Source organism: Sorex fumeus, unplaced genomic scaffold (genome assembly GCF_029834395.1).
Source record: "Sorex fumeus unplaced genomic scaffold, SorFum_2.1 ptg000054l, whole genome shotgun sequence".
Lineage (NCBI taxonomy): Eukaryota > Metazoa > Chordata > Mammalia > Eulipotyphla > Soricidae > Sorex > Sorex fumeus.
The window spans coordinates 49,636,328-49,708,416 of record NW_026606111.1 but is presented as its reverse complement, the minus strand read 5'-3'; the positions used below and the strand labels follow the sequence as shown (position 1 = coordinate 49,708,416).

The 72,089-nt window shown below is 38.6% G+C and overlaps 1 pseudogene; it reads left to right on the top strand.

Moving 5' to 3' along the window:
* The first annotated feature begins 51,184 nt into the window (after positions 1-51,184).
* Positions 51,185-51,278, top strand: LOC130033832 (uncharacterized; annotated as a pseudogene).
* Positions 51,279-72,089: the final 20,811 nt, after the last annotated feature.

The window sequence follows — 72,089 nt, the reverse complement described above, 5'->3', positions numbered from 1 at the left end:
CAGGGAAAGCATATTCTATTAAAGACAAAAAAATAACCTTAAGAAAGGACAACAGCTACGTGTTCTTGCTCCTCAAAAATCCAAGTGTTTCTTGATATATTGTCAATATCTTTCTATAGCCTTAAAATTCTTCAACTTCATTTCTAAACACTATTTACAGTTATATTAATTTAATAGGTGTAATCAGATTTATAGAATATTTATTTGATTCTTTCAAATTTTGCATAAACAACGTTTGAATTAACCATAGCACCGTAGCACTGTCCTCCCATTGTTCACTGATTTGCTCGAGTGGGCACCAGAAACGTCCCTATGGTGAGACTTGTTGTTACTGTTCATGGCATGTTGAATAGATCACAGGTAGCCTGCCAGGCTTTGCCATGAGGGAGGGTTACTCTCAGTAGCATGCCGGGCTCTCTGAGAGGAGCAGAGCAATCAAACCCAGGTTGGCCGCATGCAAGGCAAATGTCTTACCCACTGTGCTATGGCTCCAGCCCATATATATATTTATACATATATATGTGTATTTACACACACATATATATCTATATATTCCTCTTACACGGCTCTTAAGCTCCAACTCATATTTCTTCCTCCTCCAATTCTTTACTAACTCTCTCCCCATACTTTGGGCTCAACTAATTTCCGAGTGCCCTCAGATACATTTCTGAGGCCATGATAAAGGAATGCATAACATATACATGCAAGGAAGGCACAAAGCATATGTAGGTAAATTTCATATGGACATATAATTGTGATGACTAGTTTACAAACTGTATTCGCTTCAAGTACAGAGTTCCTCATCTCAGCAACTCTGTATTCATACTCCATGCACTGTCAAATATCCAGCTACTGTCCACAACCAACTAACAGCATTCCCCTACCCATTTCAGTCATTTAATTCCCCTCCTATAAGGACTATTTTGATGTCAGAGTGTAAAGGTTTGATTTTGCTTTTGTTTTATTCATCCATTTAATTTTTTTCTTTATGTTCCAGAAACAAATCAAATATTTAAAAAAAAAATAAAGGACAGGAGGTGATATCAGGCAACAAATTAAATAGTTGATGTGGCTGAGAATCAACAAGAATCTTGCTGGTCAGTGTGAGGAAAGGAACATCCAGTTGTCCTTCCCAGCATATTTCCAAAGGGCTGGCTTGGAGTAGGGTACATGCTGGGAAGAACCGCAGGACATTAGTAGTGTCTTGAACATATAGGGGCCTATGTTCTTCTTTGAAAATGTAATAGTATTGACCTCCATTGCAAACCACAACACTGTAAAACAACGAAAAAGCAAAAGGGAATGCCCTGAGGTGGGGCGAGTGGGGGGTGGGAGGATCACTGGGTTCCTTGGTGGTGGAGAATGGGCACTGGTGGAGATATGGGTACTTGATTCTTGTATAAATGAAACCCAGGCACAAAGGTATGTAAGTCTACAACTGCACCTCATGGTGTTTCACTAATAAAAATTAATAAATAAAAATTAAAAAATTAAAAGTACTATCAGCTGGTATAAGAAAAAATGTAATGGTGTTGACTAGATTACATCAAGATTATTTTTTCTATAGAATGCTATGATTCATCTTTGATTCACTGATTGATACTTTGAAATTTCCCAGTTCATTCTCATTCAGAGAAGTCATTTATTTCTTCGAGTACTGATTTGTATAGGGAATTCCTCACAAAATACTTTATATAATGTATATTCAGGGACTCAATGATAATGTACTTCTTACCATTTTCAAAGAATACCAAAATACACTTTTAATAAGTTTTTCTTGGTTCTCTATCTAAAAGCTAAATGACAACAATTAGGTTTAACTCAATATTTTCTAAAGCGAATCACATTAGTACTTGAAAAGAAATTTTAATAGACTCTGAGAGAGGGGAGGAGGAAAAGTAATGGATCTATAAGGATTAGTACAAGTCTTTGGGTGTGTGGGGCATGGGAGTGTGTAGAAAAGTTGAGATCACACTCAGCTATGTGATCTAATCTCTATATATCTATTCTCTAAATTAGATACCAGCGATATAGCCACACAGGTCTATTCATATGACTATCATGTACACTTGTGAGATCCAGGGAAATAATTCTTAGCACTGACATTCTTGTAAATTTAAGTAGTAATCAGGTTTTTATGATTAAGTTGTTATGGTTTCATAGGCAGTGTTTGTTTCCTTAACCAACCTGGAATGTCTTTAAAAGACCAAATATAGGAACATTCTTTCATTTTTAATTTAATATAGAAAATGCTGAATTTACATGTTAAATAGAGATGAATATCTTTTTCAACAATCTATTTGGGACACTGTCCTTTACTTGTTTTATTAGGAACTGAATGTGGTACCCTATAATCTCTAATTCCATCCCTAGTCCTCCATTCTCTACTTGTACCAATCAGGACAAACTTCACTTTAGGCCCAGTTTTCAGTAATCTCAACTAAACATTAAAGTAAAAAATAAGTCTCATCAAATTATTCTGTTATCAAGCAGTTGTTTAAGATGCTTACACAAATGAACAGAATATTGAGAAAGAAAAATTCTGCTTGAAGAAGGCACAGAATTCATTTTCTAATTGACCATTTAAAAGAAAGAAAATTAAAGTAAATTTCTTGTAATTTCTTGTAGTCTTGGAACCATGTTGACCATGGAGTAGTCAGCTAGCTAAGTCTTCCTAAACTTGGATTTCCCTTGTTCACATCCCTGATATCACTCTTTTCCTGCTCAGATCCCATTCCCAGTATATCATGTTACACCCAGATCTTGTTGTTTCAAGCTTTGTTTTCAGAGGAACCCAAATTTCAAGCCCTCCTTTCACACTTATTGTCTCTTTTCCCATCAGTTCAGACTTTTCTCCCAACATTTTTTCCTTAGTGAATACAACATTCCTTCAAGAGAGTTGAAGCTTGTTAGTTTTAAGAGATTACTGGGATCAATTCCCTCCAGCCATACATTAAAGGTAGCAAAACACTTTTCACGTTTTTCTGTTCCCAGCCAGTCAACTACCCTTTCCTGGGAAAATCTATTAACTGGTTAGTCTCAGGTCAATCAGAAACTGCGTTCATTTCCCCCCATTTTCAAAAAAGTAGTTACTGGTACCAAGCAGAGTTAGTTAAATATTTGATCCTGTTGACATATATTTGCACTTGGGATCCATGTGAACACCTTCCACCTGGCTTTTATTGAAGGTGGTCTCCCAGTTTGCTTTTCCGGTGGCATTCTTTTTCTCACTATTCCTCTCCACAGCTAAGTGATGTGAGAATACCATCTTTAGTAAATGGTATGATTGAAAGCTCCAGAAGGAATGCCAGACCTTTTTAGCTCTCTCGGTCTTATATGTAACCTGTTCTTTGGAACCTATCTTATTTTTGTATTTTTGTCTTGAATCTCCTTTACAAAAAATATTTTAACTTATTTAAAAACATCCACAAACTATCCCATGATGATCAGCAATTTTCCACTTGCCTACCATTCCCGGTTTCCTTTCCATCCATCCATCACCCCATTAACTCTCCTAGGGCCATCTCTTTCCACCACAACCTTCCAGGCTCAAGGTCAACCGGTACCAACTGCTTTGGGAGTGGTCACCTAGGATGCATGTCTTAGTATGGTACCTACCGCAATGCAGCCACAACGCCATTTATAAAGTTGATTCTTGTGTGAGCTGCAGTTAAAAGCGATGTTTAGAGAAAGCTACAGGCACCAGGAACCATGGAAGACCAAAGACCAGCCCCTCAAGCTAATATAATTTGAGCTCCCCCCACCAGAAATTTCCTGAAAGCTGGCTTGGCTAAATTGGGGAGTTTACAAATCCAAAGAGTTACAAAGGCAGTGGACTGCATTGTTGAAACTCACTAGTAAAGTGTCACCATGATAGCAACTCTGAATATTGTTGGGAATAAGTGAAATGGTGCAGCTACAGATGCTGAACAGAGGGCCTGAGGACATATGACTTATCTTTGCATTTCCCAGGAGCTGATATTCAGGCTTAAAGCTGCAACTGTTCTCTTGGCTTTGTCCCTGTTAAGAGTCATACTTAAATGAATCTGAGGGCGTTGATCACTCATCTGGTAGGTTTATTCCCCAGTGTTTGTGTTCGCATCCCCCAGCCATCATTTATTGATAGACCACCCAAACCTTTTAGTGATGTGTCTCAAATTTGGTTATTTTCCAAAGGTGGCCATGAGACGTAAATAGAGCATCCATTGAAGAATTTTTACTTTTCTTCTGGTCGTCTTAGACTCATCTGACTTTCTCAGCCTATTCCAAATTTATTCTATTAACCAAAAACCGCAGACTCTGCCATTTGTCCCATTTTTTTTCGAGGACACCAGGGATAGGCATACTTGACTGTACTCTGGTTTTACTCCCTGCTCTGTGCTCAAGTTCCACATCTGGTGGGTCTCTGGGGACCATCAAAGTCTGCAAGAAATGAACTGAGTCCTTCTTGGTTGCAGAGCAAATGCCCTGTCAGCTATACTCTTCCTCTGACCCTACCCCACTCTTCATCAGTCCCATGAAATTTCTCCTATGATGGGCTTTATAACCCTGGACTAAGTTTGTATTTCGTAGAGTCTTGTCTATTCATCCTTTTTCCTGTCTCTAACTTCCCATTCTTTCCCATCCCATCCTTCGACCCCCAGCCACTCCCAAAAACAACCACAATAGGCAGGATCTCAAAATTCAGAATTTTTATTAACAAACAATTAACTATGATGCATCTCTTTAATTTGAAAAAATATATTAGAATAAATAAATGGTGTATGGCATGTCAGTGTTTGCCTAGGAAAACCATCTGGTACCTCAAATGGAATCTACCATTCCAGCTACTCCCATTACGTAGCCATAGTAGAGAGAGATGTCCATCTCTTTTCCCTCTCAATAAAGTACTACACTTTCCCCCAAAGAGGTGAGTTTGGCAGCGTTCTCACGCTCCTGCTGAGCCTTCCTTTTCATAGCCTCACGCTCTGGTCTATGCTCTTTGGTGATGGGCTTTGACATGTCTAGCTCGGGAACATTGGGCTTTCTCCATGGAATCGGTTGGAAACGGAAGTCTTGGAGGAGAAACTGACTGACGTTTGGGTGGCGACTGCCGCTGGTTCACAGAGACTGGAGGAGGTTCACGCTGGAGAGAAGTGCCAGGTGCTGTTGTAGGGAGCAGGTCTAGAAGTTGTGGGGAGACGAATAGGTCGGCTACTAGGGTTCTGCAAACAGGGGTCGAGATGGGTTGGTTGAAATGGACTTAGCAGGTTTAGCAGAACCCGACAAAAATGCAGTGGTTGACCGGGAAGAATTGGCAGCGGTTGGCTGAGCTGCATTGGTAGAGCCAGGCTTGGCATGGTAAGCTGCAGCAGGACCATGTGAGGACAAAGATTGTCGTCTCCGAGGAACAGGTCGAGCTTGTGGATTCTCCATGGTAAGAAAAGGCAAAGGAACCAATTTGACCTTCCCAGGATGTGGCAGCTCAGACTTTGCTGGCGATGAGCGTTTTTCAGCACTGCTACTTGGTTTGTGTGCTTTGACCTGAGATTTCTCAAGGACTTTCCGATCCTGTGTAGCACCTAGACATAGCTTGACAGCTGAGGATGGCTTGACATCTTTAGGCTTCTTTGAGTACTCAGGACCTGGGAGGAATAGATTCCAAGTTTTGGATCACTTTCCTTCCCCAAAGCATGAAACACTTGGACAGAATCCAGCATGTGTATGCCTAGGTAGCAGCAGGGCTTTTTAACTGCCTCTTGGCAAAGCTCAGATTGAGTTTCCTTGCATTTCCTCTTGCCAAGGGTGGGCTTTTCTTCTTCCTTGACCTTGTTCCCTGGCTGCTTACACTCGTGAGCTTTCTTAGAGTTTTCTCTGGTGTTTTTTATCTTCTCCTGCCCATGGCTCTTAGTCTTGCTGATACTGCTGGAGGCAGCTTTGTGAGATTTGCTGTTAGTTTTGGCTTTGGTCTTAGGACACCTATCACTGACTGCAGCATTACAAAAAATCCCCGCTCCGCTTTAGCATGCATTCTCGGACGTTTGGCTGGATTTTGGCCTTGGGTTCTCCCTCAAGAGTTTCAGAAGCCTCCTTTTTGTTGTTCTGTTTTGCATGGGAGGTCCCCTTAGTTCCACTTGAGTTTTCTTGCACCTGCTTCAGAGTGATTGTGTCAGTGGTGTTCATTACCTGCAGATCTTTGCATTGATCTAAGTCTACTGGGATCTGGTAGGTCTCCAGAGGTTTTGAAAGCCCAGTTTTCATCTGATCAAAATTCTTAACTTTTTGTTCCTGAGTTGGAGTTGGTGTCAGCGCCAGGTTACTTTGGCTGGAGATATTATGGGAACTTCCCGAAGCTCAGGTGCTGGATTACACTCAGGTCTTTGAATCCTGCTACTGCAACGTGGGGGCAATTCGGAAATTTGTTGCAGACCAAATGTCTTCCCTGAAGGTTGCGATGCCTGGGAAGTCTTCCTCCCCAGGAAATTCAATACTTAAAAGAACCATGAAAGAAATTAGTGCCTGCAAAATGAGATATTCACTCCACAAAACTTGTGGTGCAACAACAGTGCACCTACCAGCAATAGGCAAGGCATTGTTACTGGCTATTCTAAGGAAAATGGACAAGTCCCTGTGCTTGAAGATTGGAGGTAAATATTGTATTTCATACTGTTTGTCATGTGGTGCTCTTGTTTTTTGGTTTTCTTTGTTTTTGAAAGAGTTTCTGTGTAAACTAACTTGAAAAATAAGAGACTTGGGACAGAGGGATAGTACAGTTAGTAAGGCAATGGCCCTGCGCACAGCTGACCTCAGTTTGATCTTTCGTATCACGTATGATCTCCTAAGCATCTTCAGCAGTGATCCCTAGCACAGATCCAGGAGTAATCCCTGAGCCCTTCGGTCTCTGACACAACTTCAACGTCCTCCAAACAAAAGGTTTTTTAAAAAAATATATAGATTTTCAAACTAATAAATGCATACAGAGCTTAGCATTGTAATGTATTGTACTCTCAATTTATTCACTTTCATGGAAAAATAAGAGGACGTTAATATCATAGAATAAGAGTATGAATGAAGCACTACTTCAGCATGATATTTGTGCTGGAGTACAGATTCTAGGTTTCATGATTTGAGTCAGAATCTCTGAACCACAAGTGTATTCAGAACCTTGCTGGTCATTAATGGAAGGGAAAGTTAAAGTGTACCATTACAATAAGAGTTCTGAAACTTCTTAAGAAAATAACAAAATACTAGTTTAAGACATGTATTTTACATTTAGTGTGGTAATTCTTGAGGACTGCTGACATAGAATGTGAAAAATGTGGCATTCCCTGCCACAGAGGTTGAGTGGGATGGGGGTTATGGTGGTGGGAGGAATACTGGGAACCGTGGTGCTGGAGAATGGGCACTGGTGGAGGGATAGGTACTCCATCATTGTATAAATGAAACCAAGCACAATAATTTTAAGTCTACATCTGTCCCTCCTTATGTTTAACTAATAAAAATTAAAAGTAAATGAAATAACTAGGGAAAAATGTCGCATTCTTTTGTGTGCTCCTGAAGTTTCATTATATGAAACCTAGATGTCTAGTTAACATCATACCTTCCAATTTCCATTAGGAGCTCTTATGTTGAGAGTGAAAATAACATGCTGTAAAAGGAGTTACGGAAGTAAGCATGAACTGAGTTTAGTTAAGTTCTTTTCATAAACTTAAAAATCTCAGTGTATATGAATACCACCTGTCTACGGACAGTTTTCCTATTTTTTGATCCCAATTTTTGAATTTTCCTTCCCTTCTCTCCGTTTTACTCACCTTGATAACTCGATTCTGTGATGGGTTGAGCAGACAGAGAGAAGTCGATTCCAGAGGAGGAGGCTGGTATTTGGTTATTTGGCGGCTGGACCTCCTTCAGAGCCATAAATATTTCTCTAGATGAGTTGCTGTAAGCTTGGGGGGCAGAGCCATTTTGACCTATGTATGACATGGAGTCATAGGACTGCAGGCCAGAAAGGAGAGTTACCAGAGTGTCTTGATGATTGTAATACACCTGACTTCGTTCCTGGTAGGGAAGTGACAGGCTTTGACTCTGATGTGGAACCAGAGATGGTGTTCTCTCAACAAGACTGGCAGAAAGTGATGGGTACACAGACACCGTGTTGTTGGTATCTAGGATTTTCTCATAGCGAGCTGCCATAGACATGGAAGAGACAGCGGTGTCTTGGGCAAGGACCGTCACAGAAAAGTCTCCCATGGAAGACTTCTCTTCAGCACTTCTTTCAATATCCCATTCCAAAACACTCGGGTAGGAAGCAGCTGAGGTGGATATATGACTCTGGTGAAACACTCCAGATAGCATTGTTGTGCTGAAATGTTGGTAAAGATAGGCACTACCCATCAGTGGTTGGAAAGAGGTGCCAGAGGCTGAGGGCAGGAGCCAAGCAGAAATACCAGCTGAAGCAGATACACTGGAGTATTTGCAGACACTTCCTGTTACCGAAGCTGCATCATTAACCATGGAAAGGAAAAGCTGCAGAGTATGTGCATTTCCCAATAAAGATGGAATTTGAAAATTTTCTGTAAGGAACAAGAGGGTGATAAACAAAATCTGTGAGAATAATAATCTCCTTCAACGCTGAGAGGAACAATATGAACTTAAATTTTAAGCCATCAAGATGCTTCTAGTACCAACAGTCAACTGAATTTCCAAAATTCCAACAATTTGGGGTGATTCAAAGCCGGGAACCTTTTGGCACTTTGTGTATTTGGTATCATGCTCCCAAAGTGAACACAGACATGTAGAAGAACCAGGTGATTGTGTCTGTACCTGGATTTCTTGCTTACAGATAGTCTCTCGTTACCCTAGAAATGCCTGTAGCTTGCTATCCTATTGACTCCTATGCTATCTGCGAGAATGGAAGCTTTTTCAAACTAGGAAGTCTAAGAGAATGGGAAACATTCTCTGGACAAGAAGAAACCTGAGGCCCAGAGATGGTAAAAAGATTTCATATATTCCAATAATTTTTATTGGGAGGGGCATGGGTTGGTGTAGAGTATGGACCAATAACTGACAGTGATCTTGGTTCTTCCTGGCTCTACACTCTGGAGTAACCCCTTATAACATTCGGGAGAGTGTATGCTGTGACAGAGATTCAACTGGATTGGCTGTGTACAAGGCAAGTGCGTTATCCCCTCCAGTACTATATCTCTCTCTCCCTTAGGAATTTCCATGTTACACAAACTAAAGCATGTGTTCTTTTGGCCAGGACCCTGCATGATCACTACAAGGCCAGAAACCGGAAGAAAGATACCTTACATTAATATAAGCATTTGTGCTCTTTACAACTATTACCATTGTAATCATCAGGTTTCCATTTGACTTGTGCCATGAGTACCTGTTACTTTCGGTTCACATACGACTTAATCTTGTGGATGCACTGAAGTTTACCCTCATTTTTGATCCACTTCAAAAATGACTACTTGAGTTTCTCCCAAGAAATGTTTTTGGAAGGAAAACTTTATTTAAACTCTGTGCCTTACGTTGTTTATCTACTGTGAAGTTACTAATAATTCTGAGAATAATAATGCATACATGAATATAATTTTTCTATTTCATATGATTTACATAGGAGGAAGTGTATAGAAAATACCATGAAAAATATGTATCACAGAACTGAAAAAGAAGTATATAGACAGTAATGAAATCTGGGCTCTGTAGCAAGCAGCATAGTACAGTAAGTTATGGAGAGCAGACCCAAGAGTAAGCCCTGAATAACAGTGGATGTGATTCCAAACAAAACCAAATAAAACAGTACAATAAGGTTATTAATAAATTGTTCCACATATACAATATGAAGACAGTATTCTATTTTAGAAAAAACTGCTAGCCAAAAAATGGAATAGAAGGTGATTTTTGAGGGCACACTTTACCACTCCATTAAAGAGAAAGGATTTACCAGTAACTACATAACAAAAAGAAAATAGGAGTAATCGTGATTGTATTTCAGAGACAAGAAATGTTTGAAATGAGTAAAATACAGAAAGAAATATCGAAAGTACAAAAAATTATTCTCATCAGTACCTTTGAATATTAACCAGCAAACAACACGTGTTAAACATAGCAGAGGATTTCACTTGATCACACAAGACACAGAAAAGACCATTTAAAAAGTGATCACAAAATATTGCAAATTTATTTTCAACCCCTAGATTAGAATTATATTCATCAAACAGGAAAACGTTCTTCTCAATGTTTAATAAATGAGCACCAAAATCTAATAAATTATCTTTTATGTAGGAAAAATCATAATTCACAAATATGACACAAATGTGTAATTAGACATGTGAGACTTGATTTTTCTATTTCCTCTTAGGATCTAAAAACAGAAGTTGACTATTATCAAAATACTCTCATGTTAGGAAGAAAAAATCACATGAAATAATATTTGTAAAGGTGACAAGCAGCTTTAACCTGGAACCTACTTACCACACAAATGAATCAAATCTCCTGATTCAAGTTAGAATATAACATTTTTTTTATTTTAACAGACAGCGCGTACATGTACTTAAAAACCAGAAAGTAATAAAAACATTGAAGATTCTGTATCTTCCACCACCCTAGAGAAGCACTATTAGCTATTCATGGGAAGTATCATTTCTGAAGCATGTTTATACTCAAATTGTCAAGTACCAAGTACTGTGTTCTAAGAGAAAATAAGGGAAAAAACCAGCAAGGATGGCTTTCTGATAAACTGCTTTTCCTAATGGTACCCTATTCAAGGCATAGTATCCTTTCTAGTCCTGGCATTTATTGAAGTATATTGCTTGGACTTGCTCTCAGTGTATTTATCTCAGCATATTTAATATATATTCTTTCTTTTTTGATTTTAAATCTTTGGTTCTCTTCAACATTCTTTCCAAACGTTTTCCCTTTCATTCATACTTGACGTTCCTATTCTTTCTTTCTTTCTTTCTTTCTTTCTTTCTTTCTTCCTTTCTTTCTTTCCAATTTTATTGTCCCTCATATCATCTTGGATACTATTGGTCAATTCTTGATGAAAGTGATCCCAAACTTTGTTACCTTTGAGGGCTTGCCTCCCTACCGCTCAGCACTCCACACCTTTCCAATGCCCCATATTTTTTATTACCTGGTTTAAATAGAAAAATCAAAGGTCAATGATTATTACTATGTAATATCACTATATTTAAACTATTGAAGTATAAATACAAGTGGAGAGACCATTACAGAGAACTCATGCTAGTATATATTGACAGTTTTCCATAGCATCTATATTTTCTGTTTCTGTAAAAATACTGTCTCTGATTTACTTGTTTTCAATGGATATCATGTAAAATTTACTATTAATAGTAAAAAGATACATAGAGAATCAACACTCATATATATGTGTGTGTGTGTTTGTGAATGTGTGTATTTGGGCTCCTAAGTATGTCTAAAATATAATGTAATCAATGAGGAAAAACACTTTGTATGTGAGAGAAAGTAAGCCAATGTCTAAAATCACACAGCAAATGTCAAAGTCTAGCTCAAATGAGGCTTATAAAATTCTACTTGAATACTTTCTTTCATTACTCCGTGCTGTTTTTACTTGACTGCTAAGTTTAGGGATAATAAATCCTTACCTGACATGGTCAGAGAAGAGGAAATACCAAAAAAAGGTAGACAAGAAGAGGAGACGGTACAAGAGTGCGTCTGAACACTGAAGCAGCTTAAGACCACAAGTGTTCAGTACAGACGACTGCTCACTGGTGATTGGTCATTGGTCACTCGTCACTTGCCATGATGATTCACATTTGTTTACAAACAACTGCATGGGACCCCCAAGATTCTACCAGTTGGTGGTTGGTTTGGTGAAAGAATGATGTCATAAAGTAGGCAGTTGAAAGGCAGAGGCTAGCCAATCAGGAGGTCAGAATCCCAAGAAGAAGACCGGATTGGATAGAGAACGGGTTAGAATGAAGCATGCTAGGGAGATGGAATCCTACAAGACAGTTATAACAGTTTCACCTTCCTCAGACTCTTGTGTTAGAAAAATACTCCCATTATATTCAAGAGTTTACATATCTCATTAACAAATCAAGAAAATTACAAAATAATTGTTTATATTTCACTGTTAAAGAAACACCATTTGGTATTACTAGTATATTTTAGTTAACATTCACAGCACAGAGGGCAGGGAATTTGCCTTGCAAGAGCCCAACCCTGATTCCGATTCCTCTGTCGGTCAAGGTACCCAGAGTATCTTGTCCACATAGCAAAAGCCTGGCAAGCTCCCCATGACCTATTCGATAGGCCAAAACCAGTGACAACAAGTCTCACAATTTGTTGTAAGATATTACTGGTTCCGCTCCAGCAAATGGAAGAACCGCTGGAGGACTGTGCTACAGTGCTATGATTGAAAAAATTGGTGGTTTCTTTCAATATGACAACACTTACTAGGATAAATTGTAGATGAATCGAGATGTGTTAAAATGTAAATAAAATGAGAAGAAATAGTAAATTCACAGGTAACTTATTTGTACAAAACAAACAGTTGTTCTCAGTTTAAAACTGTAGAAGATAAAGAAAAACATACGCTCATTTGTCTCAAAATTTTACAATCTGAAAGAAAAGGACAAAAACCAAATTAAGTGATCAAAAAACAAGCAAAACCAACAAATACTGGCAATTAATATGATATATGATGGGCCAAGTATGAATGGTTTTAATAAATTTATGCTTTAAAAAAATCAGTATTTAGCTATTAAACTTGAATCAAAAAATATGCATAAACCATGATCATATAATCTCTATTGAAAGAAGTGTAAATGACTAGTAAACACAAGCGCAATTTTCTTTTTTTTTTAATTTTTTTTTTGGTTTTGTTTTATTAGTGAAAAACCATGAGGTACAGTTATAGACTTCCAAGTTGTTGCGCTTGTGTTTCAGTTATACAGTGATCGAGTACGCATCCCACCACCAGTGCCCAATCTCCATTCCCACCAATCCCAGTATCCCTCCCACCCCCCAACCCCCATCCCAGCCTGCCTCTTTGGTAGGGCACTCCCTTTTGTTCTATCTCTCCTTTTGGTTGCTGTGGTCTGCAGAAGAGACATTGGGTAGCAATCCTGTTCGGTCCTTAGACTACTTTCAGCAGGCATCTCCCATCCTGGGCAGATCTTCCCAGCACCCTTTATTGTGTACTCCATTCTCTATCTGCGCTGCCTTTACCCCTAGACAGTGCAGCTGGCCTCTAAGGCATGGAGTGAACAACCTAGTATTTATCACAGCTGTTCTTGGGTGTTAGACTCTTATTTTGTTCCTTTATGTTACCCAGAAAAATGCAATCTTTCTATGTCTGTCCCTCTCTTTCTGACTCATTTCCCATAGCATAATATTTTCCATGTAGTACCACACAAGAGCAATTTTCAAGCTCACTAGTCGACAAAGAGCACAAATTAAAATGAGAAATTAAAATGTCCCCCAAATTACAAATATTGAAAAATCAGGTGCTATCTTTCCCTAGCAAAGATGCTAGAAAATAGACCTTTTAAATTTATTTTATTGAGAATTAAATCTGTATAATAGTTAGGCAATATATAGTTTAAAGCAGTTTAATGTTCTTTAAGTCACTGTCACTGGCACTGTCCTCCCGTTGTTCATCGATTTTCTCGAGCGGGCCCAGTTAGGTCTCCAGTGTGAAACTTTGTTGTAAGTTAGCTTTTGTGTGTGTCTATGGAAATTCAGGGATCAAACCCATAACCTCAGAAATGTGAGCCAAATACTTTATCACCGAGGCATATTTCCAACCACAGTTCATGATTTTGCCTTTGTTTCTATAGTGCGAAGAATAGAAACCAAAGTTTCATACATGCAAGCCAAGTTCTTTTGTCCTGAGCTACATATCACGTCACAAGTAAGTTATATTTTAATAATTGATCTTAACTAAACAATTACAAAAGTAGACATATAGATATAGATATAGAGTTCACATCAATGTTATCTTCTCAGTAAAACATTACAATTATAAAAGCTCAATTAACATTTTATACTAACTAAATTGATTATTTAAAAATCATACTTATATATAGACTAATATAAATACATAATTGAAAGACTCCAAAAAATGTACCTCCATTTTACTTATATGTTTATTGTGGTTCTATTTTCTTCTTAATATAGTTATCCCATGAACAATACAAATTTGCACTTCTGTGAGATTTTTTTTCAATAATTATATTTTAAAAATTTTTGACATTGGTATGGATGTGAAATAATTAAAGATGATCAATATATCCTTCACTTCACTTAATCACTTAACTTCCCGTTAGTCTTCCATTTGCTTGAGCGGGCGCCAGTAACGTCTCCATTTGTCCCTGTCGCATGCTAGTGTAGCCCAATGGCATCTCTTCGCTCCGGGAACATGGAGGGCCTCAAACCGATCATTCATGATCTTGACAAAGATGTCTGACCATCTGGTAGGTGGGCGGCCACGCGGTCTCTTGACATCCGGTGGAATACAATCAGTAACAGCTCTAGTCCAACGGTCGTCTTTAAATCTCATTACATGACCAGCCCATCTGATTTTCGACACCTTGGCATATGAGACAGCGTCCCTGATCCTTGATCGTCGACGGATGTCAGAACTCCGGATTCGTTCTCTCCTTTGAGTGAAACGTGATATTCCAAGCACAGCTCTTTCTATTCTTCTTTGGGAGACCTGAATGGCGTTCTCATCTTGTTTGCATAGGGCCCAGGTCTCTGAGGCATATGTTAATGCAGGAAGAACAGTGGAATCAAAGAGATGTGCCCGGAGCCAGAGGTTCTTCGTCCTCTTAGCTATTTCTTCGACGTTCTTGAAGGCGTTCCAAGCCGTTCTCTTCCTCCTGCGCAGCTCGGGTGCCAGGTCATTTCTCATGTTGACCTCTCGACCTAGGTACACATAGCTGTTGCATTCGGAGATGGTCGTTCCATTGAGAGTGAATGGGGCGTCAGGAACAAGGCTGTTTCTCATAAACATTGTCTTTGTAAGATTCAGCTGTAGTCCTACCTTTCCACACTCACGGTCAAAGTCGGCCAGCATTTGTGCAGCTTGGCTGATGTTTGGTGTTATTAAAACAATGTCATCAGCAAAGCGGAGGTGGTGTAGTTGCCGACCATCTAACTTCACTCCCATTCCTTCCCATTCCAGTCGTCGCATGATGTTCTCGAGGGTGGCATTGAAGAGTTTCGGTGAAATGGTATCACCCTGCCGCACCCCTCTCTTGACATCAACGATCACTTCTTTGTAGAATGGTGAGATCCTGGTAGTGAATCCGCAATACAGCTCATGGAGGATCCTGATGTATTGGGCTTGAATGCCCTGATTGGCTAGGGCTTCAATGACCGCTTCCGTCTCAACAGAATCAAAGGCCTTCTTTAAATCAATGAACGTTAAGCAGAGCGGCATCTTGAACTCCCGAGAAACCTCAATGAGCTTGGTTACCGTGTGGATATGGTCGATGGTGCTGAATCCTTTGCGGAACCCGGCTTTCTCGCACGGTTGCCCTTCATCTAGTGTTCTGCCAATCCTATTCAGGATGACTGGAGTGAACAGCTTGTAGGTGACAGACAATAGGCAGATCCGGCGATAGTTGCCAATGTCATGGATGTCTCCCTTCTTGAACAGTAGTACGGTCCTGCTGGTTTTCCATTGGGACGGAACCTTGCATTCAGACAGGTAGCGAGTGAAGAGCCGAGCCAGTGTATTGATGAGTACTGACGGCAGGTTCTTCGGGTGTTCAGGTCTGACCTTGTCTGGGCCGGGTGCTGTTTGCTTCTTTACCAACGAAATGGCTTGTCGGATTTCGGAAGGGAGAACGTTAGGAACGACATACCCATCCTGTGGAATTTGGTATGTCGGCAAGTGGACATGGCTATCGAAGAGATTTGAGTAGAAGTCATGGATAATCTTCTCCATTGCCGTTCTGGAGGATGTGATGGATCCATCAGGACGTCGGAGGGCAGTCATCTTGGTCTTATAGTTGGCGAAGGACAGGCGGGCCTTACGAATACTTTTCCCGGCTCCTGCCGCATCTACCAGTACTTCTGCTCTTCTCTCTTTGAGGTCTTCCTTGATCGCATCTCTGCACTGCTTTGCAAGCTCGGACGTTAGCTTGCGGTTGCCTGAGGCATGCGCCAAACCACGCTGGCGAATTAGCTCAAGAGTTTTCAAAGATAGGTGACTTTTTTTGGCTATCTCTCTCTTGGCGTTCCTCGCACATTCATGGAGGTGCTGAACCAGTCGATCGTATTCCTCGTCAATGTTGTCAACAATGGCATCTTCCCATGTTGCCGCAATAGTACCAAAGAGTTCCCAGTTGGTGGTCATTCTGGGAGTTCTCTTTTTGAACTTTGCAGCCCTTTCTCCCCGCTCTGTGAAGTAGAATTTTGCACGAAGGAGACGGTGGTCCGATGCCGTTCGAAATTTTGGGACAACAGCGACATCAGTCTGGCAAAACTGTCGATTGAATATGATGTGGTCTATTTCATTGTGGAATCGTCCACCGGGAGACTCCCATGTCCATCGTTTAGACTCTGCCTTCTGGAACTGTGAGTTACCATGAATGGTCTTGGTCGACATGATGAACTCAGACAGTCTCTCACCCTGTTCGTTCCATTCTTGGCCATGGGTCCCGATGTGAAGTTCTTCTGCTGATCTTCTCGGTCCTATCTTGGCATTAAAATCACCCACAATGATCTTGTAGAAGGTGTGGTCTTCTTTATAGAACTTCTCTAGCTCCATGTAGAACTTCTCGATATATCCTAGAAATATAAAAAGTCTAAGGAAAATTATGCCATGCTTGTATAAAATATATTCAGATAGTTTATTTGATTGAAACCCAGATTTAGTATAGGGGTTAAAGCACTTACCATGCACACAGTCAACCAAATTAATGGCTGGCACCACCAGGAATGACCCTTGAGCACAGAGTCTGAAGTCCCAAGCAACACATACTTTGGCCCAAATACCCCACAAAAATAGAATTATAAATTATCACTTACTCTCATAAAATACAAATTTATTTTAAAGTCTATTATAAAATCCATTATAAGTTTTTAAATGTATCAAAATTCACAGATTGACAGGCCACACATATCAGTACTTGCAGACAATGGAATTAAATACTATTAGAGAACCATCTTCTTGGTCAATAGCAGACTATCTATTAAATTTGGGGGTTTTCAAACGTTATAGAGGAGTTAGCACCCTTAAGATCTGAGTTGCTCAAGAATCAGTTATATGTTTTTCTTTTCTATTCTTCCTTTTATGTGGGGAGAGGACCGCACCCAGATGAGCTCCGGGCTCACTTCTGACTCTGTATCCAGAGATCACCCCTGGTGGGCTCAGGGTTCTGGGACTTGAACTCAGGTTAGCTGCATACAAGGTAAACACCCTCTACATGCTGCACTAGCTCTTTGGCCTATATGTTTCTTTTAGAAAATTACATGTGAATAAAGCATTTTTAATAATTAAAAATCATTTCTAATAAAACGTTTAATTAAAAAGTTTAATGCAGGCAAATACGGTTTTAATCATTAAATTTAAAAATTAGAATAATACTTGGTAAAGCATAGAAAACTAGCAAGCAATAGGTGGCATATATCTTATTTGCAAATTGGTAACTGTAACACATTGTCCTTTTCCATTTCAAGGATGAGAGGAATCCATATAGTAGATTTGTTCACTCACAATGCTATATTCTCTCCTGGATACTTATTTAAAAATTCTTGCCAAAGTACCTGTTTCTCAACGTTTTGAGTACTATAGTCCTCTTTGCTATTGTTAGATCTTTCTCTTGTTTTATTTTTACTTTATGTTCCAATTTTTTTTATTTTTAATTTCTAAATTTTTATTACTGAGACACCATGAGGTACAGTTGTAGACTTACAAATTTTTGTGCATGGGTTTCAATTATACAATGATAAAATACCCATCCCTCCCCCAGTGCCCATTTCCCACCACCAATGGGTCCCAGTATCGCTTCAATCCCCCATCCCCTCATCCCACCCTGACTCTGTGGCAGGGCATTACCCTTGGTTCTCTCTCTCCTTTTTAGGTGTTGTGGTTTGCAAAAGAGGCATTGAGTGACAATCATGTTTGGTCTAATAGTCTATGTTCAGCATGCTCTCCCATCCTGGGAGGATCCTCCCAACACCCTTTATTTGGTGCTCCGTTCTCTATCTGAGCTGCCTTTTCTGCTAGCGAGTGTGGTTGTTCTCCAAGCTATGAAGAAAAATTCCTGACACTAACCTAGGCCACCCTTGGAGTTGGTCTCCTATTTTGTTATTTTATGTTCTCCTGGTGAATGCAATCTTGCCCTGTCTGTTCCTCTCTTTCTGACTCGTTTTGCTTAACATGATACTCTCCATGTAGTACCAATTGTATGTAAATTTCATGACTTCATCTTTTCTAACCCCTACATAGTACTCCATTGTGGCAATGTACCAATGTTTCTTTAACCAGTCTTCATTTATGGGGCACTCAGGTTATTCCCAGATTCTGGCTATCGTAAAGAGTGTGTGCAGCTCACTCTTATGGCTGGGGACACAACAGGGGTTTTGCTTCTGACTGCTTCAATATGGGAATTTTTGAAATTTTGAAATTGACCTCTCTGAAAGTATTGTTGCTCAAGCAGTGAGGTTTCTGCCAGAATGCCTGTTTCGTCAGAAATCTCTCAAATTTTTCATTTGAAATCTTATTTTTTTCCTTAAAATTTTTAAATTAAATGCACAATTACACAGATACACAGCTACAAAGTTGTGATTGAGTTTCCATCATAGTGTTCCAACACCCATTCCTTCATGATAGTGTACATTTCTAACCAATAATGTCCCCATTTTCCCTCCTGCCACCCACCCCCAGCCAGCCTCTGTGCTCTATGGCAGACTCTTTTCTTCTCTCTCTGACTCTGTCTATCTCTCTCTCTCTGTCTGTCTCTGTGTCTGTCTGTCTCGCTCTCTGTCTCTTTCTCCTGCCCCCCCCCTATTCTTTCCTTTTGCACATTATGGTTTGTAATACAGGTACTGAAAGATTATCATGCTTATCCTTTTCCTCCTTTCAGCACTCAGTTCTTTATGTGACCTTCATTTTAAATCCCAAGGCATTTTCAGATTGGTAAGAAACCCTAAATCAATTTCTGAAATAAGATGGCACCAAACCCATCCAAGAGAACCTGCTGCTGAGCTGCTCTTCCTGCCTGAAGACGTCTCTCTGGCTTCTTGAAAGAACAGCACGCATCCTGGGAGGATCCTCCCAATACTCATTATTTGGTGGTCCCGTTTCTATCAAAAAAATAATAAAAAATAAAAAAATACAAAAACAATCAGTTTTGATTCACTTGAAATATGGAAATTCTGAATTTCCCGAGTAAGAGATTTTCCCTGGCTTAACTGAGAGGATTAAAAATTAAATTGCATAAAAAAAGCTTTGTAATGGCCCATCTTATGGTGATTCAATTAAAAAATAAATGAATAAAATATAAATCACTCATAAAGATTAAAACTGCCACACCAAATACATGCACCTTGATTTGAAACAGATAACTCACATTTGAAAATAGAGAGAGAAGGACTAAAACAAAGTGAAAAAAGCAAATGACTCCTTAGGAGGTCATATATATAGTAATTAATGTGGGAGGAGCTAGTGCTGGAACATATGGAAAGGTATTTATGATTCAAGGATTCACACCCAGAGATGTTATTGCAAAATTAAGAAAATATATGTAACTATTTCACAATACCCACAACCATGTATGGTGAGACTCTAAATTAGATACCAATTATTTATTCACACAGATGTATTCATATGCCTATCATATGCACTAGTGAGATCAACGGAAATAATTCTTAGCACTGACATCCTTGGACACTTCAGTAGTAATCAGGATTTTACGATTAAGTTGTTATGATTTCGTTGGCAGTGTTTGATTCCTTAACCAACCTTGAATGTCTTTAAAAGACCAAATACAGGAATATTAATTCATTTTTAATTTAATATAAAATATGCTGAATTTCCATGTTAAATAGAGATGGATGTCTTTTTCAATATGCTATTTTGGACACTGTCTTTTACTAGTTTTATTAGGAACTGAATGTGGTACCCTATAATCACTAATTCCATCCCAGTCCTCGCTAATCTACTTCTACTAATCAAAACAAACTTCATTTTAGACCTAGTTTTCAGTAATCTCAACTAAATATTATAGGAAATAGTAAGTCTGATCAAATAATTCTGTTATCCAGCAGCTGTTTAAGATGCTTCCACAAGTGAAAAGAATATTGAGAAAGAAATGAACACTCCAAATTGTCATTGAATTATGCAAAGAATACATGTTGTAATTGACCATATAAAAGAAAGAAAATTAAAGTAAATTCCTTGTTAAGTTCTTGTAGTCTTGGAACCATGTTGCCCATGGGGTAATCAGCTAATTAAGTCTTCCTTAATTTGGATGTTCCTTGTTCACATCCCTGATATCACTATTTTCCTCTCAGATCCCATTCCCAGTAAATCATGTGCTCACCAGATCTTGTTGTTTCAAGCTTTGTTTTCAGAGGAACCCAAATGTCAAGTCCTTCCTTTTGCACTTATTGTCTCTTTTCCCATCATTTCAGACTTTTCTCCCAGCATTTTTTCCACATTGTATACAACTTTCCTTCAAGGGAGTTGAAGCTTGTTAATTTTGAGAGTTTACTTGGATCATTTTCCTTTAGCCATACATGAAAGGTAGCAAAACACTTTTCAAGGTTTTCTGTTCCCAGCCAGTCAACTACCCTTTCCTGGGAAAATTTGTTAGCAGTTTATTCTCAAGTCTGTCAGAAACTGTATTTGTTTTCCTCCATTTCCACAAAAGTAGTTACTGGTACCAAGCAGACTTAATTAAATATATGTTCCTGTTAACCCACTTGCATTTGGGATCCATGTGAACACCTTTCACCTGGCTTTTATGAAAGGTGGTCATCCAGTTTGCTTTTCTGGTGGCATTCTCTTTCTCACTATTCCTCTCCACAGCTAAGTAACGTGAAAATACCAACTTTAGTAAATGGTATGATTGAAAGCTCCAGAAGGAATGCCAGCCCTTTCAGCTATCTCTGTCTTATATGTAACCTGTTCTTTGGAACCTATCTTGCTTTCATATTTTTGTTTTGCTTATCATTTCTGAAAAACATATTATCGTAATTAAAACACATCTACCAACTCTCCTATGATGATCACCAGCTGTCCAGTTCCCTACCCTTCCCGGTTTCCTTGCCATCCATCCAACACCCCATTAACTCTCCCAGGACCATCTCTTTCCACCACCACCTTCCAGGCTTAAGGTTAAGCGGTACCAACCGCTTTGGTCGTGGTAACCTAGTGCGCATGTCTTAGTCCAGTACATCCCCCAAGGCAGCCCCAACGGCACTGATAACGTTGGTTTTTGTGTGAGCTCCAGTTAACAGCGATGTTTAGAGAAGGCTACAGGCACCAGGGACCACGGAAGACCACAGAGCAGCCCCTCAAGGTAATATAATTGGAGCTTCCCCTGCCAGAAATATCCAGATGCCATTGCGTGAAAGCAGGCTTGCCCACAGCGGGGAGTTTAAAATGCAAAGACTTACAGAGTCAGTGGACCTCACTGTTGATACTAGCTAGCAAAATGTCACCGTGATAGCGACTCTGAATATTGTTGGGAATAAGGGAAATGGTGCATCTAGGGGTGCTGAAAAGAGGGCTAGAGGACATGGTGACTTATCTTTGCATCTCCCAGGAGCTCATCTTCAGGCTTCATGCTGAAACAGTTCTCTTGGCTTGGTCCCTGTTAAGAGTCATCCTTGAATGACTCTGAGGCCGTTGACCACTCATCTGGAAGGTTCATTCCCCAGTCTATGTGTTCACAACCCCCAGCCATCATTTTTGATTAGACCACCCGAACCTTTTAGAGATGTGTCTCAAATTTCGTTATTTTCCAAAAGTGGCCATGAGTCATAAACACAGACTCCTTGAAAGAATTTTAACTTTATTTCCGGTCACCTTTGACTCATCTGCCTTCTTTAGCCTATTCCGAATTTTTTCTTTTAATCCTAATCCCCAGACTGTGGCATTTCTCCCATTTTTTTTTTTTTTGGAGGACACCAGGGATGGGGCATACTTGACTGTGCTCTGGTTTTACTCCTGGCTCTGTGCTCAAGTTTCACATCTGGTGGTTCTCTGAGGACCAGAAAGGATTGCAAGAATTGAACTGGGTCCTTCTTGCTTGCAGAGCAAATGCCCTGTCAGCAATACTGTTCCTCTTACTCTCCCACTCTTCATCAGGCCCATGCAATTTCTCCTCTTATGGGTTTATAACCCTGTACCAAGTTTATCTTTCTTAGAGTCTTGTGTATTCCCCCTTTGTCCTCTCTATAACTTCCCATTCTTTCCCATGCCATCCTTCAACCCCCAGCCTTTCCCAAAAACAACCACAGCATCTCAAACTTCATAACTTTTATTAACAACCAATTAACTAGGATGCATCATTTCAGTTTGTTAAAATTATATTAGAATAAGTAAAATTTTTACGGCATTTCAGTGTTTGTCTAAGGTAACCATCTGGTACCTAAAGTGGAACCCACTATTCCAACTATTGTTCACTGGTCACTTGCCAGGATGATTCAAATTTTTTACAAACAACCGCATGGGAACCCCAAGGTTCTTCCAGTTGGTGGTTGGTTTGGTGGGAGAATGATGTCATAAAGTAGGCAGTTGAAAGGTAGAGGCTAGCCAATCAGGAGGTCAGATTCCCAAGAAGAAGACCGGATTGGATAGAGAGAGAGGTAGAATGAAGCAGGCTAGGGAGATGGAATCCTACAAGACAGTTATAATAGTTTGAAATTCCTCAGAATATTGTGTTAGAAAACTACTCCCATTATACTCAAGAGCTTACATATTTCATTAATAAATCCAGAAAATTACTAAATAATCATTTATATTGCACTGTTCACCAACATCATTAGGTCTTATTATTAGTATATTTTATATAACGTTTACAGCACAGTGGGTAGGGCATTTGCCTTGCAGGCTGCCAACCTAATGTTTTATACATGCAACCCAAGTGCTTTAGCCCTGAGCCACATACCCTGTCATCAGTCAGTTAGCTTTTAACTACAGATCTTAAGTAAACAATCAGAAAAATAGACAAATATATATATAAATGTTCACATAAATATAGGCTTAGCAGTACAACATTACAATTAACAAAACTCAAAAATTTTATTGTCACTGAAATTTATTTTTTAAAAATTATACTTGTATATATACTAATATAAATACATAATTTAAAGACTCCAAAGAAATGTACCTTCATTTTACTTGTATGTTTCTTGTGGTTCTATTTCTTCTTAATATAGTTATCTTGCGAACAACAGAAATTTGAACTTCTATATGATTTTTTTCAATAATTATGTTTTGAAATATTTTTGGACATTGGTATTGATGTGGAATAATTAAAGATGATCAGTATATTCTAGAATAATTAAAAATCTAAGAAAATTATGGCATGCATGTATAAAATATATGCAGATAATTGATTTGATTGGACCCCAGGTTTAGTATAGGGGTTAAAGCACGTACCATGCCCACAGTCAACCCAAATAATGGCTGGCTCCACCAGAAATGACCATTGAGCACAGAGTCAGAAATCCCAAGCACCACATACTATGGCCCAAATAACCCACAAAGTAGAGATATAATTTATCACTTATTAAACATAAAATACCAATGTATTTTAAAGTCTATTATAAAATCCATTATAATTTTTTTAAATGTATCAAATTTACAGATTTACAGACCACACATAGCACCACTTGCAGACAATGTAAGTAAATACTATTAATAAACCATCTTCTTGGTCAATAGCAGACTCTCTATTAAATTTGGGGGTTTTCAAACGTTATATAGGAGTTAGCACCCTTAATCTCTATTTTACTCAAGAAACAGTTATATGTTTTCTTTTCTTTTCTTCCTTTTTTGTGGGGAGGGGAGTGCACCTAGATGTGCTCCGGGCTCACTTCTGATTTTCTATCCAGAATTACTTCTGGCAGGCTCAGGGTTCTGTGGATTTAACTCAGATTAGCTGCATACAATGTAAACACCCTCTACACACTGCACTAGCTCTTGGCCCCATATGTTTCTTTTTTTAATAACTTTAAAAAAATTTTTTAATAGTGAAGCACCATGATGTACAGTTGTAGATTTACGAATCTTTGTGCTTGGGTTTCAGTCATACAATGATCAAATACCCATCCCTCCACCAGTACCCACCATGGATAATATCCCCCCCATCCCCCCACCCTGCCTCTTTGGCAGGGCATCCTCTTTTGTTCTCTCTCTTCTTTTGGATGTTGTGGTCTGCAAAAGAGGCATTGAGTGGCAAACATGTTCAGTCCATAGTCTACTTTTAACATGCATCTCCCCTCCTTGGAGGATCCTCCAAACACCCTTCATTTGGTGCTCCTTGCTCTACCTGAACTGCCCTTTCCCCTAGAATACCTGGCTGGCCTCTAAGCTATGGAGTAATCCTCCTGTTGTTGATCTCAGCTATTCTTGGGTAATAATCTCATATTTTGTTACGTTATATCCCCCATTTGAATGCAATTTTTCTATGTCTATCCCTCTCTTTCTGACTCTTTTCGCTTAGCATGATACTTTCCATGTTGTACCACTTGTGTGTAAATTTCATGACTTCATCTTTTCTAAGAGCTACATAGTACTCCATTGTGTAGATGTACCAAAGTTTCTTTAACCAGTCAACTGTTCTTGGGCACTCAGGTTTCTTCCAGTTTCTGGCTATTGTAAAGAGTGCTGCAATGAACAAATAAGTGCAGATGTCACTTCGACTACACAGTTATACCTCTCTGGGATATATTCCCAGGAGTGCTGTCACTGGGTCAAATTGGAGTTCAATTTCTAATTTTTTGAGAAACGTCCATACTGTTTTCCAAAAGGGCTGAACCAGTTGGCATTCCCACCAACTGTGAAGGAGTTTCCCTATCTCGCCACATCCGCTCCAGCATTGGTTGCTTTTGTTCTTTTAAATGTGGTCCAGTCTCTGAGGTGTGAGATTGTATCTCATTGTGGTTTTGATCTGCATCTCCCTGATGATTAATGATGCAGAACATTTTCTCATGTGCTTTTTTGCCATTCGGATTTCTTCTTTGAGAGAGTTTCTGTTCATTTCATTGCCCCATTTTTTGATGGGGTTGGATGTTTTCTTCTTGTGGAGTTCAACCAGTATTTTGTATATCCTTGATATCAACCCCTTGTCAGATGTGTATTCGGTGAATATCCTTTCCCATTATGTAGACTGTCTTTGTATTTTGGTCACTGTTTCTTTGGAGGTGCAGAAGCTTCTTAGTTTAAGATAGTCCCCTTTATCTATCTCTGTTTTCACTTGCTCAGACAGTGGCGTGACATCTTTGAAAATACCTTTAAATAACATTTTAATAAAACATTTTTAAAAAATTTTTAAAAAACATTTTTAATAAAACATTCCATTAAAAGTTTAATGTTGGCAAATACTGTTTTAATCATTAAATTAAATATAAAATTAGAATAATACTTTGCAAAGCATAGGAACACAGCAGAAATAGATGTTATATATCTTATTTGTAAATTTCTAACTGTAACACATTGTCCTTTTCCATTTCAAGGATGAGATTAATCCATAGAGTAGATTTGTTCACTCACAATACTATATACTTTCCTTGATGCTTTTTAAAACTAATTGCCAATGTGCCTGTTTCTAATTTTTTTGAGTACTATAGCCCTCTTTGCTATTGTTAGATATTTCTCTTGTTTTATTTTTACTTTATGTTCCAATCTTAATGGTACCACCATCTACTCAGTCAACCTAGCTATACATAGCTAGCTATATATAGATAGTTTCTCCTTACCCTAGCAATGCCTGTAGCTTGTTCTCCTATTGACTCATATGTTATTTCCTATAAGGCAAGCTTTTCCAAACTAGGAAGTCTAAGAGAATGGGTAACATTCTCTGGACAAGAAGAAACCTGAGGGTCAGTAATGACAAAGAGACTTCCTGTTTTCCAATAATTTTTAATGGGCATTGTAAGGAGTATAGTTTCGACCAATAACTGACAGTGATCATGGGTTCTTTCTGGCTCTGCACTGTGGAGTGATCCCTTGTAATATTCAGAAGAGTGTCTGCAGTAACAGGGATCCAACAGATTGGCTGTGTACAAGGCAAGTGCCTTATCCCCTCCAGTACTATATCTCTGCAACTTATGAATTTCCAAGTTACGGACCCTAAGCATGTAGACATTTTTCCAGGACTCTGCATGATCACTACAAGGCCAAAAACCGGAAGGAAGATACCTTACATTAATATAGGCATTTGGGATCTTTACAACTATTACCACTGTAATCATCAGGTTTCCATTTGACTTGTGCAATGAATATCTGCTAGTACGGTTCACTTATGACTTAATCTTGTTGATGCATTGAAGGTTACCCTGATTTTTGATCCACTTCAAAAATGATTACTTGAGTTTTCCCCAAGAAATGTTTTTGGAAGGAAAACGTTATTTAAATTCTGTGTCTTAAATTGTTTATCTACAATGTAGTTACTAATAACTCTAAGAATAATTATGCATACATAAGTAAAATTTTTCCATGTCATGTGGTTTACATAGGAGGAAGTATAAAGAAAACATCGTGAAAAATATGTATCATAGAACTGAAAAAGTAGTATATAGATATCAATGAAATCTGGGCTCTGTAGCAAGCAGCATAGTACAGTAAGTTATGGAGAGCAGACCCAAGAGTAAACCCTTAATAACTGTGGATGTGGTCTCAAACAAAACCAAATAAAACAGTCCAATAAGGTTATTAATGAATTGTTCCACATATACAATATGAAGATTGTATTCTATTTTAGAAAAAACTGCTAGCCAAAAAACGGAATAGAAGGTGATTTTTGAGTGCACACTTTACCAGTCCATTAAAGAGAAAGGATATAGCAGTAACTACATAACAAATAGAATAGGAATAAACGTGATTGTATTTATAGGTAAGAAATGTTTTAAATGAGTAAAATAGAGAAACTTTGTAATTACAAAAATTATTCTCATCAATACCTCTGAATATTAAACACCAAACAACACGTTTTAAACATAGCATATGATTTCAGTTTATCACACAAACAACAGAAAAGACCATAGAAAAAATGATCACAAAATATTGCAAATGTACTTTAAAAACCTAGAGTAGAATTAACTTTATTAACCTGGAAAACGTTCTTCTCAATGTTTAATAAATGACCACCAAAATCCCATTAAATATTTTTAATGTAGGAACAATCAAAATTAACAAATATGACAAAAATGTGTAATTTGACATGTGAGGCTTGATTTTCCTATTTCCTCTTAGGATCTAAAACAGAAGTTGACTACTATCAAAATACTCTCATATTAGGAAGAAAAAAATCAGATGAAATAATATTTGTAAAGACGACAGCAACTTTAACCTGGAACCTAATTACCACACAAATGAATCAAATCTCCTGAATCAAGTTAGAAAATACCATTGTTTTAATTTCAACAGGCAACGCGTACATGTACTTAAAAACCAGAACGTCATAAAACATTGAAGATTCTATTTCTTCCACCCACATAGATAACCACTATTAGCTATTTATGGGATGCATCATTTCTGATGCATGTTTATATTTCAAACTGTCAAGTACCATGTACAGTGTTCTAAGAGATAGTAAGGAAAAAAGTCATCAAGGATGGCTTTCTGATATACTGGTTTTCCTACTGGTACCCTACTCAAGGAACAGTATACTTTCTAGTCCTGGCATTTATTGAAATAAATTGCTTTGACTTGCTCTCAGTGTATTTACCTCATCATATTTAACATATATTCTTTCTTTTTTGATTTTAAATCGTTGGTTTTCTTCAACATTCAATCCAGACGGTTTCCCCTTCCTTGGTAATTGCCGTCCATATTCTTTCATTCTTTCTTTCCTATTTTACTCTCCCTCATATCGTCTTGGTTTAGATTGGTCAATGTTTGATGAAAGTGATCCCAAACTTTCTTACCTTTGAGGGCTTGTCTCCCTATCTCTCAGCACTCCACACCTTCCCCATCCCCCAAATTTTCATATTACCTCTTTTCAATAGAAAACTCAAAGAAAAATGATTATTACTGTGTAATAGCACTATATTTAAAATACTGAAGTATAAATACAAGAGGAGAGACTATTACAGAGAAAACGTGCGAGTATGAATTAGCAGGTTTCCACAGCATCTACATTTTCTTTTTCTGTAAAAATACTGTCTCTGATTTACTTTTTTAAAGGATATTATGTAAAATACACGATGAAAAGTAAAAAGAATCCCAGAGAATCAACATATATATGTTTGTATTTGAGCTCATAAATATGTCTAAAATATAAAGTAATCAATGGGGAAAAAGAGTTTGTATGTGAGAAAAAGAAAGCCAATGTCTAAAATCACACAGCAAATGTCAAAGTCAACAAAAATGAGGCTTATAAAATTCAACTTGAATACTTTCTTTCACTACTACATGTTGTTTTTACTAGACTGCTAAGTTTACGGATGATAAATCTAATGTAAATCTTTGAAAAGTATTATTCCTTACCTTACATGGTCAGAGAAGAGGAAATACTGATGAAAGGCAGACAAGAAGAGGAGACAGTACGAGAGTAAGTCAGTGAACTACAGCGGCTTAAGACCACAAGTGTCCAGTACAGATGACTGGTCAATGGTGATTGGTCATTGGTCACTGGTCACTTGCCGGGTTGATTCAAATTTTTTACAAACAACCGCATGGGAATCCCAAGGTTCTACCAGTTGGTGGTTGGTTTGGTGGGAGAATGATGTCATAAAGTAGGCAGTTGAAAGGTAGAGGCTAGACAATCAGGAGGTCAGATTCCCAAGAAGAAGACTGGATTGGATAGAGAGAGGGGTAGAATGAAGCAGGCTAGGGAGATGGAATCCTACAAATCAGTTATAACAGTTTCAAATTCCTCAGACTATTGTGTTAGAAAACTACTCCCATTATACTCAAGAGCTTACATATTTAATTAATAAATCTAGAAAATTACTAAATAATCATTTTTATTGCACTGTTAAAGAAACAACATTCGGTATTCCTAGTATTTTTATATAACGTTTACATCACAGCGGTTAGGGCATTTGCCTTGCAGGAGGCCAACCCTGATTCCTATTCCTCTCCCCGGCAAGATACCCAGATACCCAGAATATCTTGCCCTCATAGCAAAAGCCTAGCAAGCTACCTATGACGTATTCAATAGGCCAAAACCAGTAACAACAAGTCTCACAATCTGTTGTAAGATGTTACTGGTGCCCACTCGAACAAATGGACGAACCACGGGAGGATAGTGCTACAGTGCTATGATTGAAAAAAATGGTGGTTTCTTTCAATATGACAACATTTACTGTGATAAGTTGTAGATGAATCGAGATGTGTTAAAATGTAAAAATAGTGAGAAGAAATTGTAAATGCACAAGTATCTTATTTTACAAAACAAACAGTTGTTCTCAATCTAAAACTGTAGAATATAAAGAAAAACATATGCTCATTTGTGTGAAAATCTTACAATCTGAAAGAAAAGATAAAAAGTAAATTAAGTGATCAAAAAAGAAGCAAAACAAACAACTAATGGCAATTAATATGATAGGCAAATGATGAATGTTTTTAATAAATTACTGCTGTGAAATAAATCAATATTTACCTATTAAACTTGTATAGAAAAAATAAGCATAAACCACTATCATATAATCTCTATTGAAAGAAGTGTAAATTCCTCGTAAACACAAGAGCAATTTTCAAGCTCACTAGTAGACAAAGATCCCAAATTAAAATGACAAATTAAAATGTGTCCCCAAATTACAAACATTTAAATATCAGGTAACATCTTTTCCTAGCAAAGATGCTATAAATGGATCTTTTGAAGTTATTTTACTGAGAATTAAATCTGTATAATTGTACGGCAATATGTCCTTGGTTTAAAGCAGTTTAATATTCTTTAAGTAAATTAGCTTTTGTGAGCGTATATGGAAATTCAGGGATCAAACCCATAACCTCACAAATGTGAGGCAAATATTTTACCACTGATATATGTTTTCAACCACAGTTAGTGATTTGGTTTTTTTTTTCTATAGTGTGAGGAATAGAACCCAAAATTTCATACTTGCAAGCCAAGTGCTTTAGCCCTGAGCTACATACCCAGTCATAAGTAAGTTAGCTTTTTTTTTTTATTTTTGGGTCACACCTCGCGATGCACAGGGATTACTCCTGGCTCTGCACTCAGGAATTACTCCTTGCAGTGCTCAGGGGAACATATGCTGTGCTGGGAATTGAACCCAGGTCAGCCGCTTGCAAGGTAAACATCCTACCAGCTGTGCTATCGCTCGAGCCCTAGTAAGTTAGCTTTTAATATCAGATATTAAGTAAACAATCAGAAATGTAGACAAATAGATATAAATGTTCACAACAATATCATCTTAGCAGTAAAACATTGCAATTATAAAAAACTCGATAAAATGATATAGTATCGGAGATTTATATATTTTTTTTATTTTTTTATTTTTATTTTTTATTTTTTTTCCCCTTTATTTTATTTTATTTTTTTAAAGTTGTAGATTTACAATTTTTTGTGCTTTGGTTTCAATTATACAATGATCAGATACCCATCCCTCCACCAGTGCCCATTTTCCACCACCATGGATAATATCCCTCCCACCCCCATCCCCCCATCCCCCCCTGCCTCTGTGGCAGGGCAGTCCCCTGTGTTCTCTCTCTCCGTTTGGGTGTTGTGGTCTGCAAAAGAGGCATTGAGTGGCAAACATGTTCAGTCCATAGTCTACTTTCGACATGCATCACCCCTCCTGGGAGGATCCTCCAAACATATTTTATTTGGTGCTCCCTTCTCTATCTGAACTGCCCTTTCCTCTAGGATACCTGGCTGGCCTCTAAGTTATGGAGTAATCTTCCTGGTGCTGATCTCAGCTATTCTTGGGTATTAATCTCATACTTTGTTACTTTATATCCCCCAGATGAATGCAATCTTTCTATGTCTATCCCTCTCTTTCTGACTCATTTCGCTTAGCATGATACTTTCCATATTGTACCACTTGTATGTAAATTTCATGACTTCATCTTTTCTAATAGCTACATAGTACTCCATTGTGTAGATGTACCAAAGTTTCTTTAAACAGTCATCTGTTCTTGGGCATTCAGGTTTCTTCCAGTTTCTGGCTATTGTAAAGAGCGCTGCAATGAACAAACAAGTGCAGATGTCACTTCGACTATACATTTTTGCCTCTCTGGGATATATTCCCAGGAGTGGTATTGCTGGGTCAAATGGGAGCTCAATTTCTAATTTTTTGAGAATCGTCCATACTGTTTTCCAGAAGGGCTGAGCCAGTGGACATTCCCACCAACAGTGAAGGAGTGTCCCTTTCTCGCCACATCCACGCCAGCATTGGTTGCTTTTGTTCTTTTGGATGTGGGCCAGTCTCTGAGGTGTGAGATGGTATCTCATTGTGGTTTTGATCTGCATCTCCCTGATGATTAATGATGTAGAGCATTTTCTCATGTGCTTTTTTGCCATTCAGATTTCTTCTTTGAGAAAGTTTCTGTTCATTTCATTGCCCCATTTTCTGATGGGGTTGGATGTTTTCTTCTTGTGGAGTTTAACCAGTATTCTGTATATCCTGGATATCAACCCCTTGTCAGATGTGTATTCGGTGAATATCCTTTCCCATTCTGTAGACTGTCTTTGTATTTTGGTCACTGTTTCTTTGGAGGTGCAGAAGCTTCTTAGTTTAAGATAGTCCCATTTATCTATCTCTGTTTTCACTTGCTCGGCCAGTGGCGTGGCATCTTTGAAGATACCATTAGCTTCAATGTCATGGAGGGTTTTGCCAACTTTATCTTCAATGTACCTTATGGTTTCTGGTCTGATGTTGAGGTCTTTAATCCATTTTGATCTTACTTTTGTACATGGTGTTAGGCAGAGTTCTGAGCCTATTTTTTTGCATGTAGCCGTCCAGTGATGCCAACACAATTTATTAAAGAGGCTTTCCTTACTCCACTTCACATTACTTGCACCTTTATCAAAGATTAGATGAGCATATGATTGAGGAGAGATGCCAGTGTATTCAACCCTGTTCCATTGGTCTGCAGTTCTGCCTTTGTTCCAGTACCATGCTGTTTTAATTATTACTGCTTTGTAGTACAGTTTGAAGTTCGGGAGGTTGATTCCTCCCATTTTCTTTTTCCCAAGAATTGCTTTAGCTATTCGTGGGGGCTTATTGTTCCATATAAATTTCAAGAGTGTTTGCTCCATTTCTTTGAAGAATGTCATGGGTATCCTTATAGGGATTGCATTGAATTTATACAATGCTTTTGGTAGTATTGCCATTTTGACAATGTTAAGTCTCCCGACCCATGAGCAGGGGATATCTTTCCATTTCCTCATGTCCTCTTTTATTTCCTGAAGTAGCGTTTTGTAGTTTTCTTTGTACAGGTCCTTTACTTCCTTAGTTAAGCTGATTCCTAGGTACTTGATTTTCTGGGGCACAATTGTGAACGGGATTGTTTTTTTCATGTTGCTTTCTTCTCTCTCACTGTTTGAGTATAGGAAAGCCACAAAGAAAGAGAATTTACAAACCGATATCCCTGATGAACATATATGCAAAGATCCTCAACAAACTACTAGCAAATAGAATCCAACTACTCATCAAAAAGATCATACACCATGACCAAGTAGGATTCATCCCAGGGATGCAAGAATGGTTTAACATTCGGAAATCAATCAACATAATCCACCATATCAACAAAAGAAAAGATAAAAAGCATATGATCATATCAATAGATGCAGAGAAAGTATCTGAGATTTATATTTTAAAGATTATACTTGTATATATACAGATATAAATACATAATTGAAAGACTCCTGCATTTTACTTGTATGTTTATTGTGGTTCTATTTTCTTCTTAATTTAGTTATCCCATGAACAATACAAATTTGGACTTCTATATGATTTTCTGTCAATAATTATATTTTTAAACTTTTTTGGAGATTGGTATTCATGTGAAATAATTAAAGATGATCAATATATCCTAGAAATATCAAAAAATCTAAGACAAAGTATGCCATGCATGTATAAGATATATGCAGATAATTTATTTGATTGGCCCCCAGAATTAGTAGAGGGGTTAAAGCACATACCATGCACACAGTCAACCAAACTTATGGCTGGCATCACCAGGAATGACCCTTGAGCACAGAGTCAGAAGTCCCAAGCACCACATACTATGGCCCAAATACCCCACAAAAACAAAAATACAATTTATCACTTATTACTCTAAAATACAAATTCATTATAAAGTCCATTATAAAATCCATTATAATTTGTTTAAATGTATCAAAATTTACAGATTTACAGGCTACAAATAGCACTAATTGCAGACAATGTGAGTAAATACTATTAAAAAACCATCTTCTTGGTCAACAGCAGACTATCTCTTAAATTTGGGGGTTTTCAAAAGTTATATACCAGTTAGCACCATTAACCACTATGTCACTCAAGAATCAGTTATATGTTTTTCTTTTCTTTTCTTTTCTAACTTTTTTGTGGTAGGGGAGCGCACCCAGATGTGCTCTGGGCTCACTTCTAACTCTGTATCCAGAGATCACTCCTGACAGGCTCAGGGTTCCGGGAACTGAACTCAGGTTAGCCGCATACAAGGTAAACACCCTCTACATACTGCACTAACTCTTTTGCCTATATGTTTCTTTTTAATAATGACATGTTAATAAAACATTTTTTTAATTAAAAATCATTTCCAAACAAAAGCAACCGATGCTGGCGCGGATGTGGCGAGAAAGGGACACTCCTTCACTGTTGGTGGGAATGTCGACTGGTTCAGCCCTTCTGGAAAACAGTATGGACGATTCTCAAAAAATTAGAAATTGAGCTCCCGTTTGACCCAGCAGTACCACTCCTGGGAATATATCCCAGAGAGGCAAAAATGTATATTCGAAGTGACATCTGCACTTGTTTGTTCATTGCAGCGCTCTTTACAATAGCCAGAAACTGGAAGAAACCTGAATGACCAAGAACAGATGACTGGTTAAAGAAACTTTGGTACATCTACACAATGGAGTACTATGTAGCTCTTAGAAAAGATGAAGTCATGAAATTTACATACAAGTGGTACAACAGGGAAAGTATCATGCTAAGCGAAAAGAGTCAGAAAGAGAGGGATAGACATAGAAAGATTGCATTCATCTGGGGGATATAAAGTAACAAAATATGAGATTAATGCCCAAGAATAGCTAAGATCAGCACCAGGAGGATTACTCCATAGCTTAGTGGCCAGTCGGACATTCTAGAGGAAGGGGCAGCTCAGACAGAGAAGGGAACACCAAATAAAGGGTGTTTGGAGGATCCTCCCAGGAGGGGAGATGCATGTCGAAAGTGGACTATGGACTGAACATGTTTGCCACTCAATACCTCTTTTGCAGACCACAAAACCCAAAAGGAGAGAGAGAACACAGGGGATTTCCCTGCCACAGAGGTAGCGGGGGATGAGAGGATGTGGGTGGGGGGGATATTATCCATGGTGGTGGAAAATGGGCACTGGTGGAGGGATGGGTATCTGATCATTGTATAATCAAACCCAAGCACAAAAATTTGTAAATCTACAACTGTACCTCATGGTGTTTCACTAATAAAAAAAATTTTAAAAAATCATTTCCAAATTGTTTTTGAAGAAGGCAAAGAATACATGTTGTAAGTGACCATATAAAAGAAAGAAAATTAAAGTAAAGTCCTTGGTAAGTTCTCGTAGTCTTGGAACCATGTTGCCCATGGGGTAGTCAGCTAGCTAAGTCTTCCTTAACTTGGATTTCCCTTGTTCACATCCCTGATACCACTCTTTTCCTCCTCAGATCCCATTCCCAGTAAATCATGTGCTCACCAAATCTTGTTGTTTCAAGCTTTGTTTTCAGAGGAACCCAAATTTCAAGTCCTTCCTTTTGCACTTATTGTCTCTATGTCCATCATTTCAGACTTTTCTCCCAGCATTTTTTCCTCACTGAATACAACTGTCCTTCGAGAGAGTTGAAGCTTGTTAGTTTTAATAGATGACTGGGATCATTTTCCTCTAGCCATACATGAAAGGTAGCAAAACACTTTTCAAGTTGTTCTGTTCCCAGCCAGTCAACTACCCTTGCCTGGGAAAATTGATTAGCAGTTTAGTCTCAGGTCTGTCAGAAACCGTATTTGTTTTCCTCCATTTCCACCAAAGAAGTTACTGGTACCAAGCAGACTTATTATAATATATGTTCCTGTTAATCCACTTGCACTTGGGATCCATGTGAACACCTTCCACCTGGCGTTTATGAACCGTGGTCATCAAGTTTGCTTTTCTGGTGGCATTCTGTTTCTCACTATTCCTCTCCACAGCTAAGTGATGTGAAAATACCATCTTTAGTAAATGGTATGATTGAAAGTTCCAGAAGGAATGCCAGCCCTTTCAGCTTTCAGCTCTCTCGGTCTTATATGTAACCTGTTCTTTGGAACCTATCTTATTTTCGTATTTTTGTTTTGCTTATCATTTACGAAAAACATGTTAACATACTTAGAAAATATCTACCAACTCTCCCATGCTGATCACCAGCTGTCAGTTCCCTACCCTTCCCGGTTTCCTTCCCATACATCCTTCACTCCATTAACTCTCGTAGGACCATCTCTTTCCACCACCACCTTCCAGGCTCAAGGTCAAGCGGTACCAACCCCAAGATTCTACCAGTTTGTGGTTGGTTGAGTGGGAGAATGATGTCATAAAGTAGGCAGTTGAAAGTTAGAGGCAAGCCGATCAGGAGGTCAGATTCCCAAGAGGAAGACCAGATTGGATAGAGAGAGAGGTAGAATGAAGCAGGCTAGGGAGATGGAATCCTACACGACAGTTATAACAGTTTCACCATCCTCAGACTCTTATGTTAGAAAACTACTCCCATTATACTCAAGAGCTTACATATTTCATTAACAAATAAATAAAATTACTAAATAATCATTTACTTTGCACTGTTCACCAACATCATTAGGTTTTATTAGTAGTATATTTTATATAAATTTTACAGCACAGTGGGTAGGCCATTTGCCTTGCAGGAGGCCAACCCAAAGTTTCATACACTCAAGCCAAGTGCTTTAACCCTTAGCCACATAATCAGTCATCAGCCAGTTAGCTTTTAACTACTGATCTTAAGTAAACAATCTGAAAATTAGACAAGTAGATAAAAATCTTCACATCAATATAGACTTAGCAGTAAAACATTTCAATTATGAAAAACTCCAAAATTTTATAGTCACTGAAATTTATTTTTAAAAATCATGCTTGTATATAGACTAATGTAAACACATAATTGAAAGACTCCAAAGAAATGTAGCTTCATTTTACTTGTATGTTTCTTGTGGTTCTATTTCTTCTTAATATAGTTATCCCACGAACAATACAAATTTGAACTTCTATATGATTTTTTTCAATAATTACATTTTGAAACATTTTTGGCCATTGGTATTGATGTGGAATAATTAAAGATGATCAATATGGGGACGGGGACGGAGGCCCAGCTCTGGTCAACCAAGCTGAATGGCTCCTATTACAACCAGGTACAGCCTGCCCCCAAGGGCCTGGGACCCTCTGTGCGCATGCACAGCTAGCTCCACCTCCTAGAAAGCCTGTTTCACCCCTGATCTGCGCGGGATGGGCACGCAGGCCCAGCTCTGGGCAACCAGGCTGAACGGCTCCGATTTCAACCAGGTGGAGCCCGCCCCAAAGGGCCTGGGACCCTCTCTGCGCATGCACAGTCAGCTCCATCGTCGTTCCCAACTCCTCGCTCAGTGCCAGGGACTCTTTCCGGAGCCGCGGCCGCATTAGCGGCCGTGAAATATTTTCCCACTACATATGCCATAGGAACCATAAGCAACCTTCTTCGATGGAAAATTCTCTAGTTTAGCTCAGTCACTAGAAACACAGTAGCCAATAACTCATAAGCCTATCTTAACTCACACTGCATATCAAGCAGAATAGTAACAGTGAATGTTAAGGACTAAACCACAGTTTTCACAATGGTAAAGCAACGCAAAAGCCCACCAAACTTTCTTATTGAAGTGTCTAGCCCAGATGACACCAACAGTACTGCAGTGTTAGACAACCTCTCTGACAAGGAATTCAGGAGGGAGCTACTTAGGATGCTTCGGGAAGTAAAAGAAACAATGGAAAGCAATGCCAATAGAAGACAAGAGGATTTGAAGGCAGAAATAAGGAAAATGCAATCAGAAATGTCAGGCCTGAAAAATCACGCAGGCGAATTGAAAAACTCAGTGGAAGGCCTCAGCAGCAGAGTAAGAGCTGCTGAGAACAGAATAAGTGAGCTCAAAGATGAAGTTCAGAGACTCTCCAGAAAAGAACAGAAAATGAAAAAGAGACTCACAATTCGGGAACAGATGGCAAGAGATGATCGTGATGAAGCCAAGAGGGCTAACATAAGAATTATTGGAGTCCCAGAGGTACAGGAAGAAAACCTTGATGAAGAAGAAACTGTCAATGACATCATTGCTACAACGTTCCCAGAGCTGAAGAAAACTTGTGACCATATTCAGGATGCCCGAAGGGTACCAGCTAGAAGAAATCCGAATAAAAATACCCCAAGACACATTCTGATCAAAATGACCAAAACCTTAGACAGAGACAAAATTCTGAAAGCAGCAAGATCGAAGAAAGAAAACTCTTACAAAGGAGCATCCTTAAAATTCACAGCTGATTTTTCTGATGAAACCCTTATGGCCCAAAAACAGTGGTGGGACATAGTGAAAAAACTCAATGAAATAAATGCCTCCCCAAAAATACTTTACCCAGCGAGACTCTCATTCATACTAGAAGGAACAACACACAGTTTCACAGACAAACAAGAGCTCAGGAACTTCATGGACTCAAAACCATGGTTACAAGTACAACTAAATGGGCTACTTTAAGGCAAGACAGGCCTCTCAAATACACCAAATTTCAACAGAACAATGGGACAAAATCCCATAACAATAATCTTTCTCAATGTCAATGGGCTAAACGCACCAAATAAAGATATAGAGTGGCAGGATCGATTAGAAAATTGAACCGAAAATTCTGCTGCCTTCATGCAACACATCTAAATAGTCAAAGCAAACACAGACTCAGAGTCAAAGGCTGGAAAACAATCCTACAGGAAAACAGCTCCCATAAAAAAGCTGGGGTAGCCATCCTAATATCAAACCACATCGATTTCAGAGTGAGGAAGGTCATAAGAGACAGTGAAGGCCATTTCTTATTGATCAAAGGATCTGTAAAACAGGAAGAACTTACAATAATAAATGTATATGTACCTAATGAGAGACCAGCAAAGTACTTAAAACTCATAGATTTGAAAAAGACATCAACAGCAACACAATACTAGTGGGAGACTTCAACACTGCTTTGTCACCTCTTGATAGATCAACCAGACTCAAGCTTAGCAAGGACATACTTCATCTGAGGGAAACAATGGAAGATAGGGACTTAATAGATATATACAGGACACTTCATCCACAAAAAGCTGAATACACATTCTTCTCAAGCGTACATGGAACATTCTCCAAGATAGACCACATGCTGAGCCTCAAAACATGCCTCCAAAAAATTAAGAAGATAGAGATTGTATCGACAATCTTCTCAGACCATAATGCGCTGAAATTAGAAGGAAATCACATACAAAAACCGAAAACTAAATGAAACACCTGGAAATTAAACAGTGCTCTACTAAACAACGAGTGGCTTAGACAGGAAATCAAAAAGGAAATCAAAAGATTCCTAGAAACGAATGAAAATGAGAACACGAGTTACCAAAACTTATGGGACACAGCAAAAGCTGTGTTAAGAGGAAAGTTTATAGCTCTACAAGCATTCCTCAGGAAGGAGGAGTGAGCACACATAAGTAGCCTAACGTTACAGCTTAAGAGCTTGGAGAAGGACCAAAAAAAGGAGCACAACCCGAACAGGAGAAAGGAAATGATAAAACTCAGAGCAGAGATTAACGAGATGGAAACCCAAAAAAAATCCGAAAGATCAATGAAACCAAGAGCTGGTTCTTCGAGAAAATTGACAAGATTGATAAGCCTCTAGCAAAACTCACAAAGAAAGGGAGAGAGAAAACCCTAATAAACCGAATCAGAAATGAAAAGGGGGTCTTACAACATAAACTACAGAAATTCAAACGATCCTCAGGGAGTACTTTGAGAAACTGTATGCCACAGAACATCAAAACTTCGAGGAAATGGATAAATTCCTAGACTTCTGCAGACTCCCAAGGCTGAATCAAGAAGACCTGGAATACCTGAACAGACCTATCACCGTCAAGGAAATTGAAATGGTAATAAAAAGTCTCTCCACGCACAAAAGTCCTGGTACGGATGCATTCACTAGTGAATTCTTCCAAATCTTTAAAGCAGACTTACTCCCAATCCTCTTTAAGCTTTTCCACGAAATGGAAATATCAAAAACACTTCCAAACAGTTTCTACGAAGCAAATATCACACTGATACAAAAAGCAGACAGAGATACCACAAAGAAAGAGAATTTACAAACCGATATCCCTGATGAACACATATGCAAAGATCCTCAACAAACTACTAGCAAATAGAATCCAACTACTCATCAAAAAGATCATACACCATGACCAAGTAGGATTCATCCCAGGGATGCAAGGATGGTTCAACATTCGGAAATCAATCAACATAATCCATCATATCAACAAAAGAAAATATAGAAAGCATATGATTACATCAATTGATGCATAGAAAGCATTTAACAAGATCCAGCACCCCTTTATGATGAAAACCCTAGCCAAAATGGGTATAGAGGGGACCTTCCTCTACATAATTAAAGCCATCTACCACAAGCCTACAGCAAGCATCATCCTCAATGGGGAAAAAATGAGAGCGTTCCCTCTAAGATCAGGGACAAGACTAGGATGCCCACTCTCTCCACTGCTGTTCAATATAGTACTGAAAGTACTTGTAATAGCGATTAGGCAAGAAAAAGATATTAAGAGCATTCAGGTAGGAAAGGAAGAAATCAAGCTCTCACTATTCGCAGATGATATGACAATATACTTAGAGAACCCAATAACTTCCACCAAAAAACTCCTAGAAACAATAGACTCGTATAGTAAAGTTGCAGGCTATAATATCAATACCCAAAAGTCCATGGCTTTGCTATATGCAAACAGTGAGAGAGAAGAAAGCAACAAGAATAAAACAATCCTGTTCACAATTGTGCCCCAGAAAATCAAATACTTAGGAATCAGCTTAACTAAGGAAGTAAAGGACCTATACAAAGAAAACTGCAAAACGCTACTTCAGGAAATGAAAGAGGACATGAGGAAATGGAAAGATATCCCCTGCTCATGGGTTGGGAGACTTAACGTTGTCAAAATGGCAGTACTACCGAAAGCATTGTATAAATTCAATGCAATCCCTATAAGGATACCCATGACATTCTTCAAAGAAATGGAGCAAACAGTCCTGAAATTTATATGGAACAATAAGCCCCCACGAATAGCTAAAGCAATTCTTGGGAAAAAGAAAATGGGAGGAATCAACCTCCCGAACTTCAAACTGTACTACAAAGCAGTAATAATTAAAACAGCGTGGTACTGGAACAAAGACAGAACTGCAGACCAATGGAACAGGGTTTAATACACTGATATCTCCCCTCAATCATATGATCATCTAATCTTTGATAAAGGTGCAAGTAATGTGAAGTGGAGTAAGGAAAGCCTTTAACAAATTGTGCTGACATCACTGGACGGCTACATGCAAAAAAATGGGCTCAGAACTCTGCCTAACACCGTGTACAAAAGTAAGATCAAAGTGGATTAAAGACCTCAACATCAGACCAGAAACCATAAGGTACATTGAAGACAAAGTTGGCAAAACCCTCCATGACATTGAAGCTAATGGTATCTTCAAAGATGCCACGCCACTGTCTGAACAAGTGAAAACAGAGATAGATAAATGGGACTTTCTTAAACTAAGAAGCTTCTGCACCTCCAAAGAAACAGTGACCAAAATACAAAGACAGTCTACAGAATGGGAAAGGATATTCGTCGAATACACATCTCACAAGGGGTTGATATCCAGGATATACAAAATACTGGTTAAAATCCACAAGAAGATAACATCCAACCCCATGCAAAAATGGGACAATGAAATGAACAGAAACTTTCTCAAAGAAGAAATCCGAATGCTACAAAAGCACATGAGAAAATGCTCTACATCATTAATCATCAGGGAGATGCAGATCAAAACCACAATGAGATACCATCTCACACCTCAGAGACTGGCCCACATTCAAAAGAACAAAAGCAACTGATGCTGGCACGGATGTGGCGAGAAAGGGACTCTCCTTCACTGTTGGTGGGAATGTCGACTGGTTCAGCCCTTCTGGAAAACAGTATGGACGATTCTCAAAAAATTAGAAATTGAGCTCCCTTTTGACCAGCAATACCACTCCTGGGAATATATCCCAGAAAGGCAAAAATGTATAGTCGAAGTGATATCTGCACTTGTTTGTTCATTGTAGCACTCTTTACAATAGCCAGAAACTGGAAGAAACCTGAATGCCCAAGAACAGATGACTGGTTAAAGAAACTTTGGTACATCTACACATTGGAGTACTATGTAGCTCTTAGAAAAGATGAAGTCATGAAATTTACATACAAGTTACAACATGCAAAGTATCATGCTAAGCGAAATGAGTCAGAAAGAGAGGGATAGACATAGAAAGATTGCATTCATCTGGGGGATATAAAGTAACAAAATATGAGATTAATAGCCAAGAATAGCTGAGATCAGCACCAGGAGGATTACTCCATAGCTTAGTGGCCAGTCGGGCATTCTAGAGGAAAGGGCAGCTCAGACAGAGAAGGGAAAACCAAATAAAGGGTGTTTGGAGGATCCTCCTCCCAGGAGGGGAGATGCATGTCGAAAGTGGACTATGGACTGAACATGTTTGCCAATCAATGCCTCTTTTGCAGTCCACTACACCTACAAGGAGAGAGATAACACAGGGGATTGCCCTGCCACAGAGGCAGGAGGGATGGGGGTATGGGGGTGGGGGGGATATTATCCATGGTGGTGGAAATTGGGCAATGGTGGAGGGATGGGTATCTGATCATTGTATAATCAAACCCAAGCACAAAAAATTGTAAGTCTACAACTGTACCTCATGGTGTTTCACTAATAAAAAAATTTTTAAAAAAGATGATCAATATGTCCTAGAAAAATCAAAAAAATCTAAGAAAAAGTATGCTATGCATGTAGCAAGTATCATGCTGTTTTAATTATTACTACTCTTAGTAAAGTTTGTGGTTCGGGAGGTTAATTCCTCCCATTTTCTTTTTCCCAAGAATTGCTTTAGCTCATCGTGGGGGTTTATTGTTCCATATAAATTTCAGGAGTGTTTGCTCCAATTCTTTGAAGAATGTCATGGGTATCCTAATAGGGATCACATTGCATTTGTACAGTGCTATTGGATGTATTGCCATTTTGACAATATTAATTCTCCATATCCATGAACAGGGGATATTTTTCCATTTCCTCGCGTCCTTTTTTATTTCAAGAAGCAGCGTTTTGTAGTTTTCTTTGTACAGTTCCTTTACTTGCTTAGTTAAATTAATTCCTAGGTAGTTGATTTTCCGGCACACAATTGTGAATGGGATTGTTTTCATCTTTTTCTTCTCTCTCACTATTTGTGTATAGTAAAGCCATGGACTTTTAGGTATTTATTTTATACCTTTAACTTTACTCTCGAGTGTATTATTTCTAGGAGTTTCTTGGTAGAGGTTTTATGGTTCTTTAAGTATAGTATCATATCATTTGCGAATAGTGAGAGCTTGATTTCTTCCTTAACTATTTGCATGGCCTTAATCTCTTTTGCTTGCCTAATTGCTATTGCTAGTATTTCTAGTACTATGTTCAACACCAGTTGAAAGAGTCGGAATCCTTATCTCGTTCCTCATCTTAGGCAGAACGCTCTCAGATTTTCCACATTGAGGATGATGCTTGCTGTATGCTTGTGCTAGCTGGCTTTAATTATATTGGGGTAAGTCCCCTCTATCCCCAATTTGGCGAGGGTTTTCATAATAAACGGATGCTGGATCTTGTCAATTGCTTTCTCTACATCTATTGATATGATCATATGAGTTTTTTCTTTTCTTTTGTTGATATGATGGATTATGTTGATTGATTTCCGAATGTTAAACCATCCTTGCATCGCCCGGGATGAATCCCACCTGGTCATGGTGTATGATCTTTTTGATGAGTTGTTGAATTCTATTTGCTAGTATTTTGCTCAGAATCTTCTCATCCGGGTTCATCAGTGATATCGACCTGTAGTTTTCTTCTCTCATGGTGTCTTTGTTTCCATTTGGTATTAGAGAGAGATGGGCTTCATAGAAACTGTTTGGGAGAGTTTCTGTTTTTTCAATTTCCTGTAAAAGTTTGAGAAGGACGGGCAGTAGATCCTCTTTAAATGTTTGGAAAAATTCGGTAGTGAATCCATCTGGACCTGGCTTTTGTTTTGGGGAAGATTTTGATTACAGTTTCAATTTCATTTATGTGACTAGGTCTATTCAGCTATTTTATATCTTCTTGACTCATCTTTGGGAGATTATAGTAATCCAGGAAGTTATCCATTTCTTCTAACTTCTCTTTTTTCTTGGCATACAGACTTTCAAAGTAGTCTCTGATGATCTTTTGAATTTCTTTGGTTTCCATTGTGATATCTCCATTTTTATTTCTGATTTGGTTTATTAGTGTTTTCTCTCTCTGTTTCTTTGTGAGTGTTGCTAGTGGTTTATCTACCTTGTTTATTTTCTCAAAGAACCATCTCTTGGTTTCATTGATCTTTCGGATTGTTTCTTAGGTTTCCATGTCGTTGATTTCTGCTCTAAGTTTTAGATCTCTTTCCTTCTGCCCGATGTAGGCTCCTTTTCTTGATCCTTTTATAAGAACTTGAGCTGTGAAATAAGTTGCTTAAGTGCATCTTTTCTTCCATCCGTAGATATGCTTGCAGAGCTATGAATTTTCCCCTTAATAGGGGTTTAGCTGCATCCCATAAGCTCTGGTAGTTCGTGTCTTCGTTCTCATTTGTTTCCAGGTATCATTTGATTTCTTCCTTGACGTCCTTCCTGACCCACACATTGTTCAGCAGTGACTTGTTTAGTTTCCAGGTGTTCGATTTGGTTGTCCGTGTCTGTGTGTGATTCACATCTATCCTCAGTGCATCATGGTCTGAAAAGATTGTTGATACTCTTTGTATCTTCCTGATTCTATTGAGTTATGTTTTGTGGCCTAGCACATAGTCTATTTTGGAAAATGTTCCATGCGCACTGGAGAAGAATGTGTATTCTTTCTTTGGGGGTGTAAAGCCCTGTATGGGTCTATAAGTCCTTTCTCTTCTATTTCTTCATTCAAAGCCAATGTTTCCTTGCTGAGTTTTGTTCTTGTTGATCTATCCAGAGGTGATAAGGCGTTGTTGAAGTCTTCATCTACTATTGTGTTGCTAGCACTGTCCTCTTTAAAATCTGTTAGCAGTTGTTTTAGGTATCTAGCTGTTCCTTCATTAGGTACGTATACATTTAAGAGTATGATTTCTTCCTGTGGAATGTATCCCTTGATGAAGAGAAAGTGGCCTTCGCTGTCCCTTCTAATCTTTTTCAGCCTGAAATTAATGTTGTCGGATACTAGTGTGGCCACCCCAGCTTTTTTGAGGGAGCTGTTTGCTTGCAGGATTGTTTTCCATCCTTTCACTTTGAATCTGTGTTTGCTCTGATTGTTCAGATGAGTTTCTTGTAGACAGCAGAATGCTGGTTTCAGTTCCTGAATCCATATTGCCACTCTGTGTGCATTTAGAACATTGACATTAAGGGAGATTATTGTCACGGGGTTTTGTGCCATCTTCCTTTAGGAGTTGATTTACACGTGTTTTCCTTCTTATCTTACAGGAGCCCCTTTACTTCTTCTTTTAGATTTGGTTTTGAGTGTATGAAGTTCCTGAGTTTGTGTTTATCTAAAAAGTGGTGTATCGTTCACATCGAATTTGAGTTAGAGTTTAGCTGGATACAGTATTCTCGGTGAGGCGTTCATTTCTTTGAATTTTTTCACTATATACAACCATTGCCTTCGGGTTTGGAGGGTTTCCACTGATAGGTCTGCTGTGAATCTAAGGGGTGCTCCTTTGTATGTAATTTCTTTCTTTGACCTTGCTGCTTGTAATATTGTGTCTCTGTGCACAGCATCCATCGTTCTTACTATGATATGCTTGGAGTGTTTTTTCTGGGGTCTCCTTTAGCTGGTACCATTCTGGCTCCTTGGAATTGGATGTCTGCTTTCCTTAACTCTGGGAACTTTTCAGCAATGGTTTCTTTTACTCTAGCTTTTTCATTGGGGTTGTTTCCCTGTCCTTCTGGTACTCCAATGATTCTAATGTTCTTCCTCTTGGCGTCATCCCCTTGGTCTCTGATTCTCCTTAGAGCCATTTTGAGGTCTTTTCCTATTGCTTGTTCTTCCCAGTGGGAGTTATGTTGCTCATCTTCAAGCTCGCTGATCCTCTCTTCAGCTGCACTTATCCTATTGCTAAGGGCACTTACTGAGTTTTTAATTTCATCCACTGAATTCTTTATTTGTGACTCTTCTTTTTGTAGCTTTTTAAAATTCTGTTCTCTTTTTTTCCTGTATTTTCTTGACTCTCTGTTCTATTGTTTTTTCATTTCTTATTTTAGTCATTGGATATCTCTTCCATTGATTCTTTGAGTAGATCCTTGAACACCCTCGGCATTTTATCCTGGAATTCTTTATCAATGAGAGTGCAATTGTGGACAACCTCGATTGAGGATTTTTCTTTTCTTCATATTCTCCTTGTGGTGGAGATTTGCGCTTTGGAGGAGGTACTTTTTAGTTTTGAGCTTTTACAGCATATTTCATACAGGTCTTTTGTTAGAAATGGAGTAGGAGAGTGGAATGTTGTATTCTAGTAGAGGTGGTCAGAAATTTTTAGTTGGTATTAGGTGACAAAGTGAGAGATGAAAGTCCTGAGTGCCCAGATTGGGAAATATAACTGCGGCTGGCCACCCAGGAGAAGGCCACGCCCACTTCTGGGAGGACACACTCCCTATATGGTGGCCATGCCCCTGGCCCATACCAGGGTCACTCCCACCCAGGATCCTGGAATGTAGGAGGAGCGATGGAAAATCCCATGGAGCTGCCTCAGGTGTCCCCTTCTGGAGGGTGTCCAGTTCTGCAGGAAAACGCGGGGGACTGGGGGTGAGGAGTGGTGAACCTGGCTTGTGCTCCCCCTACCCACCTGGAGGGGAGGGGCTGATTAGGTGATGGACAGTCCCAAGGAGCTGCTGCAGGTGTTCCCCGCAGGTGTCCCCCTGTGGAGGTTGTCGAGTTCAGCGGGAAAAGGCACGGGGCTCTTGTTTTATTTTTACTTTATGTTCCAATCTTAATGGTATCACCAGCCACTCAGTCAACCTAGCTAAACCCTAAAGTCTCTTCCACTTTCTCCTGCACAAGTCTCTGCTTTCTGACAAAAGGGAGGACCTCAGAATGCTGACATAAATCTAATACCCAGGGCCGCAGGAGATAGTGTAGTGCTTATGGAACTTGTCTCACATGCACTCAATTTAACTCCCAGCACCACATGATTGCCAGAGTATCAAAGGCTGTATAGCCTCAGAGGACCCCAAGCACCATGGCCACGTTTTCTGAGAATTGTCTGTAGGGCCCGCACACCTCCTGAGCATTGCTTTACAGACTCTCCCAGCAACCAAAACATACCTAATGCCCCAGAAACATGTACTTGTCTTAAATAGGGAGCCTCACTTGAGGTGAGTTTCACAAGGAAATATTGCATGAAAACATAAATCAAAGAGCAGGGGAGACAGTGTAAATCATGTGAGTACAGATCATATATTTGGTGAAATGTGTTAAGATTCAGATGCCCTAGTCTTCGCACCAGGGATATTCATTCAAAAATGCCCCAATATACTGGAAAAGTTCTAGAACATTAGATGACTGAAACTCAATTATGAGCAACTTTGTAACTGTTTATCTCTTAGTGATTCTAATCGTTAAAGTAAATTTTAAATATACCCATCAAAGTAACCTTTTTACCACTAAATGGGAAAGATACTTTCTAATACTTATCCTCACCAAAATCTCAACAGAGTGTGACACTTGCCAGGAAATGTCCTCCCTTGCATTTTCTCATGATACTTATTAGTACTTAACTCTTCTGTTTCTTCCCTTTTCTCATGCCAAATCTTCGCATCTCCCTTGCAAGCTCCTGAAACATTATCCATTCAACATTGATGCACTTTGCCACTGCTCCTCTTGACGTCTTGTCCACGAACTGATTCTAAAACATAACATAGCTGCAATTACAGTATTCATGCCAAAGACAGTCATTGATATATCTTTGGGTTTAGCTTTCTACAAGCTATTGGCACACAGGTGAGTAACATTTTTTTCCTACAGTGAACACAACAATAGTTATGCTGGGTTTTAAAGTTCCATCAGTATTTTTAATGTTTTATTGAATATCTGTGATATAGACCATTACAAATCTATTCATAATTTGCTTCCAGTCATACAACGATCCAACTTCCATCCTTCCTCTAGTGTACATTTCCCAAAACCAATATTTCTGGTTCCCTAAAACCATCCCCCAACAAACTACCCCCACCCCCAGCCTGTCTCTATGGCAGGATCTTTAATTCTTTGTCTCTGTCTCCTATTTATTTTGTGCATTAAGGGTCTCATACAGGTACTAAGAGGTCATCATGTTTGTTGGAATTTAGCATTTTTATCAGGAAGGTAAGGTTGGAGTAGCTTTGAGGTATGGAAATGACTGCTGAGGCTTCCATAAGTACAGGGCAGTGGGTGTGGGATGCCCATCCTGCCCAGAGAAAGCCCGGAGATTTCAGTCACAAAACACACATATCCGAATTTTCAGCTGTAATGTTTCAGTGAGAGCCATCCTGAGACGGTGGAAACCAGAGGAGGGCATGGTGGCGATTTTGTATTGTTGGAGAAAGTGGCTGCACTGGGTTCTGGTTGGGTGGGCACCAAACTAACCTGCCTCCCTCCGATTTACCCTAGTGTCTTCAGCCTTTTGCAGTTCCAAGGTTAACTGTGGCTGTTGATATCTTCCAGATTTGTCTATGGGTCTCTGAAACAAGACCAATGCATTAGCTTGTATAGCTGAGCCAGGGGTGGTTTGTTATCATGGCTCCCACATATCTTTAGGGAGTTTAATTTCTCGAGAAACGTAGTCCTGAGTTGTTGGGAGCCAGCCAGAGGCACAGTGGCCATTTGAGGTTATCGGGAAGCATGAAGACACCATCAGACTGTTGATGCACTCACCTGAGGGTACAGGTTGACTTCCTGCAGGCACTGCACAACCAGACTAACAAATATTCATTGAATGAATGAACGAATAATCAACATTTTCAAAATGTGTCTCTTTCTTGCATTTTAGAAGGGTAACTTCTAACAGGAAAATAATCTTCATGGTATAATCAAGACCTACGATTTATTTTTAATATATTTAATAAAAGCTACACATTTTGGAAATTTATACAAAGAAATTCTTTTAAATTATCTGTCTTCATAATTTACTTGTAAATTACTAAGATTTCACTGTTTCTTCCACCGTTCTTAGCATAGAAATTTACAGACAGAATGTGCTAAGTAAAAATTCATTTTGGCACTTCTCTTCAAAGTAGTACTGGAAGTACTTGGAATAGAAAATAGATAAGAAAAAGATATTAAGGGTTTTTCATATATGAAAGGTAGAAACAATCTCTCACTATTCACAGAAGATATCATACTATATTTAGAGAATACTAAAATCTCTACGAAAAAACTCCTAGAGGCAATCGACTTTTATAGTAAAATTGCAAGCTATAAACTCAATACCCAAAATTCTATGGCTTTTTTTATATGCAAGTAATGAGAGAGAAGAAAGTGACATGAAAATGCAATCCCACTCACAATCGTGCCTCAGAAAATCAAGAACCTTGGAATCAGCTTAACTAAGGAGGTAAAGGACCTATACAATTGGAAATTAAAAAGGACACGAGGAAATGGAAACATATATACTGCTTATGGAATGGGAGAATTAACATTGCCAAATGGCAATTCTCCAAGAACCAGTGTAAAAATTCAACTTGATCCCTATAAAGATACCCATGACATTCTTCAAAGAAATTGATCAAGCACTCCTGAAATTCACATGGAACAACAAACGCACACGAATAGCTAAAGCAATTCTTGGGGAAAAGACGATGGAGGCATCACTTTCCCCAACCTCAAACTCTACTACAAACGATAATAATGAGAACAGCATGGGACTGAAACAAAGGCTCAGCTGCAGACCAATGGAAAAGGATTGAATATACTGACACACACACTCAAATATATAATCATCTAATCTTTGATAAGGGAGCAAGAAATGTGAAGTGGAGCATGAGAGTCCTCTTTAACAAACTATGCAGAAAAAACTGAACAGCTACATGCAAAAAAAAATGGCTCAGACCTCTACCTAACATCATGCACAAAAGTCAGATAAAAATAAGTCAAAGTCCTCAACATCACACCAGAATCCCTCAGGTACAGCGATGACAAGGTCGGCAAATCCCTCCACGACATTGAAGCAAAAGGTATCTTCAAATATAACACGCCACTTGCCAAGCAACTGGAAACAGAGATAAACAAAGGGAACTATCTTAAATTAAGCAGCTTCTATACCTCAAAAGAAACAGTGACCAGAAACAAAGACTCCACCATGGGGGAAAGATACTCGCAGAAGCCTACCAGGTTCTCTGAGAGTGAGAACTGGACAATCAGAGTTGCTGTCTTCTAAATAAGATCCAGTCTCTGGATGTTGGCTATTGATGGCATTACATGGATCCAGGGGTAGTTCGTGGTTGTAACACTTAATTACTAGAAGATGGGGGATCTGGAAGGAGGGGGCACAGTCTTGATCTGAGCAGCCATGGAGATCTCATCCCCCGGTCCCGCACATTTGGGTTCCTCTTCCAGTTCCTTCATGCATGAGGCTCCGTCAAGCTTGGGAAGAGTGGTCTTAAGCGTACCTATGGCTGGTTGCAGAGGTCTTCAGCTGCCGGGGCTCTGCTCAGTGCGGTGAGGGAATCTCACCACGCCACCTCCAAGAAGCCCCAGTGAGGAAAGCCAGGTGCGAGGTCAGGAGATTGTTGTTTTAGACATATTTGGAATTAATTTTAGATCGAAAAGTACACATCATTGAAAATACTTATGTGCTTAGTAATAAATTACTACACACTTGTTCAATCACGTCAGAGACCTCACTCTGCTCAGAGAACTAGATTTTTAATTACAGATCCGTTTTGACCATGTGTCATTACTGAGAATCACTATCAGTAGATATGAAACTCACTATACAGAAAGATGCACACAGGTTACTATGAGTCATCTATGTTGTTAATGTGAGTTGGCCATTAAACTTCACTGAGACCCTTTGTTCTGTCCTTTATAGGAGCCACATGATTCTCACCTTCCGTTCAAGTTGAACTTGTAATAAGGTGGAATGAAATCATCAATATGCTTCTCACCTCATTCTTCAGGAGAAAAATCCTACATACATTCAAGGTGGTCAAAGTGCAGACAACACCATCCACCTTTTCCTGGAGATGTATAGGGGACTGAGGTGAGAACAGCAAAAGGCTCTAGTTTAATGGTCTTAATTAAGGTTTCAGGGAACGACATTAAACAACCTCATATACCATCTTCCAAAAGAATTATTTTGTAAAACTGATGCCTAGGGTATGGTAAAAGATAATATGGTAAAAACCATATTTTTCTTTCTGGGACATTAAATTTCTAAATCTATTTATGCATGCTGCTTTGAAATACATTCCTTGATTAGGAATCATTGTCTGCCATAGGAGTGAGGAAGGACAACACTCAAAGTAATAAGAAGAGAAAATATGGAAAAATTAACTCCTACTAAGTTTAACACATTTACTAAAATTGAAATGATAAAATGATGAGCATGGTCCTTGCACAGAGATGATATGCAAACTTGTAAAGCATTCCATATTTTTGTTGCAAGAAGAATGACCAGGTCTACTTTAAGCTAAGAAAATCCCCACAAGTACAAAAATTCTACATAAAGAGAGCACAAGTCCCCATCACAACAATCTCTCTCAATGTCAATAGACTAAATGTGCCAATTCAGAGGCACAGAATAGGAAGATGAATTAGAAAACTGAAACCAACGATCTGCTGCCTGCAAGAAACACGTCTGAACAATCAAAGCACCCATGGGCTAAAAGTAAAAGAGTGGGAAATAAGTTTTCAAGAAAATATCACCTCCACAAAGCTGGAGTGGCCATACTAGTATCAGACCACATGGACTTCAGGCTAAAGGTTATCAGAGACAGTGAAGGTCATTTCTTAATGATCATGGGATATGTACATCAGAAAGAACTCACCCTCCTCAATGTATATGATCCTAATGACAGACCAGCAAAATACTTAAAAACAACTTCTAATTGACTTATAGAAAAACATTGATAGCAACACAATACTAGAAGGAGATTTCAACACTTCTTTGTCACTTCTCCATAGATCAAACAGACTGAATCTCAGCAAGGAAATCTTTTCTTTAAGGGAAGTAATGAACAACCATTGGCTTAGAAAAGAAATCAAAGAGGAAATAAAAAGTTTCCAGAAACAAATGAGAATGAGGACACAAGCTGCCAGAACTTGTGGGACACAGCAAAAGCAGTGTTAAGAGGAAAGATTATAGATCTGCCAGAATTCATCAGGAAGAAAGAAAGGGCCTACATGAATAAATTAGAGCTCAAGATTTTGGAAAATGACCAAGAAAAGTAGTCCAAACTAGGCTGGAGGAAGGAAATAATAAAACTTGTACCAGACATCAATGAGCTAGAATCCCAAAATACAATCCAAAAGAACAATAAAAGCAAAAGCTGGTTCTTTGAGAAAATAAATAAGATCAATAAACCATGAGAAGCCTCTCAATGAAACAAAGAGAAAGAATTCTAATAAATCGAATCAGAAATGCAAAGGGGAGTATCCTAATAGAAAGTACAGAAATCCATAGGATCATCAGAGATTATTTTGAGAATCTTTGCAGCACGAAATGAGAGAATCTTGAAAAAATTTGATAAATTATTGGATTCCAATTGCCTCCCAAGGCTGAACCAAGAAGATTTGGAATACTTGAACCTATCACAAACAAGGAAATTGAAATGATGGTCAAAAGTACACCTGCAAACAGAATCCATGGCCCAGATGGATTCAATATTGAACTACTTCAAACCTTTAAAGAGAAACTGCTTCCAACATTTTTAAGATTTTCCAGGAAAGTGAAGAAACAGAAATACTCCCAAATAGTTTTTATGATGCAAAGATCACCCTAATACTCAAATCGATAGAGATACCACAAAAAAAGAAAATTACAGACCTATTTCCTTGATGAATACAGATACAAAGATTTTCAAGAAAATACCAGCAAAGAGAATCCAGAAACTCAACAAAAGATCACACACTATGACCAAGTAGGTTTATCTTGGGGATGCAAGGATTGCTTAACATTCTCTAGTCAATCAATAGAATACACCATCTCAATAAAATAAAGATAAAAGTCATATGATTATATCAATAGATGTAGATAAAGCATTTGATAAGATCCAGCACCCATTCATGATGAAAAACTCTCAACAAAATTGGAGTTGAAAGTACTTTCCTCAATCTAATCAAAGCAAATTACCACAAACCCACAGCAAGCATTATTCTCAAGGGGGAAAATCCAAAGTCTTGGAGCAGAAATCAATGAAATAGAATCCCAGAATACAATCAGGCACAAAACAAGTTACCCACTCTCACCACTCCTATTCAACATAGTACTTAAAGTACTTGCCATATGATTTCGGTAAAAAAAAAAAGATATCAAGGGCATCCATATAAAAAAGGAAGAACTCAAGCTTTTACTATTTGGAGATGACATGATACTATACTTATAAAATCCCAAAGAATCTACAAAAAAGCTCCTGGGAACAACAGATTTGTTTAGAAAAGTAGCATATTACAAAATCAATATCTGGTACTCCATGGCTTTCCCATATATTAATAATGAAAGAGAAAAAAGAGATAGAGAAAAACAATCCCATTCACAATAATACCTCAGAAAATAGAGTATAATAGAATCAACTAAAAAGGTTAAGGAACTATACCAAAAAAAAAACCTACAAAACACTACTTCACGAAATAAGAGAGTATTATGAGGAAATGGAATCTCATCCCATGCTCATGGATTGAGAGGTTTAACACTGTCAAAATGGCAATACACTCCAAAGCTCTATAAAGATTTAATGCACTTTCTATAAGGATACCCATAACATTTTTCAATTAAATAGATTAAACACTCTTGAAACTCATACAAAACCATAAACTCCCATAAAGAGCTAAAGCAATCTTTGGTAAAAAGAAGAAGGGAACACCTTCCCCAACTACAAACCCTACTACAAAGTTTTAGTAATGAAAATATCACGATATTCAGATAAAGACAGACCTAAGATCAATGGAATATAGTCAACTATCCTGACGCTGGCCCTCAGATTATTATTACCTAATCTTTCTTAAAGGCTCAAGAAATATGAAGTTGAGCTAGGAAGTCTCTTCAGCAACTGGTGCTGGGAAAACTGGACAGCAATATGCAAAAAAAATGAACTCAGACCTCTTTATAGTGCCAGGCACAAACTCAGAATAAAATGTATTAAAGACCTCACTATCATACTTGAATTCTTAAGATATATGGAGAAAAATGTGGGAAGATCCCTTCATGACATTAAAGCTAAGGGAAACTTCTAGAATGAAATACCACTGACCAAGGAAGAGGAAGTGAAGATAAACAAATGAGACTACATTAAACTAAGAAGTTTCTGCAACTCAGAAAAAATGGTGACCATGATCGAAAGACAGTCCACATAATGGGGAAAAATTATTTATGCAATACCCATACAATTAAGCTCAAAATTCTGACTCCTGTATCATTAAGAACACTAAATAGTTCCCGTGAATTTTATTCTTCTTCACATATATTTATTCTAAAATATTTTAGATTTACTTTTAAACCACAGGTAAAAAGGTAAAATTATGTTTTTTTAAAAATAAAAAATAATCCCTATACATACCCAGGTGCGACCCAAAAAACAAAAAAGCAAGCAAGGAAGCAAGCAAGCAAGAAAGAAAGAGAAAAATTAAAAAATAAAAAATAATGCCGTTTGCAATGCTAAGGATCAATCCCAGATCATCATTCTTTGCGTTTTTGGGTCACACGTGGCGATGCACCGTGGTTACTCCTGGCTCTGCACTCAGGAATTACTCCTCACGGTGCTTGGGGGTACCATACAGGATGCTGGGAATCTAACCTGGGTAGGACGTGTGCAAGGCAAATGCCCTACCTGCTGTACTATAGCTCCAGCTCCCCCCCTCCCCATAATTCATCATCTTGAGGGCCTCAGATTTTTACCTTCCATTTGGAAACTTCATCTTTACATTGACACAGTAAATTGAAACCACAAAACCATTGAATGGCATGTTATAATGGTAGCAGCCATGAGCAAACATTGATAACCCATAAGTTGGCATGAATGAATTCTGTCTCAGAGGCTTCACTTCTGAGGATACCTGTCACTACCTCCTTTCTGTTATGTATCCCAGGATCAGAACCTACATCAGGCCAGCAGTAGAAATTTTCCACCCAAAAGCTAGCCTTCCCCTGGGATCAGTATCCTTGATCCATCTAACTTGAAATTTTTCATTCATGACTTGTTGACCTTGTTTCAGGCGGAGGCATCCAGAGCATAAACTCAGCTTTCCCGTTGTTTCCACAGGAAACCCAAATACCTAAGAATGTTATCATTTCTGACGCCACTGTTAAAGATTTTTTTGGAATCCCACGGTAAGATACTATCATTCGTGTTATACTATTACTGTTCTCTATAGTTCGGATCTCCCCAAAGAACTCTCTACCCTCCTCACTCCAAGTGCAGACTCCAGTGTATCATGATCCTGAACGTACTTATAATAGTTTCACTCAGGTTCTCCCCTAAAGTGCACAAGTGAAGTTCATACCAATCCAAGTTCTTATTCCTAAACTACCAGAGTGGGCTTGTTCCTCAAGCTTGTGTTCTCCCTTGAAGAAATACCGTGCTTCCTTTCTCTATGTCTCTCTTTGCTTGTTTTGTTAAATGACTGTTCTCGCTTGAACATATATTCCATTCCACCCTACAACTGTTTCACAAGTTTCTAAGGGCTTTTCAATAAAATATATTTTGTTTCACTAAACTAAAACTTTTAAAACCCCAGAGCATTATTAAAACCAATATTTGTATCTTTTAAACCACAAATTTTGAAAATGAAAGGTGGAAAAGCAATGGAATACTACTCAGTTGTATGAAGGGAACTCTTCTTATTATTTGTATATAAAATGTATAACAGGAGGAAATTATGTTTAGTGACAAAAACCAGGCAGAGAAAGATAGGCATCCTACAAATTCAGGAATATGTGGAATATGGAGAAAACAAATTAAAAGAATAAAATGAGACAGACAAACGTCTAAAACATTATTTATATTCTATGATTTATAATTCAATTAACAATGGTTTCTCATACACATAATTCCAACATGACACTCCTCATTCTCTCAAATAACAAACCCTCCCTCTCCCCCAATCCCCCAGAATCCCTCCCTCCTAATCCCCTGACCTAATTGTGTGGATCAGTTCTCCCCTTGCATTGCTCTTGAACCTTTGTTGCTACCTGGCTGTGTGTCTTTACATCCCACATATGAGAAAGATCTCTCTGTATCTGCTCCTTTCCTTAAGGCTAACTTTACATGCATGATATCCTCTAGTTTCATCCAATGTTGAAAATTACATAATTTTGATCTTTTCAAAGCAATAAAAACAAACTTTAGAACTATGAGACTATTTACTTACCAGATGGAAAGGTGTTATCAAAGTGGAAAAACTGAACAATGGTGAATGACAGAGTAGGCCTTTCAGTAGTGAGTGTAATATGATACATGCTAGTTGATTCTGCATAATCTTAAATTTTATGAAATTCTATAATGTAATTCTATAAGGTAATTTTAAATAATCAAAAAAGTATTTAAATAATTTACATTTATCTATGATTATGACGTATCTTTTGTGTCAAACTATCAGAAATAAAAAGAATGTTAGATAGAGATATGGTGTATCACTATACTTTTAAACAAGAGAAGTGCTAAAAATTTCTGTGTCTTGATGAACTCTCATATAAATTGACTCCAAAATCAAATTAATATACTCAAGGAAAAATAAAACTCAACCAATTCAATCTTTTGCCTTCATTCAGGTTCCCATCTGCTGATCTCTGGCAGACGAAACAATTTTTATTTTATTTTATTTTTTTAAAATTTTTATTACTGAAACACCATGATGTACAGTTGTACATTTACAAATTTTTGTGCTTGGGTTTTGATTATACAATGATCACATGCCCATTCTTCCGCCAGTGCCCATGTTCCACCACCATGTATTCCAGTATCCCTCCCACACAGATCCCCCCCATCCCACCCTGCCTCTGTGGCAGGGCATTCCCTTTTGTTCTCTCTCTCCCTTTGGGTGTTGTGGTCTGCAAAAGAGGCATTAAATTGTAATCATGTTCAGTCCATAGTCAGAATTTTTATTTTCAAAGAATTTTTGGCAGAGGTTTGGCATTCTTTGCTAGCAACCAACTCATTTTCTTCTGCATTTTTTTTCTAGAAATATATACTTATACTAAGACTGATTAGTCATGGCACCAAATTGACAAATGTCGCTGTTTTTACTTCAGTTCTGTTTCCTAATTATCACAAATTATTAGTAGTGGATAGAAAATAACTAGCCCAAAATTCGTGGGGGAAATGGAAATGTTTATGCTTTCCATAGTTTGGAAAATCCCTGTCACTAGTATAGTGACATACATCTAAATTTGTAATCAAAATGATTAAGAAGAGGTAAACCCTGACTGCCACTTCAAGGAAGAACGGGCCTTCAGCAAATATCCTTGGTTTCAGAAGGATGGCTCTGGCTTGGATGGGGGGCAAACATGAGAGCTGTGAGCTACCTGCAGTTAACACATGCTCTGAGGCTATGTGGTTACACTGCTGAGAAATGTCGAGAGCCCTGATTAGGTAGGGTCATGGGGGAGAATGGAATGATGACAAGAAAACAGAGCAACAGGACAAGATGATAGATTCCTTTGTATAAAAGTTTTCATCTCTAATGTATTAATCTGTGAAAAAGAGAACCAACTTCTTATCATTCTTCCTGGCAATATATTATCCTTACATATTGCTTCAGGAAAAAAACGCTTCCCTTGATAGTTATTATAGCCTGAATATCTGTGAGGTCTTTGAAGTCTTTCTATGTATACAGTGCTGATGACTGAAACCAATCTCACTATTTAAGTATCTAAACTGCAATGTTCTCACCATTTAACTCTCTAAACTCTGATGGCTCCAAATCTTCTAAGATCAACTTTCATCTCTTCCATGATATCCAGGCTTCTCTTCCCAACTGTCAACTCTCCCTTTCTTTCTCCCTCTCTCTACCAACTATGGTCTCTCTGCCAAAATTTGCCAAGGCAAGCCTTCTTGAAATATAGACATAAGTTGACTTCTCCTTTTTTTTAAATTTAGGCAATTTTGATTTTCAAAGTCATTTATATTGGAGATTTGTCATACAATACTCCAATTCTAATCACACCACCAGTGTCTGCATCCTTCCACCAACAGATTACACATTTCTCCCTGCATTCCCACCGATTTCCTTGACAAACACATTTTGAAGTTTTACTATTGTACTTTGGATTCCATACTTACAGTAGTGTTGGCATTGGTGGTTAAGACATACACCTCAACTTTTTCATGCTGGCCTTCCTGGATCAATGCCCACTGACACAATTTAGGGGAAATATATGAGAACAAATCATTAAGCTCCAAATTTTTCAAATAATCTTTAAACAATTCTAATCGAAAAGAAAATAGTGAGAACTGGAGGAGACAACCTCTTGTCAGCCTGCAAAGTCTTTTCAGTTTTCCACATTACAACAGAAGAAATCAGTGAAGGAGGTCTGTCATCACGCAACTTAGGTGACCCTGCTGAGGTGTGGTCAACAGGGTGTTTTGTGCTCTTCTCTCCTTCCACCAGAAGTCCCAACCCTATGATTTTTGTCTCTTCAGTCCGCATAAAATGAAAAAGTTTTACCACACAGCCATCCATGCAATGAGCCCAGCCAAAGTGATAAAAATAAATTTCAGCAAATTCATAGGTTAGTCATGATGGTAGAATCTAAATATCATGTTTTTGTATTGAATCTGCAGGAGACACATATTGCAAACCTTTTCATGATTCAGTTTCAATCATAGGATATTTTAACACCTAACCTCCACTAGTATACAGTTCCATTGCTAATGTCCCCAGTTTCTCTCCCACCACTCCCTCTCCCAACCCCAAACCCCACCTGACAGCCTGCTGTCTCTACACTATGGCAGGCACCTCTCTCTCTCTCTCTCTCTCTCTCTCTCTCTCTTTCTCTTTCTCTCTCTCTCTCTCTCACACACACACATCCTTTGGGCATTGTGGATTGTAATACAGAGAGTGAGAGGTTCTCAAGTTTATTCCTTTACCTACTTTCAGGACTCAGTTCTCACCCAGAGTAATCACTTCCAACTATCATTGTCAGAGCGGTCCCGTCTTTATTCCAATTTCTCGCCTTCAGCACTTGTGGCAAGCGTCCAACCATTGACCAATTCTCCTGGCCTGTGTTTCTGCTATCCTTGGGTATTAGTCTCATTTTCTGGTTTTTTATATCCAAAAAATGTTGTAGTCCAATCAGTATACCCCTTTCCTTCTGACTGATTTCATTGAGCATGATATTCTTCCCTGTTCATCCATTTATAAGCAAATTTCATGATGTCAGTTTCCTGCCAACTGCGTAGTATTCAATTGTGTAGTTATACCATAGTTTCTTCTGGCTATTGTGAATGGTACTGCAGATGGTATTTCTGTTGTAAATATCATGTTTAATGTAAATTACATAGGAAAATACTTCCGACGTTCCAAACATACAGAATCCACTCACTAATAGAACTTTTTTAAATTTTTTTAAAAATATAATTTATTATGATGCTTTCTAAATAACGGAAGCTATTAACAAAAACTCAGGGAAAGCATATTCTATAAATGCCAAAAATAATAACCTTAAGAAAGGACAACAGCTACGTGTTCTTGCTCCTCAAAAATCCATGTGTTTCTTGATATATTGTCAATATCTTTCTAAAGCCTTCAAATTCTTCAACTTAATTTCTAAACACTATTTAAAGTTATATTAATTTAATAGGTGTAATCAGCTTTATAGAATATTTATTTGATTCTTTCATATTTTACATAAACAACGTTTGAATTAACCATAGCACTGTAGCACTGTCCTCCCATTGTCCACTGATTTGCTCGAGCAGGCACCAGAAACGTCCCTATAGTGAGATTTGTTGTTACTGTTCTTGGCATGTCGAATAATTCACAGGTAGCTTGCCAGGCTTTGCCATGAGGGAGGGTTACTCTCAGTAGCTTGCTGGGCTCTCTGAGAGGAGGAGAGCAATCGAACACAGGTTGGCCACGTGTAAGGCAAACATCTTACCCACTGTGCTATGGCTCCAGCCCATATATATATTTATACATATATATGTGTATTTACACACACATACATATCTATATATTCCTGTTACACGGCTCTTAAGCTCCAAATCATATTTCTTCCTCCTCCAATTCTTTACTACTTCTCTCCCCATAGTTGGTGCTCAACTAATTTTCCGAGTCCCCTCAGATGCATTTCTGAGGCCATGAAAAAGGAATGCATAACACATACATGCAAGGAAGGCACAAAGCATATGTAGATAAATTTCATATGGACATATAATTGTGATGACAAGTTTACAAACTGTATTCGCTTCAAGTACAGAGTTCCTGATCTCTGGAACTGTGTATTCATACTCCATGCACTGTCAAATATCCAGCTACTGTCCACAACTAACTAACAACACTCCCCTACCCATTTCAGTCATTTAGTTCCCCTCCTTAAGGACGATTTTGATGTCAGAGTATAAAGGTTTGATTTTGCTTTTGTTTATTGGTCCATTTAATTTTTTTCTTTATATTCCAGAAACAAATCAAATATTTTTTTTTAAAAAAATAAAGGACAGGAGGTGATATCAGGCAACAAATGAATAGTTGATGTGGTTGAGAATCAGCAAGAGTCTTCCAGGTCAGTGTGAGGAATGGAACATCCAGTTGTCCTTCCCAGCATATTTCCAAAGGGCTGTCTTGGAGCAGGGTACATGGTGGGAAGAACCGCAGGACAGTAGTAGTGTCTTGAACATATAGGGGCCTATGTTCTTCTTTGAAAATGTAATGGTATTGACCTCCATTGCAAACTACAACACCTTAAAACAAAGAAAAAGCAAAAGTGAATGCCCTGAGTTAGGGCAAAGTAGGGGAGATGGGGGGTGGGAGGGTCACTGGGTTCCTTGGTGATGGAGAATGGGCACTGTTGGAGAGATGGGTACTTGATTCTTGTAAAACTGAAACCCAAGTACAAAGGTATGTAAGTCTACAACTGTACCTCATGGTGTTTCACTAATAAAAGTAGATAAACAAAAACTAAAAAATTAAAAGTGCTATCAGCTGGTATAAGAAAAAAAATGTAATGGTGTTGACTAGATTAAATCAAGATCATTTTTAGCTATAGGATGCTAGGATTCAGCTTTGATTCACTGATTGATACTTTGAAATGTCCCAGTTCATCCTCATTCAGAGAAGTCGTTTATTTCTTTGAGTATTGATTTGTACAGGGAATTCCTCACAAAATTCTTTATATAATGTCTATTGAGGGACTCAAGGATAATGCTCTTATTATCATTTTCAAAGAATACAAAAATACTCTTTTAATAAGATTTTCTTGGTTCTCTATCTAAAAGCTAAATGACAACAATTAAGTTTAACTCAACATTTTCTAAAGCGCATCACATTAGTACTTGAAAAGAAATTTTAAAAGACTCTGGGAGAGGGGAGGAGGAAAAGTCATGGATCTATAAGGATTAGTACAAGTCTTTGGGTGTGTGGGGCATGGGAGTGTGTAGAAAAGTTGAGATCACACTCAGCTATGTCATCTAATCTCTATATATCTATTCTCTAAATTAGATACCAGCGATATATTCACACAGGTGTATTCATATGACTATCATGTACACTAAGGACATCCAGGGAAATAATTCTTAGCACTGACATTCTTGTAAATTTAAGTAGTAATCAGGTTTTTATCGTTATGTTCCTATGATTTCATAGGCAGTGTTTGTTTCCTTAACCAACCTGGAATGTCTTTAAAAGACCAAATATAGGAACATTCTTTCATTTTTAATTAAATATAGAAAAGGCTGAATTTACAGGTTAAATTGACATGAATATCTTTTTCAATAGTCTATTTGGGACACTGTGCTTTACTTGTTTTATTAGGAACTAAATGTGGTACCCTATAATCTCTAATTCCATCCCTAGTCCTCCCTTCTCTACTTGTAGCAATCAAGACAAACTTCACTTTAGACCTAGTTTTCAGTAATCTCAACTAAACATTAAAGTAAAAAATAAGTCTGAAAAAATAATTCTGTTATCCAGCAGTTATGTAAGATGCTTACACAAATGAACAGAATATTGAGAAAGAAATGAACACTCCAAATTGTGTTTTAAGAAGGCAAAGAATACATGTTGTAATTGACCATATAAAAGAAAGAAAATTAAAGTAAATTCCTTGGTAAGTTCTGGTATTCTTGGAACCATGTTTCCCATTGAGTAGTCAGCTAGCTAAGTCTTCATTAACTTGGATTTTCCTTGTTCACATCCCTGATATTACTCTTCTCCTCCTCAGATCCCATTCCCAGTAAATCATGTTCCCACCAGATCTTGTTTTTTTCAAGCTTTGTTTTCGCCAAACTTCAAGTCCTTCCTTTTGCACTTATTGTCTCTTTTCCCATCATTTCAGACTTTTCTCCCAGCATTTTTTCCTCAGTTAATATAACTTTCTTTCAAGGGAGTTGAAGCTTGTTAGTTTTGAGAGTTGACTGGGATCATTTTCCTCTAGCCATACATTAAAAGTAGCAAAACACTTTTCACGTTTTTCTGTTCCCAGCCAGTCAACTACCCTTTCCTGGGAAAATCTCTTGACTGATTAGTATCAGGTCAGTCAGAAACAGCGTTCATTTCCCCCCATTTTCAACAATGTAGTTACTGGTACCAAACAGAGTTAGTTAAAAATATGTTCCTGTTAACATATATTTGCACTTCGGATCCATGTGAACAACTTCCACCTGGCTTTTTTTTGAAGGTGGTCATCCAGTTTGCTTTTCTGGTGGCATTCTGTTTCTCACTATTCCTCTCCACAGCTAAGTGATGTGAAACTAACATATATAGTAAATGGAATGATTCAAAGCTCCAGACCGAATGCCAGCCCTTTCAGCTCTCTCGGTCTTATATGTAACCTGTTCTTTGGAACGTATCTTATTTTCGTATTTTTGTTTTGAATCTTATTTACAAATAATATTTTAACTCATTTGAAAAACATCCACCAACTATCCCATGATGATCACCAGCTGTCCAGTTCTCTACCCGTCCCGGTTTCCTTCCCATTCATCCATCACCCCATTCATTCTCCTAGGGCCATCTCTTTCCTCCACCACCTTCCAGGCTGAAGGAGAACCGGTACCTACTTCTTTGGAAGTGGTGACCTAGTGCGCATGTCTTAGTCTGGTACTTCCGGCAACGCAGCCCCAAAGCCATTTATAACGTTGGTTCTTGTGTGAGCTGCAGTTAACAGCGATGTTTAGAGCAGGCTACGGGAACCAGGGACCATGGAAGACCAAGGACCAGCCCCTCAAGCTAATATAATTTGAGCTCCCCCCACCAGAAATTTCCTGATAACTGGCTTCGCTACCTTGGGGAGTTTACAAATCCAAAGACTTACAGAGGCAATGGACCGCATTGTGAAAACACGCTAGTGAAGTGTCACCGTAACAGCAACTCTGAATATTGCTGGGAATAAGTGAAATGTTGCAGCTAGGGGTGCTGAACAGAGGGCCCGAGGGCATGATGACTTATCCTTGCATCTCCCAGGAGCTGATCTTCAGGCTTCATGCTTCAATTTTTCTCTTGGTTTTGTCCCTGTTAAGAGTCATCCTTGAATGACTCTGAGGGCGTTGATCACTCATTTGGTAGGTTTATTCCCCAGGCATCATTTATGGATAGACCACAAAAACCTTTTAGTACTGTGTCTCAAATTTGGTTATTTTTGAAAAGTGGCCATGAGGCGTAAACACAGCCTCCATGGAAGAATTTTTACTTTTCTTCTGGTCATCTTAGACTCATCTGCCTTCCTCAGCCTATTCCAAAATTATTCGTTTAACCAAAAACTGCAGACCGTGCCATTTCTCCCAATTTCTTGTGGAGGAAACCAGGTATGGGGCATACTTGATTGTGCTCTGGTCTTACTCCTGACTCTGTGCTCAAGTTTCAGATCTGGTGGGTCTCTGGGGACCATAAAAGACTGCAAGAAATGAACTGAGTCTTTCTTGTTTGCAGAGCAAATGCCCTGTAGGCTATACTCTTCCTCTGACCCTACCAAACTCTTCATCAGGCCCATGCAATTTCTCATCTGATGGGTTTTATAACCCTGGACCAAGTTTGTATTTCGTAGAGTCTTGTCTATTCACCCTTTTTCCTATCTCTAACTTCCCATTCTTTCCCATCCCATCCTTCAACACCCAGCCACTCCCAAAAACAACCACAGTTGACAGCATCTCAAAATTCATAACTTTTATTAACAACCAATTTACTATGATGCTTCTCTTTAATTTGAAAAATATATTAGAATAAATAAAAGGTGTATGGCATGTCAGTGTTTGCCTAGGAAAACCATCTGGTACCTCGAGTGGAACCTACCATTCCAGCTACTCCCATTACGCAGCCATAGTAGAAAGATGTCCATCTCTTTTTCCCTCTCAATAAAGTTCTGCACTTTCACCAAAAGAGGTGTGTTTGGCAGTGTTCTCAATCTCCTGCTGAGCCTTCCTTTTCATAGTCTCACGCTCTGGTCTCTGCTCATTGGTGATGGGCTTTGACATGACTGGCTTCGGAACATTGGACATTCTCCATGGAATCAGTTGGAAACACAGGTCTTGGAGGAGAAACTGACTCTGACGTTTGGTTGGCGACTACCGCTTGTACACAAAGAGAGGAGGAGGTTCCAGTTGGAGAGAAGTGCCAGGTGCTGTTGTAGGGAGCAGGTCTAGAAGCTGTTGGGTGACGAATAGGCCGGCTACTAGGGTTCTGCAAACCTGGTCGAAATGGGTTGGTTGAAATGGACTGAGCAAATTTGGCAGAACGACAAAAATGCAGTGGTTGACCAGGAAGAATTGGCAGCAGTTGGCTGAGCTGCATTGGTAGAGCCAGACTTGGCATAGTAAGCTGCAGCAGGACGATGTGAGACCACATATTGTCGTCTCTGAGGAACAGGTTGAGCTTGGGGACTCTCCATGTTAAGAAAAGGCAAAGGTACCAATTTGACCTTCCCAGGAGGTGGCTTCTCAGACTGGGATGGAGATAAGCGTTTTTCAGCACTGCTACTTGGTTTTTGTGCTTTGACCTGAATTTTCTCAAGGCCTTTTCTATCCCCTGTAGCACTTAGCCATGGCTTGACAGCTGAGGATGGCTTGACATCTTTAGGCTTCTTTGAGCTACTCAGGACCTGGGAGGAAGAGATTCCAGGTTTTGGATCATTCTTCTTCCCCAAAGCATGAAACACTTGGAAAGAATCCAGCATGTGTATGCCTAGGTAGCGGCAGGGCTTTTTAATGGTCTCTTGGAAAAACTCACGTTGACTTTTCTTGCATTTCATCTTGACAATGGTGGGCTTTTCTTCTGCCTTGAACTTCTTCCCTGGCTGCTTACACTCGTTAGCTTTCTTAGAGTTTTCTCTGGTGTTTTTTGTCTTCTGCTGCCCATGCCTCTTTTTCTTGCTGATCCTGCTGGAGGCAGCTTTGTGAAGTTTGCTGTTAGTTTTGGCCGTGGTCACAGGACACCTCTCACTGACTGCAGCATTACGAACAATCCCCGCTCCCCCTAGCAAGCATTCTCGACGTTTCGCTGGATTTTGGCCTTGGTTTCTCCCAAAAGAGTTTCAGAAGCCTCCTTTTTGTTCTTCCATTTTGCATCGGAGGTCCCCTTGGTGCCACTTGAATTTTCTTGCACCTCCTTCAGAGTGATGGTGTCAACGGTGTTCATTACCTGCAGATCTTTGCATTGATCTAAGTCTACTGGGATCTGGTAGGTCTCCAGAGGTTTTGAAAGCCCAGTTTTCATCTGATCAAAATTCTTAACTTTTTGTTCCTGAGTTGGAGTTGGGTTCAGCACCAGGTTACATTGGGCTGGAGATATTATGGGAACTTTCCCGAAGCTCAGGTGGTGGATTACTCTCAGGTCTTTGAATCCTGCTACTGCAAGATGTGGGCAATTCAGAAATTTGTGTCAGACCAAATGTCTGACCTGAAGGTTGCGATGGCAGGGAAGTCTCCATCCCCAGGAAATTCATCACTAAAAAGGAACCAAGGAAGAAATCAGTGCCTGCGAAATGAGATATTTGGTCCACAAAACTAGTGGTGCAACAACTGTGCACCTACCAGCAATAGGCAATGGATTATTATTGGGTATTCTTAGGATAATGGACAAGTCCTGTGCTCAAAGATTGGAGGTAAATGTTGTAGTTCTGTTTGTCATGTGTTGCTCTTGTTTTTTGGTTTTCTTTGTATTTGAAAGAATTTCTGTGTAAACTAACTTGAAAAATAAGAGACTTGGGAAGAGCAATATTACATTTGTTAAGGCAATGGCCCTGCGCACACCTGACCTCAATTTGATCTTTAGTATCACTTATGTTTTCCTAAGCATCTTCAGCACTGTTCCCCAGCACAGATCCAGGAGTAATCCCTGAGCACTTCGGTCTATGACACGGATTCAATGTCCTCCAAACAAAAGTTTTTTTAAAAAAATTAATTATAGATTTTCAAACTAATAAGTGCCATACAGAGCTTAGCTTTGTAATGTATTGTACTGTGAATTTATTCAATTTCATGGAAAAATAAAAGGGCGTTAATATCATAGAATAAGAGTATGAATGAAGCACTACTTCATCATGATATTTGTGCTGAGGTACAGATCCCAGGTTTCATGATTTGAGTCAGAATCTCTGAACCACAAGTGTATTCAGAACCTTGCTGTTCATTTATGGAAGGGAAAGTTAACGTGGTACCATTACAATTAGAGTTCTGAAACTTCTTAAGAAAATAACAAAATACTAGTTTAAGATATGTATTTTACTTTTAGTGTGGTAATTCTGGAGGACTGCTGAAATAGAACAGTGAAAAATGTGGCATTCCCTGCCACAGAGGCTGAGTGGAATAGGGGGTATGGGTGGTGGGAGAAATACTGGGAACCGTGGTGCTGGAGAATGGGCACTGGTGGTGGAGGGATACGTACTCCATCATTGTATAAATGAAATAGAATCACAATAATTTGTAAGTCTACAACTGTCCCTCATGACGTTTAACTAATAAAAATTAAAAAAATGAAATAACAAGGGAAAAAATGCGCTATTTTTTTCTCTGCTCCTGACGTTTCATTATAAGAAACTTAGATGTCCATTATACTATCATAACTTCCAATCTCCATTAGGAGCTCTTATATTGAGTGTGAAAATAACATGCTGTAAAATGAGTGAGGGGAGTAAACATGAACTGAATTTTTTTTAATTTAAAAATCTCAGTGTATATGAATACTACCTGTCTACGAACAGTTTTCCTCTTTTTTGACCCCAATTTTTGAATTTTCTTTCCCTTCTCTCCGTTTTACTCACCTTGATAACTCAATTCTGTGATGGGTTGAGCAGACAGAGAGAAGTCGATTCCAGACTAGGAGGCTGGTATTTGGTTATTTGGGGGCTGGACCTCCTTGAGAACCTTAACCATTTCTCGCGATGAGTTGCTGTAAGCTTGGGGGGCAGAGCCATTTAGCCCTGTGTATGACATGGAGTCATAGGACTGCAGGCCGGAAAGGAGAGTTCCCAGAGTGCCTTGATGATAGTAATACACCTGGCTTCCTTCCTGGTAGGGAAGTGACAGGCTTTGACTCTGAGGTGGAACCTGAGATGGTCTTCTCTAAACAAGACTGGCAGAAAGTGATGGGTACACAGACACCGTGTTGTTGGTAACTAGTGTTTTCTCATAGCGAGCTGCCATAGGCATGGACGAGACAGCGGTGTCTTGGTCAAGAATAGTCACAAAAAAGTCTCCCATGGAAAACATCACTTCAGCATTTCCTGCAATATCCCATTCCAAAACACTTTGGAAGGAAGCAGCTGAGGTAGATATATGACTCTGGTGAAACACTCCAGATGGCATTGTTGTGCTGAAATGATGTAAATATAGTCACTACCCATCAGTGGTTGGAAAGAGGTGCCAGAGGCTGAGGGCAGGAGTCAAGCAGATCTACCAGCTGGAGCAGATACTCTGGAGTAGTTGCAAACACTTCCTGTTAGGGAAGCTGCATTGTTCACCACGGGAAGGGAAAGCTGCAGAGTATGTGCAGTTCCCAATACAGATGGATTTTGAAAATTTTCTGTAAGGAACAAGAGGGAGATGAAAAAAATCTGTGAGACTAATAATCTCCTTCAACACTGAGAGGAACAATATGAACTTAAAATTTAAGCCATCGAGATACTTCTAGTACCAACAGTCAATTGAATTTCCAAAATTCCAACAATTTGGGGTGATTCAAAGCCTGGAACTTTTTGGCACTTAGTGCATTTGGTATCATGCTCCCAAAGTGAACACAGAACTGTAGAAGAGCCAGGTGATGGTGTCTGTACCTGGATTTCTTGCTTACAGATAATTCTCCTTACCCTAGAAATGCCTGTAGCTTGCCTCCTATTGAGTCCTATGCTATTTCCTAGAATGGAAGCTTTTTCAAACTAGGAAGTCTAAGAGAAAGGGAAACATTCAATGGACAAGAGGAAACCTGAGGCCCAGAGGTGGCATAGAGATTTCATATATTCCAATCATTTTTATTGGGCGGGGCTTGGCGTGGTGTAGAGTTTGGACCAATAACTGACAGTGATCTTGGGTTCTCCCTGGCTCTACACTCTGGAGTGACCCCTTAGAACATTCGGGAGAGTGTATGCCGTGACAGAGATTCAACTGGATTGGCTGTGTACAAGGCAATTGCCTTATCCCCTCCAGTACTATCTCTCTCTGTCCCGTAAGAATTTCCAGGTTACACAAACTAAAGCATGTGTTTTTTTGGCCAGGATCCTGCATGATCACTACAAGGCCAGAAACCAGAAGGCAGATACCTTACATTAATATAGGCATTTGAGTTCTTTACAACTATTACCATTGTAATCATCAGGTTTCCATTTGACTTCTTAGATGAGTACCTGTTACTTACGGTTCACATACGACTTAATCTTGTGGATGCATTGAAGTTTACCCTCATTTTTTATCCACTTCAAAAAGGACTACTGGAGTTTTTTCCAAGAAATGTTTTTGGAAGGAAAACTTTATTTAAACTCTGTGTCTTAAATTGTTTATCTACAATGTAGTTACTCATAATTCTAAGAAAAATAATGCATACATGAATATTATTTTTCTTTTTCATGTGATTTTCATAGAAGGAAGTGTAAAGAAAACATCATGAGAAATATGTATCACAGAACTGAAAAAGGAGAATATAGATATTAATGAAATCTGGACACTGTAGCAAGCAGCATAGTACAGTTAGTTATGGAGAGCAGACCCAAGAGTAGGCCTTGAATAACAGTGGATGTGAGCCCAAGCAAAACCAAATAAAACAGTCCAATAAGTTTATTAATAAATCTTTCCACATATACAATATGAAGACAGTATTCTATTTTAGAAAAAACTGCTAGCAAAAAAATGGAATAGAAGGAGATTTTTGAGTGCACACTTTACCACTCCATTAAAGAGAAAGGATTTACCAGTAACTACATAACAAAAAGAAAATAGAAGTAAATGTGATTGTATTTCATAGACAAGAAATGTTTTAAATGAGTAAAATACAGAAAGAAATTTCGAAAGTACAAAAAATTATTCTCATCAGTACCTTTGAATATTAACCAGCAAACAACACGTGTTAAACATAGCAGAGGATTTCACTTGATCACACAAGAAACAGAAAAGACCATTTAAAAAGTGATCATAAAATATTGCAAACTTACTTTCAACCCCTACATTAGAATTATATTTACCAACCTGGAAAACATTCTTCTCAATATTTAATAAATGAGCACCGAAATCCAATAAAATATCTTTTATGTAGGAAAAATCATAATTCACAAATATGACAGAAACGTGTAATTAGACCTGTGAGACTTGATTTTTCTATTTCCTCTTAGAATTTAAAACAGAAGTTGACTATTATCTAAATACTCTCATGTTAGGAAGAAAAAAATCACATGAAATAATATTTGTAAAGATGACAAGCAGTTCTAACCTGGAACCTACTTACCACACAAATGAATCAAATCTCCTGATTCAAGTTAGAATATACCATTTTTTTATTTAACAGGCAGCAAGTACATGTACTTAAAAACCAGAACGTAATAAAAACATTGAAGATTCTGTGTCTTCCACCGCCCTAGATCAGCACTATTAGCTATTTATGGGGAGCATCATTTCTGAAGCGTGTTTATACTCAAATTGTCAAGTATCAAGTATTATGTTCTAAGAGATAATAAGGAAAAAAGCCAGCTAGGATGGCTTTCTGATAAACTGCTTTTCCTACTGGTACCTTTCTTTTTTGATTTTAAATCTTTGGTTCTCTTCAACATTCTGTACAAAAGTTTTCCCCTTCCTTGATAATCAACGTCCCTATGCTTGCTTGCTTGCTTGCTTTCTTTCTTTCTTTCTTTCTTTCTTTCTTCTGTCTTTCTTTCTTTCGTTCTTTCTTTCCTATTTATTTCTCCCTCATATCATCTAGGTTTCGATTGGTTAATGTTTGAAGAAAGTGATGCTAAACTTTCTTAACTTTGAGTGCTTGCCTCCCTACCCTCAGCACTCCACACCTTACTCATGCCCCATATTTTTTTATTACCTGGCTAAAATCAAATCACAAAGGTCAATGATTATTTCTTTGTAGTATAACTATATTTAAAATACTGAAGTATAAATACAAGTGGAGAGACCATTACAGATAATACATGCTAGTATATATTAACAGTTTTCCACAGCATCTATATTTTCGGTTTCTGTAAAAATACTGTCTCTGATTTACTTATTTTCAATGGAAATCATGAAAAATTCATGATTAAAAGGAAAAAGAAACACAGAGAATCAACACTCATATATATATACATATATATGTATTTAAGTATGTGTGTGTATTTGAGCTCCTAAGTATGTCTAAAATATAATGTAATCAATGAGGAAAAACACTTTGTATGTGAGAGAAAGTAAGTCAATGTCTAAAATCACACAGCAAATGTCAAAGTCAAGCTAAAATGAGGCTTATAAAATTCTACTTGAATACTTACTTTCATTACTCCGTGCTGTTTTTACTTGACTGCTAAATTTATGGATGATAAATCTAATGAAAAGCTTTGAAAAGTATTATTCCTTTCCTGACATGGTCAGAGAAGAGGAAATACCGATGAAAGGTAGACAAGAAGAGGAGGTGGTACGAGAGTACGTCTGAACACTGAAGCGGCTTAAGACCACAAGTGTTCAGTACAAATGGGTGCTCACACGTGATTGGTCATTGGTCACTCGTCACTTGCCATGATGGTTCAAATTTGTTTACAAACTACTACATGGGACCCCCAAGATTCTACCAGTTGGAGGTTGGTTTGGTGGGAGAATGATGTCATAAAGTAGGCAGTTGAAAGTTAGAGCCTAGCCAATCAGGAGGTCAGAATCCCAAGAAGACCACCGGATTGGATAGAGAGGATGGTAGAATGAAGCAGGCTAGGGAGATGGAATCCAACAAGACAGTTATAACAGTTTCACCTTCGTCAGACTCTTGTGTTAGAAAAATATTCTCATTATACCCAAGAGTTTACATATTTCATTAACAAATCAAAAAAATTACTAAATAATCGTTTATATTGCACTGTTAAAGAAACAACATTTGGTATTACTAGTATTTTTAGATAACGTTTACAGCACAGCAGGTAGGGCATTTGCCTTGCAGGAGGCCAACCCTGATTCCGATTCCTCTGCCCGGCAAACTACCCAGTGTATCTCATCCACATAGCAAAAGCCTGGCAAGCTCCCCATGACCTATTGGATAGGCCAAAACCAGTGACAACAAGTCTCACAATTTGTTGTAAGATGTTACTGGTTCCCGCTCGAGCAAATGGATGAACCGCGGGAGGACAGTGCTACAGTGCTATGATTGAAAAAAATTGTGGTTTCTTTCAATATGACAACACTTACTAGGATAAGTTGTAGATGAATCGAGATGTGTTAAAATAAATAAAATGAGAAGAAATAGTAAATGCACAGGTATCTTATTTGTACAAAACTAACAGTTGTTCTCGTACAAAACTAACAGGGTCCTCGCCGGGACCCCTTGGAGGGGAGCGGATTGTGCTTTCCTCCCCGCCCCGACCGGGGCTCCGGCAGCCGAAGACCTCCAGGACCAGCTACCACCATGCTGAGACCACTCTGCACACACATGAAGGTACT